This window comes from Puntigrus tetrazona, chromosome 25, assembly GCF_018831695.1.
Source record: "Puntigrus tetrazona isolate hp1 chromosome 25, ASM1883169v1, whole genome shotgun sequence".
In the NCBI taxonomy this organism is placed as follows: domain Eukaryota; kingdom Metazoa; phylum Chordata; class Actinopteri; order Cypriniformes; family Cyprinidae; genus Puntigrus; species Puntigrus tetrazona.
This window is the reverse complement of record NC_056723.1, coordinates 4,406,478-4,474,872: the sequence shown is the minus strand read 5'-3', so window position 1 is coordinate 4,474,872 and position 68,395 is coordinate 4,406,478. Positions and strand designations below refer to the sequence as shown.

The 68,395-nt window shown below is 37.5% G+C and overlaps 9 protein-coding genes across 13 annotated transcripts in view; 6 read left to right on the top strand and 3 right to left on the bottom strand.

Annotated features, from left to right (window-relative positions):
- Positions 1–3,095, top strand: part of camk1db (calcium/calmodulin-dependent protein kinase 1Db) — a 15,662-nt gene extending 12,567 nt beyond the window's left edge. For 2 of the 3 annotated variants that reach the window (XM_043228886.1, XM_043228885.1), the window contains exons 9-12: positions 55–133; positions 898–985; positions 1,076–1,223; positions 1,813–3,095. In XM_043228886.1, the coding sequence (XP_043084821.1) occupies positions 55–133; positions 898–985; positions 1,076–1,223; positions 1,813–1,907 (410 nt within the window). In that variant the 3' untranslated portion in view covers positions 1,908–3,095. Of the gene's footprint in view, positions 1–54; positions 134–897; positions 986–1,075; positions 1,224–1,783 lie in introns of all 3 variants that reach the window. The other variant, XM_043228887.1, reaches the window with a different exon arrangement.
- ucmab (upper zone of growth plate and cartilage matrix associated b) lies at positions 3,075–6,805 on the bottom strand. The gene is made up of 5 exons (XM_043228888.1): positions 6,676–6,805; positions 6,480–6,536; positions 6,311–6,406; positions 4,962–5,060; positions 3,075–3,889 (listed from the first exon to the last, which is right to left on the bottom strand). The coding sequence occupies exons 1-5, from the start codon at positions 6,731–6,733 to the stop codon at positions 3,792–3,794; spliced, it is 408 nt and encodes a 135-aa protein (XP_043084823.1). The 5' UTR covers positions 6,734–6,805; the 3' UTR covers positions 3,075–3,791.
- A 2,833-nt stretch (positions 6,806–9,638) lies between these two features.
- hal (histidine ammonia-lyase) lies at positions 9,639–17,583 on the top strand. Its single transcript, XM_043227184.1, has 20 exons — positions 9,639–9,944; positions 10,100–10,160; positions 10,471–10,498; positions 10,580–10,654; positions 10,760–10,832; positions 11,319–11,385; positions 11,480–11,517; positions 11,951–12,076; positions 12,281–12,420; positions 12,548–12,595; positions 12,985–13,132; positions 14,002–14,097; positions 14,185–14,243; positions 14,766–14,846; positions 15,045–15,110; positions 15,183–15,348; positions 15,467–15,601; positions 16,443–16,551; positions 16,656–16,725; positions 16,955–17,583. Exons 1-20 carry the CDS (start codon positions 9,698–9,700, stop codon positions 17,084–17,086), a joined length of 1,965 nt encoding a protein of 654 aa, XP_043083119.1. The 5' UTR covers positions 9,639–9,697; the 3' UTR covers positions 17,087–17,583.
- Positions 17,584–17,830: 247 nt separating this feature from the next.
- nox5 (NADPH oxidase, EF-hand calcium binding domain 5) lies at positions 17,831–26,918 on the top strand. Of its 2 annotated transcripts, XM_043227299.1 has the most exons (17): positions 17,831–18,043; positions 18,810–18,936; positions 19,037–19,187; positions 19,690–19,900; positions 20,918–21,155; positions 21,225–21,378; positions 22,396–22,571; positions 22,715–22,897; positions 22,987–23,119; positions 23,805–23,947; positions 24,447–24,617; positions 24,695–24,739; positions 24,814–24,938; positions 25,034–25,118; positions 25,811–25,910; positions 25,992–26,158; positions 26,240–26,918. In XM_043227299.1, exons 2-17 carry the CDS (start codon positions 18,817–18,819, stop codon positions 26,369–26,371), a joined length of 2,334 nt encoding a protein of 777 aa, XP_043083234.1. In that variant the 5' UTR covers positions 17,831–18,043; positions 18,810–18,816; the 3' UTR covers positions 26,372–26,918. The 2 variants fall into 2 exon arrangements, with proteins under 2 accessions (XP_043083234.1, XP_043083236.1); XM_043227301.1 differs by lacking the exon at positions 24,695–24,739.
- Positions 26,919–28,220: 1,302 nt separating this feature from the next.
- On the top strand, positions 28,221–31,762 carry glcea (glucuronic acid epimerase a). Its single transcript, XM_043227302.1, has 3 exons — positions 28,221–28,710; positions 29,826–30,065; positions 30,166–31,762. Exons 1-3 carry the CDS (start codon positions 28,221–28,223, stop codon positions 31,188–31,190), a joined length of 1,755 nt encoding a protein of 584 aa, XP_043083237.1. The 3' UTR covers positions 31,191–31,762.
- A 370-nt stretch (positions 31,763–32,132) lies between these two features.
- Positions 32,133–48,144, top strand: ambra1b (autophagy/beclin-1 regulator 1b). 2 transcript variants are annotated; one of them, XM_043228665.1, is made up of 19 exons: positions 32,133–32,427; positions 33,223–33,443; positions 34,022–34,080; positions 34,183–34,366; positions 34,553–34,725; positions 34,815–34,881; positions 34,974–36,439; positions 36,955–37,041; positions 37,169–37,351; positions 37,509–37,589; positions 38,097–38,197; positions 38,346–38,456; positions 38,600–38,788; positions 38,914–39,068; positions 39,239–39,378; positions 41,433–41,540; positions 41,625–41,824; positions 43,404–43,538; positions 44,822–48,144. In XM_043228665.1, exons 2-19 carry the CDS (start codon positions 33,312–33,314, stop codon positions 45,352–45,354), a joined length of 4,104 nt encoding a protein of 1,367 aa, XP_043084600.1. In that variant the 5' UTR covers positions 32,133–32,427; positions 33,223–33,311; the 3' UTR covers positions 45,355–48,144. The 2 variants fall into 2 exon arrangements, with proteins under 2 accessions (XP_043084600.1, XP_043084601.1); XM_043228666.1 differs by lacking the exon at positions 41,433–41,540.
- Positions 48,145–48,287: 143 nt separating this feature from the next.
- Positions 48,288–51,211, top strand: chrm4b (cholinergic receptor, muscarinic 4b). Its single transcript, XM_043228668.1, has 2 exons — positions 48,288–49,069; positions 49,254–51,211. The coding sequence occupies exons 1-2, from the start codon at positions 49,015–49,017 to the stop codon at positions 50,576–50,578; spliced, it is 1,380 nt and encodes a 459-aa protein (XP_043084603.1). The 5' UTR covers positions 48,288–49,014; the 3' UTR covers positions 50,579–51,211.
- A 57-nt stretch (positions 51,212–51,268) lies between these two features.
- mdkb (midkine b) lies at positions 51,269–54,536 on the bottom strand. Its single transcript, XM_043228669.1, has 4 exons — positions 54,388–54,536; positions 52,393–52,472; positions 52,144–52,311; positions 51,269–52,026 (listed from the first exon to the last, which is right to left on the bottom strand). Exons 2-4 carry the CDS (start codon positions 52,469–52,471, stop codon positions 51,830–51,832), a joined length of 444 nt encoding a protein of 147 aa, XP_043084604.1. The 5' UTR covers position 52,472; positions 54,388–54,536; the 3' UTR covers positions 51,269–51,829.
- Positions 54,537–55,990: 1,454 nt separating this feature from the next.
- Positions 55,991–68,395, bottom strand: part of dgkzb (diacylglycerol kinase, zeta b) — a 16,952-nt gene continuing 4,547 nt past the window's right edge. The window contains exons 3-34 of the mRNA XM_043228667.1: positions 68,268–68,376; positions 68,050–68,145; positions 67,827–67,904; positions 67,690–67,746; positions 67,544–67,612; positions 67,394–67,465; positions 66,828–66,944; positions 66,486–66,557; positions 66,300–66,395; positions 66,138–66,220; positions 65,998–66,058; positions 65,580–65,693; positions 65,184–65,324; positions 64,942–65,020; positions 64,765–64,820; positions 64,607–64,669; positions 64,290–64,363; positions 63,801–63,912; positions 63,517–63,716; positions 63,184–63,284; positions 62,958–63,037; positions 62,138–62,207; positions 61,921–61,961; positions 61,645–61,835; positions 59,854–59,961; positions 59,509–59,577; positions 59,379–59,410; positions 59,108–59,157; positions 58,892–59,012; positions 58,769–58,805; positions 58,560–58,659; positions 55,991–57,572 (exon numbers count right to left, since the gene is read on the bottom strand). Coding sequence (XP_043084602.1) covers positions 57,456–57,572; positions 58,560–58,659; positions 58,769–58,805; positions 58,892–59,012; positions 59,108–59,157; positions 59,379–59,410; positions 59,509–59,577; positions 59,854–59,961; positions 61,645–61,835; positions 61,921–61,961; positions 62,138–62,207; positions 62,958–63,037; positions 63,184–63,284; positions 63,517–63,716; positions 63,801–63,912; positions 64,290–64,363; positions 64,607–64,669; positions 64,765–64,820; positions 64,942–65,020; positions 65,184–65,324; positions 65,580–65,693; positions 65,998–66,058; positions 66,138–66,220; positions 66,300–66,395; positions 66,486–66,557; positions 66,828–66,944; positions 67,394–67,465; positions 67,544–67,612; positions 67,690–67,746; positions 67,827–67,904; positions 68,050–68,145; positions 68,268–68,376 — 2,866 coding nt within the window. The 3' untranslated portion in view covers positions 55,991–57,455. The remainder of the gene's footprint in view (positions 57,573–58,559; positions 58,660–58,768; positions 58,806–58,891; positions 59,013–59,107; positions 59,158–59,378; positions 59,411–59,508; positions 59,578–59,853; positions 59,962–61,644; positions 61,836–61,920; positions 61,962–62,137; positions 62,208–62,957; positions 63,038–63,183; positions 63,285–63,516; positions 63,717–63,800; positions 63,913–64,289; positions 64,364–64,606; positions 64,670–64,764; positions 64,821–64,941; positions 65,021–65,183; positions 65,325–65,579; positions 65,694–65,997; positions 66,059–66,137; positions 66,221–66,299; positions 66,396–66,485; positions 66,558–66,827; positions 66,945–67,393; positions 67,466–67,543; positions 67,613–67,689; positions 67,747–67,826; positions 67,905–68,049; positions 68,146–68,267; positions 68,377–68,395) is intronic.

The window sequence follows — 68,395 nt, the reverse complement described above, 5'->3', positions numbered from 1 at the left end:
CCCTTTTGTAACCGATTCAGGTTTCTTTATTTTCACATTTGTGTTGTTTCGTAGCTAAAGACTTCATTAGTAACCTGATGCAGAAAGCTCCAGAAAAGAGGTTCACTTGTGATGAGGCTCTTCGGCATCCCTGGTGAGTGAGCAGAAATATTGTCACAGTGTGTTTTTACGGCCTTTCTCATTAAAAACCCTGGGGTTATATTAGTTGCTGCTGGTTTAAGGGTTTAGTTGCTGTCAATAACAGAGCATAAGGTAAATTAGGACATTGAAATGACTGGGAAATAATGTATTGTATTTATTATGTATATAAATAAAAATATAAAATAAATAAAGACACATGCGTATATAAACATATCATATTTTTCTTACATATATACCTTAAAAATATTTAGAAATAATACTAAATATAATAATATAAATGTATATTTTATATATATATATATATATATATATATACACACACACACACACACACACACATACATACGTATATATATATACTAAACATTAACTTTCATTTAAATTTTTGTTTCAGTTAAATGTATTTTATTTTAGCCAGCATTTCTTATTTTAACTTGATGTACTAAAATAATTGAACCTAACACTAAACCGCTAATTAATGAAAATATAGACATAGACACTTTTTTAAAAGTAATAAAAGTTCAACATGAACTAAATTGTTGAAATCAAATAAACAAAAAAAAGCAGAATGTAAAAAAAAACAAACATTATATACATGGAATTTATAATAGTATGTCAGTGATACTAAAATAACACTGGTGCAAAAGGGTTCAAGTTTTTACTTTACACTTTAAAGTTATCCTCAAGACTCTGCCTCCTTATGAATGTCAGACGATACTACTGGAAGTCCTCCTGCTGACTCTCCTCTGCTTGCAGGATAGCTGGTGACACTGCTCTCTGTAAGAACATCCACGAATCAGTCAGCCGACAGATGAAGAAAAACTTTGCCAAAGCGAAATGGCGAGTAAGTGACCACTTCCTTTCCTCCATCTCCTCTCACACACCGGACGGGATGAAAGGTGATTTCAAATTCTGTACGCTTCTCTCCTCACAGCAAGCATTCAACGCTACCGCAGTGATCAGACATATGAGGCGCCTTCAGCTCGGCAGCAGTATGGATTCCTCTCAGCACAGGAAGAATCCAACCTCCATGCCAGGGAAGAGCCAGTCGGTCGATGTTTCCTCAGTCCACCGCAGCGACTGTAAGCTTTTGCCTCGAAAGGTTACTCTACCCCAAAATGAAAATTTCGTCATTAATCGCTCACCACGTTGTTCCAAACCCGTAAAAGCTTTGTTCATCTTCCAACACAATTTAAGTTATTTTTGATGAAAACCGAGAGGCTTGTGACTGTCCCATTGACTCTCAAACAATTAGGAAATCAAGGTTCAGTATGAAAGATGTCGTCTATATGGTTCAACTCTAATATTATGAAGCTAAATAAAACAAAACTAACATCATTTATTTAAATATTCGGCACGTAACCTTACCGCAACACCGTTTTTTGCACCTTGACAGTCGTAATTGTCAAAGGGATAGTCACAAGCCTCTTGGTTTTCATCAAAAATATCTTAAATTGTGTTTCGAAGGCGAACAAAGCTTTGGAACGGCGTGGGGGTAAGGGATTGATGACGAAATATTTGTTTTGGGGAGGAATAACCCTTTTAACATTTCATGAAACTCACAAGCCTTATGTCGATCAAACCTGAGTTACTCATCAGCGATGGTGTGCTGTGTGTTGTATTATGTCGTATCGTCGAACAGCCCTTGAGGAGGGTGTTATCTTTGTCTAGGTTCATCCACGAAAGCGTCAAACTCTTCCTCGAGGACGCCCGAGCGGCACACGCGGCCATCCACGGTCACCACCATCATCACCGGCTCCAAATGACATCACTTCCTGTCAGACCGCTCACTTGACCGTTTGCACTTTGTGGAAAAGATGTGTTTTCTTCTTTTTAATGGTAACTTCCATCGTCCACAGTCGCCCAATCAAACCAGTTCTCCTTTTCTGGAAAGCCGAACGGCTCGCTACGATTCATAAACAGCGGCCTGCTTGAATTTAGGGGACTCTCGAATGGAGGCGACGAACCTTGAGATGAAGAACATCAGCTTGAGTCTTAATAGAAGGTGTAGATAAAACGATTTGCGTTCATCAAAGAGTTCACGTAACGTTTTGCTGCTTTATTTCAACCCGCTGCTGTTTTAAAGAACCAAACGATAAAGGCCAGATTTACCAATAGCCACGTTTATTGTCATCCAATACGTAGAAATTCGGTCTTGGGTGCGACTGGCATTTATTAATAAGAGAATGAAGGATGTCAATATTGTATAAAGAAACGGAGACGTTGATTTGAATGTTTTTATCAGCAATTTGTTTATATCAGTGAAAGAATCTGGAGTGATTTGTGTGTTAAAATGATGGTGAAAGCACTATTTTGTGTAGGTTTTGGATTAGTTTTGTAAGCTTTGCTTTTTTAAAATGACTTTTGGTCACACTTTACATTGCAGTGATTATGTTGCGTCGTAACACTTGGTGTAAATTTATTGCTATCGCCACTTAAATTACTATCAATAGTACGTTATTATTAAATAGACACTGTAATGTAAACTGTCATCATTCTTTGAATTGTGGCTAACGGGGAGATTGATAAACGCTCGACCAATAACGTGTTTGTTTTATCACAGATCTATATGAAAAGCGCCAGCTTCAGTGAAGGACATATGTATTTGCCGATCTTGTGTTTCAGTGAAGAAAACGAAAACGGCTGAAATTGAACACACCGTCCGCTGTGCGAAAGCAAACACGGCAGTTTTTTCAGTTGAACTGAAGCTGTTTTGATATGATGTGTCCGCTGATATACGACCGTGAGAGATTCAAACAGTTTCTGCTCTAAATCTTGCATGTCATCCTGGTCTTCATGCCGGCCCTCTGAATTTAGCAGCTGAGTGTCGGTTCTTTCGTTCAGGTCGCAGAAATGATGTAAGCAGTGTTTTCTCTTTAGTAGATTTGTTCTGTGGTGAGTGTTTTTGGTGAGTGTATGGTTTCAAATTTTCATTAAAGATGAAGATAACACCAGTTTTATTGTTGGCTTATTGTCATTCAAACTAAAAGAGCTACAAAGATTTACAATATGAAATGTTTGTATTAAATGTAACAATTTACCGGCAGGGTATGAACTGAATAAAAATGAGGTTACTTTGAAATTAAGTTAGTATTAATAATGATTTTAGTGCCGTCAAACAATTAATAGTGATTAATCGCATCCATATGTATGTGTATATATAAACACACATGCATTTATATAGTTCTAAAATATATATCTATTTTTTATTTATGATAAATTATATGACTGTTCATATATACGTGCAAATATTTTCTATATTTCTATATTTTCATTTTTCTTGATGCAATTAATTGTGATTAATCGTTTGACATCGCTAAAAGTTACAAACCTGTGCAATGGCTTGTGCCATTATAATGTGTGTAACGAAATAATGCATACAATTTAAACTAGAGATAAAAATAATAATTCGGGGAGTTATACAGTCAGGGTTATGGGTAAGCCTACATATGAATAAATGTACATCTTTTTAAAGATCTATGAAACATGGATTACATACGTTCTGCATGCATGAATACACATATATGGCTACATTCTTTTGCGCTATTGTGTGCATGTTCACTGCAGACATTGTGCCAAAACACCTTCACAGAATCTACTATGAAGTACTGTAAAGCTCTCTACCCGTTCTCCTGTAGTTATCCTGTGTTTTACACCGTGTGTCGGTTGTACTCATAAGATGGGTCAAGGCCGTCGTAGTGAAACTCTCTCCACTGCTCTGTTTTCTCTCTGGTGCGCTCGTCTTGCTCTGGAGATTTATAAAAATGCGGGAATTTTAGCTTTGTCTCTGTATTCAGATGATTACACGTAGGACTTTACAGTACCAGATAAAATATTTGAGTAATAGTGTAAATATCCGATGCTATGTACTGCACTAACATGGACATGTGCATGACTGGAAAGTATTGCTACTGTAGACTAAAGACATACATTTTGTTTTTTCACAAATTACAATATGTTCTATATATTTATATATCAGGTATTTTTTCTTGCATAGCAGTGGCATTTATTGTATTACACAGGCCTGGTGTTTTTGTTTGTCTTAGTAGGGCTTATGAAAAGTATAAGCAAGATATTAAAACGATGTTACAGTAAATAATAAGATTTTTTTGTTTTAATAATGAAATGATGAAATATGGCATTGGCCATGGAATGCTGCAATTAATAAATAAACAATAGAATGTAAGCATAAGTAAATAAAATAAGATTTATCGAATACATGAAATACCACCTCAAATTAAATATGCCTTAAAATTAAAAATGCACCTCAAAGGGAAATTATGCAGACAATATGAAACAAATCACACAATCGCAAAAATATTCAAATATTCATTGAAATGTTTTAGTTATTATGTGTATGCATGTGTGTGTGTGTGTGTGTGCCTAAACGAGTACACAAACTGGTATGAAATGTATTTATTCACATTTCAACTTTCTACTAAATATCTACTAAACTAAATGTAATTAATGATATAATTTATTTATTATTATTTTTTAATGTTTTATTAATATTATATATATATATATATATATATATATATATATATATATATATATATATATATATATATATATATATATATATATATATATATATATATATATGTGAACATTCTGAGATTTATTTATTTGTTTGTTTGTTTGTTTGATAAAAGTTGCCTAATTAGATTTGTTAAAGCTGTTTTGTAAAATCCTACAGGGTTCAGCTAAGGTCAGGTGTAATCCTGTTCTCCTGAGTGACTTTGTGTTGAATGATCTCAGAACACTACTAATGCTGCCTGATCCAATATGGCCGCCAGGTGTGTGTTTTGAGTTCTCACCGTCATGCTCCTCTTCAGCGTAACTCTCGAACTCATTCCTCTGTTCCTCGTGATACTCCCTCCTTCTCTCATCTGCGGCCAGTCTCTGTCTCTGTTCAGCTAATAAGACAACAAATTGCGAGAGAAAGTAGAGGAAGGAAATAAAAACACGCGACACGAAGCAAGGTATAAAAACGTTTCAGAAGAACTTTTAGTACAGTAAATAAACCAGTATTTAGTGTATCGTAGTTTTTAAATAAGTAAATGCACACTTCATAATATGAACTGTGAAATAAAATGATAAAAAAAAATTCGGTTTGATGGCGCTAAATAGTATTCATAAAGAAAGGCTGTTTGTTATTACATCACTGTTATTTTACATAATGGGATCACCTGATTTGGTGTGACAGCAGCAGCAAATTATAAAGCACCAAAGCTGCATACTAATTCATTCGATATCATTTTAAGTCCGAAAGGAGCTGTTTATGATTCCATTTGGGGTGTTCAAAAGAAAAGAAAATCCTCTTTTCCTGATCCTCACCAATTTGAAAACATGGTCATGAATTCTCCCAGGTGAGTCAAACATAATTTCTGGTGAGCCCCTAGCCATAAACTACACATGAACGGACTAACCGCAGTCCAGGTCAAAGCCCCTCCTCCAGCACTGGCAGGAGCTGAAGGCGGCTTTCTCCAGCCTGCCCTGTGGTTCCTGCTATGTCCTTACATTCCTCAGCTGGCTCAAAACGCAGCACCTGTGTGGCCAGAGCTAGCCACTACTAAAAGGGCTCTTTATTGCACTTTTACACTAGCGACTCTGACCAAAAAGCCACAAAAGTGATGTTATAAGACTTCAAACTGTAATATATATATATTCTGTTTTGTTGAAAAGTTTGCGGTCAGTAAGATTTTTGTAATGCTTTTAAAAGAAGTTTCTTTTGCTCACTAAGGCTGCGTTTATCTGATCAAACATGCAGTACAAGCAGTCATATTTTGAAAAGTGTGACCGTTGTTTTATTGAATGCGTTTAAAAATGCAATTTCAATTTCTGTGATCTGTAAGTTTCTTATCAGTTTTGTGGAAACTGATAAAACAGAAAATCGTTATAAAATCATAATCATTATAAAAATTATGAACAGAAGTTGAAACCAACATTTACTAGATTTTTTTGTTACGTCGTAAATGTATTTACTGTCACTTTTGTTCGGATAAATGCATCTTTGCTGAATAAAATAAGTTATGTCTTTCAAAATCTGCTGGTAAATATTTGAATGCTAGCGTTTCTATATCATTTTTATTTTAAATCCCCAGTTGTGCTCAGTTATTCTGCCAAAATCGAATCAGAGTGTTTACACGAGCTCAAATAACCTCACCGTTTATCTCATCTTGAGTTTTTACAGCCCTCTTGCCTCGTCGTTTGAAGAAGCTGGAGGCATCTGCCTCTGGCATGAAGACCTTCCTCAGTGCACCTTCGGTGAAGAACAACAATGAGGGGGGCACTCTTGAGAAAGACCTACAGCGAGATTGTGAATTTTTGGTCACCTTGAGGATTGGCTTCTTTCTTATCTGACACCGCGGCGCTGTCGGCTCCATGGAACACTGTAACAGAGGAAACACAGTTGAGGTAAGTCCAAAAGATTTGCCACACTTTCCAGGGACTGTTAGACCCGTGGATCCCCACAATGGTGAATCAACACCTCCCTTGGTCAGTACAGTAAACCACGGTCCGGTTACTCACAGGTGACGACGGACAGAACGACGAGACAGGTGAAAAGTAGAGGTCGAGTCCAGGACATTTTTAGATTTAGCTGAGCAAGAGCAAAGAAAAAGCGGCTGATGTTCTCAGGGACGTCCTGCCTGAGATTGGGTTTGTGGCGGTGAGAGCAGTGAATGGAATTTGACCAGGAGGGTGAAGGAGGGGTGGAGTCTTGGGAATGTGTTGCTCTTGGGGTGGGGGGTGGCACCGGAAAGGAAAGGTGGCAGGGATCGAGCTCTGTGGGATACCGCTTGAAACGATCAGGATTTTTTGATTCATGTTTTTTTTGGCCTAGTGACGTCTTACTGGCATTACTGCATTGGGAATTTATTCAGAACACTCTATTTTACAGGGTTGCATTTTTTTCAGTAATGTTCCATTTGTTAACATTAACTACATTAGAACTAACAATAAAAAATATTAATGCATTTAGCTCAGGTCATATTAATTGCAACATTTAATGAATTAATAAAATCCCAAGTTTTATTTCTTAATATTTATTATTGGACATCATCTAACACTGAACATCATCTAAAATGAAAAAACAATAACCCGTATCGTTCAATTTTTAGTTAATGCATAATATTAATTCGATTTTGTTTTTTTTTTAATTGCTAAAAAAAAAGATGATACATATTTTTTGAGATACTTTGAATAGATGTGGACAAGACCAATATTTGTTGTGTATAAATGCAGAAATTTAAAGCTTACAATTGTATAAAAGGCAAAAAGTGTTCTAGGGTTTCTTGTTGCTGTTTTAGGCATTACCTTGTCTTTAAAAATTGTAAAATTGGATATAACTGAACACATAACAGGTACAGACTGGCTCCATTTTAACATTTTTGTGATAACATAATTAACATCATGCCACAAATAAATAACTTATATTGGTAACACTTGACAATAAGGTGTCCTTTGTTTTTTAATCTTTTTCTAGTTCATGTTAGTGCATTAACTAATGTTAAAAAAACACGACTTGTGATTTTAATGATGCATTAGTAAATGCTAAAATTAACATTAACTTAAATTAATAAACACAGTAGAAATACTGTTCATCCTTGGTTCGTGTTTACTAATATTGTTAACTACTGAACCCTTATAGTAAAGTATATAACTTACATTACTACAAAACTAAATAAAATCTGTTTCATTATACAAGTACATAATATATTTAATGTTCCGTTATCTTATACTGATTTCTGTTATCAAAGTCTCAACCTTTTTACACTGTACATGTCTCGTTACGTCCAACGTCAAAACATAATATTCCCCCTCATGAAAATATGAACTTTTCAGCAAATGATTTCAAGACATGTTTTTGGTCTCAGAGAGCGCTTTGCACCTGAGGGGTGTGATTCAACACAAGGGGCTCCTCTCATGCCTCGCAAACGTCTGCGGTTCTGTGTTTACTTAGGGTTTTTTTTTTTTGGAGTCTGGCCGATAGCAGGATGCAGTGAATGATGAAATTGTGAGGGCCTCTTTCCGAGAGTCTGGGGCCCGGAGAAACTGAGATGTGAGAATATGTAAAGGCGAGACTTGGAAGGGGACGTACGGTGTGTGTGCTTGCGCTTGACTGGATGGCAGAGGGGAGATTTGTGAAGACGCTGCCAGGATGTGTCACATGTGCCTGCTTAAAATATTCCTCGCTGTCACTGGACAGTCGTAAACATGCCAAAACCGCTGCCTTTTTCTGTCCCTCGGAGTCGAGGCTGTGTCACTGGGTAGGCTTTCAAGTTTGGTGAAGCATTATAGACGCTGTTGGAAGCACAACGCATTTAAAATAGGCTTTATATGGTTATTGAATCTTTGTTGTCGGGGTATTTTGGTCACTGAATTAATTCAAAATGCAAATGACATTTGTCGTTTAGGGCGAATTGAGCCGACAGCCGCAGCCATTCACTGTCTGTCCTGGAGGGAGCGCCAACTGGCTAGATTTACCTGCTTCTTTATTAGCAGAAATTTACCAAAAAGCATGAATAACAATGATGCAACAAACACTTGATTTTAAGTTTAAAAATGTACAACCATTAATTGAAATTCAAACCAAATCGCAATAGTATTAATACACTGTATACAACAAACATACAGGGCAATTCACCACGATAAAAAAAGGTAGCCATGCTAGTCCTGCAACTTGAGTTCATCTTGCTTAATTAGAACTAATAAATGGCTAATATTCTAGTGATATGCATTCTAATAAGCAACTAACAGGTCAGTCACTTGAGCTAGCTATTTTTTTTTAACCCTTCCAAACATGTGGTGATATAGGTGCTGTTTTTGTTTTTTTAAATAGCATATTAAAAGGAAATGAATTTTCATAGACTTCTTTGATCATGTTTACCAAAGGTGAATGACTGTAGCTGCTATGTAGAAAATTTACCATGTAAAAATTTCACATGCGTCACAGTAGGGCCCATTTTTATTATTTTATTAAGCAAGCACATCATACCCTGTTTAATCTTTGTATAAATTGTTTAAATAAAAAATGTATGTATAAAAAGCAGATGCAATTATCTAATTTAATTCAAATGTTTTCCACATTTTATCAACATAGCAGTAACAGTGACAGTTAACAACTATGTTGAGTATATGTTTCAAAACTATGTATTTAGAATAGACTAAAGGTTTTTTAAAATTCAACTTTCTACGTATTTTTTTAATTTAGATAAAAATATTAAAATGGGCGCTGGGGCTTTTTGTAGAAGTGTATGTGTATTCTGTTGCTACTGATGCCAAAATGTTACATTCTGCTAACTTAAACTGAATCACTCAGTCTGACAGTTTGTTGACAGAAAGATTTTAGGTTTTTTTGACAAGCGTATTATAACACAGAACCTTTGGTGCAGAGATAACGTATTCAAACAGCACCATGTACTCTGTCTTCTGTGGTAAAGGAGGGGTCCACAGAACAGTTTTTGATTGGTCCGTTGGATTTAGTGTGAAGTGATTTGCATTGCTGATCGCACTCCTCAGGTATCAGCCTCTGGTTGTTCAGTCCAACGTTATGCCTCGTTTCACGGTCCACGTTCGGGACGAGTGGATAACCGTTCCGTGCAAAGATGCCACCTGCTCCATTCAATGGTTGGGTTTTGAAGCTCTCAAGCGCTACATCAAGAACAAACCCGACAATGGAGGGATCAAGCACATCAAAGATGTGCATTTTGTGGTCAGAAGATGTCAGGGATTGGGCTTGCTGGACAATGACGATACCATAGAAGATGTGCTTGAGGATAATGACTTTGTTGAACTTGGTAACGTTACAAATATGGTTTACATGTTCAGTGTTTGTCGAGAGATTGATCACTCATTCAGTTCTTTCAGTGTTTTTTGGAGTTTGTTTACCACAAATACTAAATCTTGTTTTGCAAGATGAGTCAATAACATGTTATTTTACTCTTATCTTCAGCTATTGAAGGAGACACCATGTCACAAGATTTCATTCCAAGTCAGCCTGGGACGTCACATCTGTATCTTTATATTGCTAATTGTATAACTTATATTGCCCAAAGTAGTTGCAATAAATCAATTAAAAGGATGCATCTGTTTGACCGTTTTTAAAATTTTTATTTTATGACTGATTTCTAACATTTGCATATCATGTATATAACATTTCACCCAGTCTCGCATTTGAAATCATTAGTTTATTTTTTGAAGAAGTACAGACTTGCATGTAAATGATTGTTGTATCTTTTGGAAAGTCTCTCTAAAAGTTTTTGCTATTCTGTCATTGTGTAAACTTTAACAGCCTTATATCCTTAATGTAAATGTTTAAAACAGAACAAGAGCATACAGAGAACCAGAACAAGTAAGTCTGAAATATTACTACTAAACGTTCAGCAGTTTTACTATCATCAGTACTACATTAATGAGAGTGGTCTGTTTTTAGTACATTTGTCTAGATGGAAACAGCCTGACCTCAACCGATCTAGTGAATTTAGGGAAAGGCATGTATAAGATTAAGGTAAGTGCATTTATTGTGGACTTCAGCATCGGTTGTGTGAAGATTTTACGTTTATGAACAATATTTCTCAATGGAAATGCATCACCAGTGTGATCTGACCCTCAGCTGACCCCAGAGGCCGAGCAAAAGGTTGTGCAATCAAGAGAGCTTCTGGACACCATTGTGAAAGAAAACAAAGGTGAGCGTGACATACACATAAAAAAATGTGTGGTATCTTTTGAAATAAAACCAAACAAACAAACATATTTTTGGTCTTTTTCCTAAAAAAAATAAAGGTTCCAAAAGAAGGTTTTTACAACAATGTAATAGAAGAACCTTTTTGGGTTCCTCAAAGAAAACCCAAAATTCAGCAAATAGAACACATTTTCTTAGTATAAAGAACCATTTGTTAACCTTTAATATCCTTTTATGCAATGGAAGGGTTCCATGGATGTTAAAGCTTCTTCATGGAACCATAGATGTTAACAATGAACCTTTATTTAAAAGATTACATATAAAATGCTGCAAACAAATCTTTTGACTTGGAATACTTTGCCACAACTCTTTCTTCTACAAATGTAGAAATGTATTGCAAAACGGCACATTTGCAAAAGCATGAATATTGAAATCATGTTCATAAATATCAAAATCAATATTTTCTTTTCCTTTTTTTTTTTTTTTTTAGTCGTGTATGGCATCACTACAGGGTTTGGTAAATTTGCTCGGACTGTCATCCCAGTCAGCAAGCTCAAGTACATGTCGTTTTTTAATATATATACATCTTAACTCAAATATTTTTTTATACCTGCATTCAAATGACCGGCATCTCGCATATTTCTCTTTCAGGGAGCTTCAAGAAAATCTTCTGCGCTCACACTCCTCAGGTGTGACATATTTTAGTCAATTTCAGTCAAAAGGTTGGAATAATTACAATTTTTGAAATGTTTTTGAGAAGCCTCTTAAATAGTAGTAAAACAGTATTTTTGTGATTTCTGAATGATCATGTGACACTGAAGACTGGAGTAATGGCTGCTGAAAATTTAGCTTTGTATCACGGGAACAAATTACAAATTACATTTTATAACTCTTTTTTTAAATTGCAATATTATTTCACAATATTACAATTTTTACTGTATTTTTTATCACATAAACATAACCTTGGTGAGCAGTTCCTTCAAAAACATGAACAAAAATCGTAATGATTCCAAACTTTGGACAGGTAGTGTATATGTGAACACGATTGCTCATATGTTTTTGTATGACATATTTATTCATTCTAGCAAAATTCCTGTGATGTTATTATTATATTCACTGTAGGTCTGGGAAGCCCTTTAAGTCCTGAAAGAACTCGAATGCTGCTCGCACTGAGGATCAATGTTTTGGCCAAAGGGCACAGCGGGGTTTCCCCGGAGACCCTGCACAGCATGGTCCAAGCCTTCAACGGTACATTAATGCATCCTTCATTATTTTAACTGAAGAGAGTATTGTTGGGTTCTTTGGTTTCTTTGGCACTGCATATGACACATGGTGTGCCGTTTCAAAGAATACTTTCATGTTAGCTGCTGTGTCTTTAAAATAACAGGAGTAAAAAGTTTCTTTGAATTGTTTCCTCAAAAGCTGACATTTTACTGTCTTCTCTTTCCACAGCCTCCTGTTTATCGTACGTCCCGGAGAAGGGTACGGTAGGTGCAAGCGGAGATCTCGCCCCTCTTTCTCACCTCGCCCTCGGTCTGATGGGAGAAGGCAAGATGTGGTCCCCCAAGAGCGGCTGGGCGGACGCCAAATACGTGAGCACGTTTTCATTGGATGCTTTGGTTGCGCATCTTTGTCCTAATGATAATGCAAGCAGTGCGTAAACATATTTACTCCTCATTTAGCCTTTAAAGCCACGTTTGACCTTTGTATTGCCTACAGGTTTTGGAAGCACATGGTCTGAAGCCCATATCTCTGAAGCCAAAGGAGGTACGGTTAATCCCCCCATTGTGCAGTCAACATGTTTATCTTTGTTGACTTAGAGCTGTTTTTTGGGTCAGAAATGTGTGTCCTTGACCTGCCTGGTCAATTTTAATAGCGAAGCCCCGCTCAGAACCCACTGTAACCTTTAAAAAAGACATTTTTATGTAAAAAAAAAAAAAAAACTAGACAATCTAGAGAAAAAAGATTTTATATGCTATATATGTGAGCTAGAACATCGCTGCTCAGCAGTTCATCAGACTGTTCTAGTTGTTAAGTGGTGACAGATAGAGACAGACTAGATTAATAAATACATAGATTGATTGACAGACAGTGGTTCAGTAATATTGGTCTGTGGTAAAAGATAAGTGCTGGTTATGTTTATCTCTCTTCGCAAGGGGCTGGCTCTGATCAATGGGACTCAGATGATCACTTCATTGGGAGCAGAGGCCGTGGAGAGAGCCGAGGCCATCGCCCGTCAGGCTGACATCATTGCTGCCCTGACCCTGGAAGTCCTCAAGGGGACCACCAAAGCCTTTGATAGTGGTGAGCTTGTGTAAACAAGTGATTGATGTGCTGGATGTGAGCAGACGTATTTAGACAGAAACTGTAAACACTGCAGTAAACTTTCAGCCTTGTCAGACAAAACGTGGCTGGGGAGACAAAACATATTTGTGTAACACTGCTTCACATGTAAAGTCACAGTCCCTTTCAAGTCTTTCATCTGTGTTCATACGGCGCTTTTAAAATACAGATTGTGTCAAAGCCGGTATAGTATTACAAATAACGAGATTAAACACTCAATTTTCTGTTAAAGGAATGTCGTTATTGAATTCAGCGATGGTTAAACATTAACGGTACTGTGTTTTTATCACAGAAGTATATAAAATTACTGCAATACTGAGAGTAACTTGGAAAAACGTATTTTTACATGATAAGGCATGTAGCATATTACTTACTGTTAATGTAAAACGATAGACATGCATAGCGTGTGACAAGGCTTAACATCTCAAAATAATATTTTTTTCGTAATCTGTTTAACTATTCACAAATAATATTTTATTTTAAAATACACATACAATTTAGGAGTTAATTTGTGCTAATGTTGTAAAAGCAAAACACTTATTTCATATGGTCTTTGAGTAGTTTGCATAACAGAATATTACTGTTGGTTTTTTTAACATTTCTTTTGTTTCTTTCTCTGATAAAAAAAAAAATGCTCCGCCCTTCTTTTCTTTGTCTGGAGGTTTTTTGGTTTTTTTTATCACCCTAACCATAAACACAGCAGAAAATATTGATTTCAGCAGGGACATTTTTCTGAATGAGAAAATGGATGCGTGGCATGAGAATTGTGTCAATTTCGTGAGAGTTGGCAGCCCTCCATGCTTTGGTTATATATTTTGATACTTTTGCAGATATTCATGAACTGCGACCTCATCCGGGACAGAAGGAAGTGGCCCTGCGTTTCCGATCCTTGTTAGACTCTGATCACCACCCATCTGAAATTGCAGGTGAATCCTGTAGTGTCCGTATTTTCCATTAAAGCTCATTTTTAACCGTTTGGTGGTAACCTCTCTTACTTTTTTTAATAATTGCAGAGAGCCATCGGTTTTGCGACAGGGTTCAAGATGCCTACACCATGCGCTGTTGTCCACAGGTAACATAAGAGACCATTCTGGGTTGTCTTAATTAAATCGTAAGTGTTCCTTAAGCCAAGGTTATTATCATTAAATAAAACAACTATTTTTATAAAAAACTTAAATAAAATAATAATACAGAGATATTATATATCTAGATAGAGAAATAGAGATACTATAAATAACTAAATGGAATTTATAAATGTTGCATTGGCAACTAATGAAATAGCATTACATAGAAGCTGGAAATAAATAAAAAACCTGGGGTAAAAATAATTGAAACCTAAAAAAAAAATAAAAATGATAAACTCACAAAAAATTCTACTTAAATTTCAACTGGAAATAAAAATGTAAATAACACTAAAGTAAGACTGTTTGATAAATATGCAAACTATAGTCTAAGTCGTTTTAAATATAACTACAACAAAAAAAATGGTGAAAGCACAAACAGAAAATTAAAATAGAAAATCTGAAAATACTGTGAAAGCTGATTGGCACCCATGTGAAATATGTTTTAATAGATTTTGTCTTGAATTTTGCAGGTCCATGGAATTGTCAATGACACAATAGAGTTTGTCAAAAAAATCATTAATACAGAAATCAACAGTGCCACAGATAATCCTGTATCCTTTTCATATGAATGTACAATTTTTTAACTTGCGGTACCAATGACCTCTCCAACACTTGTTTAAAATTGAATGATTTTTTTTTTTTTTTGTATATTCCTCTTTTGGTGTCAAAGTTTGGCTGGATAGCTTGTCAGTGCTATAACTACACCACCCTCTTTAGTTTCAGTACTTTTGGCCTTGACTATAAATTAGATGGTGTTTGCAGAAAGAGGTGAGACCATATCCGTCGGAAACTTCCATGGAGAATATCCAGCGAAGGTATTTCATCTCAACACAAAACGTAGCAAGGTTTGAGTGACGCCTTTGCTCATTGTCTCCTTACGTTTTTAGGCTCTTGATTATTTGGCGATCGGGGTGCACGAGTTGGCCTCCATCAGTGAGAGGCGCATTGAGCGTCTCTGCAATCCCTCTCTCAGCGAGCTGCCAGCGTTCCTGGTCAATGAAGGAGGCCTGAACTCTGGATTCATGATCGCACACTGCACTGCTGCAGCTCTTGGTTAGCATCGCAAAGTTCAGAAAGGAATAACTTAGCCAAATGCTAGAAAGTTTAATTTTTACTACTGTACTAAAGACACGTTGACCATTAACTAAAACAGATGAATTTCTTTCTGCAGTTTCAGAGAACAAAGTGCTTTGCCACCCCTCCTCTATTGACTCACTGTCCACTAGTGCTGCCACGGAGGACCACGTGTCTATGGGAGGCTTTGCGGCACGTAAAGCCCTTAGAGTGGTCGAGCACGTTGAGCAAGGTCCAAACCCTGACATTAACCTCTCATATACTTACTGACATCAACCACTATAATGACGCCCTCTATTGGAACACAACAGCACAACTTGTAATAGTACTCAATATTTTCCAACACAATTTCTTAGAAATTTGTTACTAATTTGTTTTAGCGAATTGGTGGCTATGATGTTTTTGTCATGTCTGCTTAGACCCCAGTGTCTGGTTGGGTTTTGGGATGGAGCTGTATGCTTAAGTTATGATATTACTTTTTTTTTCAAAAATTTGCACTGAAAATTTTTTTTTTATATGAAAACATACAATTTTGGGGAAAAATGTAAATCCAATGCAGTTTCTAGCATATCTTTAACTAGTTTTTGTTTTAATTGTTCTCTCATTTATACGTTTTTGGACTTTTGTTTACGCACCAAGGACTTTCATGATTCATTTATTATTATTATTATTATTATCGGAATTTTTTCACATAGTGTGAGCTTTGCAAACGGTAACATTTTTAGAAAAAAATACTTTTAGGAAAATGGTATTCAGGATGTATGAAAACATACAGTTTTTGGTAAAAAAAAAAAAAAAAAAAAGGTACAATTCACACTCAGTTCTTACACTTTTCTTTTCTTATACTTTTTTGCATGAACATCTCCTGAACAAAAACATAAACCTCACAATGTCCAAATTAGACTGTATGAGATGCAAATTAACCACTTTGTAAATTTTTATTACAGTGAGATCGAGTTGAATTTTTTATTTATTTATTTATTTTCTAATTTTCTAAATTGCTAATCTGCAAATACAGATCAAAATATGTCATATATCAAACCTAAAAATTTCTGTTTTATATCTCCTCACAGTGCTAGCCATCGAGTTGTTAGCTGCCTGTCAGGGTATTGAGTTTCTACGCCCCCTACGTACGACGACCCCATTGGAGAAAGTGTATGATCTTGTGCGAGCCACAGTAAAGTAGGTCAAATGACAATACATTGAATCTTTAGGTTAATAATTGGCAAACCCCCTTTAATCTGTCCTTTTATACTTATTCTTATCTTTTTATCTCTTTTCCTCAGGCCCTGGATTAAAGACAGGTTTATGGCTCCAGACATTGAAGCTGTACATCGGCTACTCGTAGACCAGAAGGTAAGCTTTACTTTTTATTAGTGCTTGCTTCTGTATTACCATCAAAACAAACCACGAACTTGGTGCGTGACATGACTAACACCACAAAACATTATTTGTAATAAGCAATATACATCATATATATAAATATATTATCAATAACATGCATGCAAAAAATGCGCCTGCTTAAAATTTCCATTATTTCTTTTTAAAAACATTCTCTATATTGTTTCTTGGCTGTTACATTCAGGTGTGGAACATTGCTGGGCCGTACATTGAAAAATATTGTATGGAATACATCCCAGAGTCCCGCCCCTCTTCCCCAACAGCTTTTGCTCTGGACCCGCCCCCGTCACCACGGAAACGGGTCAGGCTGGAGTGACAGAGGATGGCATCCTGCTGATACTGTCCTATAGTCTCACATTCAAGACATTAAGATGAAATTTATATAGAGCATGTCTAATGTGTGCATATTTCAGCATAGTTCTTACTCTTTAATACGGTTTATTATACAATGTTATAATATAAGAAATGTTCAACTTCTTCTGTAAAAGTGTATTTTGTCATTTGTTGGTCCTCATGTGGGTTCTCAGTTTCTAGTTGAAATGTTAGTGAATAAATATCGTGTGATGTTAGTTTTGTTTTTCTTTCCAACTTTCTCAGAAAGTAGCACACTGTTCTGATTGGGATATTGAAATTAATCTTAAAGGAAGTGCCTTTGAATGGAAGGATGTTATTCTTTGTTCCTTGCCTCGCCACCACTTTCACCACTTTTTCAACATATCAAAGTTAGTTCACATTAGCGCTGCAAGCAAATCCAGTGATTCGCATTTTCGGATGAAATGTGTAAATCCAGAATAAAAATTCCATTTACACATATCTCTTTGTTGTGTTTTAAGATGCGTTTTCTTTGAATAAAATTTGAAATGCGACGGAGTATGACTTCAGATGACTTTGAATATGTAGTAGTGCGTAAATGTCTCATGGACTCCTGCAGATTAGTAGTTTTATAATAACGGCATTATTAGTGTTTATCTGTGATTTGGTGATGAGAAGTGCAGTGTGGGTCGTGCTGAGGTCTGCTCAGCAGGCGCAGGCATGTCAGGGGCAGCTGCTGTGTGTACAAGATATTGAATGCCCATAACAATACTGTCTCGCTCGCTCTATCTCTCCTTTCCTCTGAAAGGTGATTAACTGGGCTGGCTGCGACAGCAACAACTTGAACTTGCAAAAAAATCTCTCCGTATCTTTTTTCCTTTTTGTCTGTGAGAATATTTGCACGAAAAGACGAAAGGAAATACTTGTGAAAGACAAAGACTGAGAAGATTCACATCTAAAGGTAATGCCTGCTCTTGTTTAATCTGTCATCTATCTATCTATCTATCTATCTATCTATCTATCTATCTATCTATCTATCTATCTATCTATCTACCTATCTATCTATCTACCTATCTATCTATCTTTCTATCTATCTATCCATCCATCCATCCATCCATCCATCCATCCATCCATCTATCTATCTATCTATCTATCTATCTATGTCTATCTATCTATCTATCTATCTATCTATCTATCTATCTATCTATCTATCTATCTATCTCTTAAGTGCTGTCAAATGCAATTGCATCCAAAATGAAAGCTTACATGATTGTGTATATATGTTATGTAAATATAAATACAATTACATGCATGTATATATTTAAAAAATATATATAAAAACTTGCTGTATTTGTGTGCATTTATATATACATACTATACACTGTACACACATGTAAACAAAAACCATTTGGATGTGTTTAATCATTTGACAGCACTAATATATATGTATATGCATGCATGCACAGGCAAATATGTATAATATTGGTTTCAGCTATTCACTAATTGGTTTAAAATGTGGTCACATGAGAACAATCATTAATTCATTGGTGACATTAGTTTTTTGTTAGACTTTCTGTTCAACCGCAGTCTTGATTCTGTACATTACTGTCTGAAAAAGTGTATATTTCCTGCAAAATGTGGGTGACGTGTATGCAGTAATGGACTAAATGTGGTTCTGAGAGGAGATTGAGACTACATTTGTCTTCTAATGTGTGTGGACTGTGAAGCAGAGACATGAGTCTAGAAGAAGACTCACGCTGGCTGGAATGGGTCACCAAGCAGTTCGAGAGCATTGCAGGAGATGATAAAGAAATTGACTTGGATGAGTTTAAAACGGCTCTGAAAGTAAAAGAGGTGAGCTTTCTGATCATGGAAGTCTTTAGAATATTTAATTTGTTGTCTTGTTCTGAAAAGGTCTCAGCATGATAATTTTTTCCCCTGTTTGTTGTTGTAGTCTTTTTTTGCGGAGAGGTTTTTCGCCTTGTTTGACTCTGATGGCAGCAGCTCCATCAGCCTCGATGAACTTCTCGAGGCTTTAGATCTCCTGATCCATGGCACAGAGACAGACAAACTACGCTTCCTCTTCCAGGTCTATGATGTGGATGGTAAGTTAATTTAATGGTAATTTTCATCATTTTAGCTCAAGCTAAGATCTCACAACACTGACAATGAAGTAATATGCTTATTTCATTATTCTCCTAATTCATTGCACAAAGAGAGTTGTGTGTCTGGTCCGATTATGTTTTGACCATTTCTTATCTTAGCCTAATTTGGCAATATTATATGTAGTGCTGTCAAACGATTAATCGCATCCAAAATAAACATTTTTGTTTACATTAATATATGTGTGTTTATTATGTATATATGTAAGTACATCCATTTAAATATTTTCAAAACATATGATTTATGTATTTACGGTCATATAATTTATATTATATATTTAATTTATATACAAGTGCATCTAAAATAAATGTTTTTGTTTACATATGTAAATAACACACAGCATATATTTTGAAAATATTTATGTGTATATAATTTATAATTATTGGTGTATACCCGATCAGCGTTAAACCATTCGTTCAATTGTTCTGTTGACCTCTCATATAGGCAGTGGTTCTATAGACCCAGATGAGTTACGTACGGTTCTGAAATCCTGTCTGCGTGAGAGTGCCATCTCGCTCCCTGAGGAAAAGCTGGACGACTTGACTCTGGCGCTGTTCGAGTCTGCCGATAAAGACAACAGCGGTTCCATCACGTTTGAAGAGCTGAAAGCAGAGCTGGAGACCTTTCCTGAAGTTATGGAGAACCTCACCATCAGGTGGGACACTCTTATATTACAAATGAGGTGATGTATACTCACTTTTTTTTACAAGTAGAGTCCTACTCCAACCCTGAACCTGAATTGTTGTTCAATGTGACAAAAATGATGCATGTAGCTGTATCTCTTCTAGCTCCAACACATGTTTAGATCCTGATTGAAATTACATTTTTTAAAAAAAGTTCATTACTCATGATTTTGCAAAGAATATCTACACCAATCAGAAAATCTAAATAAAAAAAACAAGAAAATAATAGCAAATAGTGCTTACTGTATAGTAAATAGTGTCCTGCAGATAATGTAATATAGTCATTCTATGCTAACTCTCAAAATATCTGTATTTATATGCATATTTTTCATTAAACAACATGTTGTTTCTATACACGCAATACCTTTAAATCAGTAGTTTTATATGTGTCTGTTGTTTTTAATATGCTTAAAGGGATTGTAATTCTTTCCCTCGTTAATGTCGTTATATTGTATCTTTTTGTCTAATTTTGAAATATTGTTTAGGTTTGAATCAAAGTTTGAAAATGTTATGATACACATCATAGCTGGTTGGTTTGTTACTCTTTACCAAAGACCAGATTACTGCTGTGTAATCAAAAATGTGACCCTGGACCACAAAACCAGTCAATTTTTTAAAAAAAAATTGATTTACACATAATCTGAAAATCTGAATTCCATTCATGTATGGTTTGTTAGGACTGTAAAATATTTGAATATCTGGAATCTGAGGGTGCAAAAAACTGAGAAAATCACTTTTAAATTTGTCCAAATGAAGTTCTTATTAATGCTAATACGGTAGGAGAGTTAATATATCTTCCTGGAACATAATCTTTACTTAATATCCTTAAGATTTTTGGACTAAAAGATCATTTTAACCCATGCAGTGTGTTTTTGGCTATTGCTACAAATATAGTGACTTAAGACATTTTGTCATCAGCGATCACAAATAAATGCTCCAAAAAACAAATTTATTACCAAAAAATACTACTTTCTCTTGTTTTCGCTCAGTGCCGCCAACTGGCTGAAACCTCCTGATCAGGAGCAGAGGAAACGCAAGACTCCTCGTTATCTGACGCGAGCGTACTGGCACAACAACAGCCGCAAGCTGTTCTTCCTCTGCCTGTACACTCTCCTGAATGTGCTCCTCTTCATCCTCGCAATGCTGAAGAACGCTCACGGAGGCCCGTTGTTCATGGTGGCCAAGGGCTGCGGCCAGTGTCTCAACCTCAACTGCACTTTTATTATGGTGAGTTGAGCTCACTGATTCATCTAATATTTAATATTTCCTGCGGTGACGGAAGGTTTTGTCTCGCAGGTGCTGATGTTGAGGCGGTGTCTGACGTGGCTGCGGGCCACCTGGGTTGTGAGGGTTTTACCTTTGGACCAGAACATTCTACTGCATCAGATCGTGGGCTACGCCATCTTGATCTTCACTATTGTGCACACTGGCGCTCACGTCATGAACTTTGGTAACCTCTAATTCATTCAGGAGATATATTTTGAAGTCAGTTGGGTCCAAAAACATTGACTTTCATTCTGTTGACAAGTAAACACAAGCTAAACATGAAGTAAATATGAACCAAAAGTTGGTTATAAAAATGACCCAAAAATGAAACCTCATCAACTGTCAAACGTAATTAGTTGCTAGATGTTCTCTCAGGTGAGTCTTTAAAAAAGTTATTTAAAGGGCTTTTTTTGCCCCCGTACCAATTTTTTGAGGCCTTGTAGCAGGAATTGAATTTGAAATGAGCTCATTTAGTGGATAAAAGTGTTTAATTTCTCAGTTTTAACATTTGTTATGTTTTCTGTGTTTTATTGTAAATAAATATGGCCTATATATATATATATATATATATATATATATATATATATATATATATATATATATATATATATATATACATATAATACATTTTCATTATATTCAAATTTTAAAAAAACATCTCAAACATTTGTTATAAAAGTCAATGGGGTCCAAAAAACACTGGACACTACTGATTGTATTTTCATAGTATTTTTGGGTGTATTATATATCCTTGTATTTTTGGGTGTACTTTAACCTAACATATCAAATAATAGTCACAAAATCATTTTTTATTTTATTCTATTTCATTATCTTATGTCATTTATTGTATTGCATTTTAATTGAACAGTATATTGAACCTTTACAAAATTTACATATTAGTTGCTATCTCCCAGTAATATAATTTATGTCTTAATAAGATGATCCTTAAATGTTGTTTTTATTGTGGGGAATGAAACACGTAATACATGCAATTCAATGACGACTGAGAGATGAACAAATAAAGTGATTTATGGATTATCAAGTAAACCTAATATGCTTCAGTCCAGTCTTCATCTTGAAATATCAGATTGCGTATCGTGTATGACACTATTAAATTTAGTATAAAAAGTACATGACCTTCTAACATAGTCACAAAAGCAACATAATAATACAGAACATTTCTTAATCCCTCTCTTCTTAGCCCGTATGTCTCAGAAGGATGGCATGTACCAGCTGTGGGAGTATCTTTTCACCATCCGTCCCGGGATTGGCTGGGTGAATGGCACTGCCTCCATTACTGGCGTCATTCTGCAGGTTCTCATCTGCTTGATGGTGGTGTGCTCCATCACGTTCGTCAGACGCAGCGGTCATTTCGAGGTGATCTTGCGCATGGCCGCTTCTTTGAATGTTGGATTAAAACGTTCCGTTTGCAAATTGCAGCGCATTGTTTCAGCCGTGCATACCAACAAACAAAAAGCATTCAAATATGCATAATGTGCAACGGGTTTGTTTTTGTGCAGGTGTTCTACTGGTCTCACCTTTCTTATGTCTGGGTTTGGGCCCTGTTGATCGTCCACTGTGCGAACTTTTGGAAGTGGTTTGTGGCGCCAGGAGTGGTGTTCCTCATTGAGAAACTTGTTGGAATAGCAGTGTCCCGCATAGGTGGGCTGTACATAGTTGAAGTCAACTTATTGCCCTCAAAGGTACCATCTGAGCCAATGCACATATTGGCGTATTTTGTTTACTGGAACATTTAGTCAGTCACCCATGCTGAAAGCCTTTTATTTCAAAGGTAACACATTTGGTGATCAAGAGGCCTCCGTTCTTTCACTTCAAACCTGGAGATTATGTGTATATAAACATCCCTGTTATCGCCAAGTACGAGTGGCACCCGTTTACCATCAGCAGCGCTCCTGAGCAGCAAGGTAAAACAACTAGAAAGCATACATTTATATGCTAACTCTCTGAGCAGGCTGTAATGATAAGGTTTAGGTTTAGTAGAATAAGTGGATGTTTACTTGCAAAGTTCCTCATAGTATGTTTTAAACCCATTAAAGTAAAGTGTTATAAGTTAAGCAGACAGTATATTAACACTCTACTGACTGTTAGTTGACATGTAGTTGGTAAGTTACTTACTGTTAGTAGATCTAAAGTGGACTATCAAAATACAGTGTTTTATATATATATTTTTATTTTATTTTAAACAACATTTTTTAAGCTTAACCCAAAAAATATGTAATTGTTTTTAATGTTTACTTGTGCATTTTAGCTTGTTTTCAGATAATCTGTGTCGTTTATTTCTCTTAACAAAATTCAAAATGTACGCAAAAAATTTACGATTTTCCAAACTAAATAATAAATATATGTACTTTGGAATATATTCCAAACAACGAATAATGTCTGTTAATTTAAGTTTATTTTTCTAGCAAAACAAATCAAAAAACAAAACTACACGGTAAAGTGGGAAAGCGATGTCTTGATTTTTTTAAATTACAAAACATTTATATAAAAATGTAATCGGCAAAATATAATACCAAAATATATTTGTTAAACTTTTTGGTTTGGTTGTTTTTATAAATCTGAGACTATAAATCTCGTTCCCTCAAACAGACACGCTGTGGCTCCACGTTCGTTCTATGGGCCAGTGGACAAACCGCCTGTACGAGTATTTCAGACAGCCGGAGAGTCCAGCCATTAGCAACAAGCGGCTCACCGCCAGCCTGAGGAACAGACGCCATGAGAGCAGAACGCAGGTCTTGGCTTTCCTCCATCATCCGCTGGCTGAGCGCCGGCATCTAAACGCATAGTGATAGAAGTTCATTACTGTGATGTTTTCTTTATAGGCGGGGACGTTTTGTAATCGCACCATTAACGTTACCAAGACTTATTGACTTTTTTTTATTGTATCAATGGGCTTCTCTCCAGTATTTATTAGAACAAATATTGCCTTTTGTTTTATTGAAAAGACGATTTCAAATTGCACATTTGCACTTCTGCAGTATTATTGACATACTATTATAATTTTATATATTTATATTTGCCGCTCTCATTTAAATTTCAGCTTAGTTTTTTCTTATTTATTATTTATTAAATATATTTTATTATTTTCAGTTTAGATTTAGTTATTTTAGTACGTCAAGTTAAATTGAGCAAAAAATTTGCGGGGGGAATCTGTTGCCAAGGCGCTTTTCAGTTCATTTTTATTTTATTTCAAGTAATGAAGTTCTTTTTTTGGTCCACTGCTCCACATAGAATGAAATGTTCAAGTCTGCAAGCTGCAACAATACTGTGGCGTCTAATAAGGATGATGCCGTTGAACTGACGCTGTACCGGACAAGCGGATCACACACAAACTCCCAGAAGCCCGTCAGTGACCCAGTAGCCCAGGCAGAACTGGGAGATGCCTCTCCGGCTACAAGAGAAGTGAGTTTTCTGTCTGAACAAAGAAGAACATGTTCTAAGACACGCATTAGACGGGCTTGTTTTCTGTTGTCTTCCAGCTTACAGCAAAATTAAGTGAAAATCACAGATACTGTAACATTAAGGTAAGCAATTTGATTGCAAAAAAGCATTTTTTTTACTGAAAGTGATTCTTACGAAATGTTATGCTGTTTTTTAGTGCTATGTGGATGGGCCTTTTGGCACCCCGACTCGACAGATCTTTGCATCCGAGCATGCGGTGCTTATCGGCGCTGGAATCGGCATCACTCCCTTTGCATCCATTTTACAGAGTATTATGTGCCGGTGAGACTCCATTCATAAATTTCAAGTTAGTTTTTCTTTGCATGACAAAAAAACGAAACATTTGAAAAATTTGCATGTAAATGTCTTTATTTCAGTTATCGGATGAGAAAGCAAAACTGCCCCAGCTGCAACTATTCCTGGTGCGAAACCATCAAAGATAATGAAATGAAACTGAGGAAGGTAAGAGTGGTGATCGGTTGAGTAGAAACTAACAAATAGGAGGAAAAAATATGTCAACTATTCATTTATATGTATATATTATAGGTAACAATTTACAATAAAGTTCATTACTTAACCTTAGTTACCAATATTAGTTAACATGAACTAAGAGGTAACAAAACATTTATTAATCTTAATTTCAGTATTTACTAACGCGTTATTAAAATGTTAATGCACTGTAAACTAACGTGAATAAACAAAAATTGTATTTTTATGAATTAATGTTAACTAAGATGAATAAGTACTGTAATACATGCAAACAAGCATCATTGTTTGTTGATCAATACAATTACATAGTTATACCTTTTTGTAAATTCTTATCATATTATTCTCATATACGTAATAAACATAATACACATACATAACATATGTCAACAAAAACGTTTATTTTGGATGCAATTAATAGCGATTAATTGTTTGACAGTACTAATTTATATATAATGTAAATATATGAATATAAAAATATTTTCATGTGTGTGTCTTTTTATACATATACACAATAAATACACACAGCACACACACACACACACACATATATGTGTAAACAAAAACTTTGCAATTATTTTTTGACAGCACTAATAATGGCACATGGTTAATGGACATAAACAACTTCGATCTCATTAGGTTTTTAAATATCTTCTAACTTCATGCAGGTGGACTTCATTTGGATCAACCGAGATCAGAAATCCTTCGAGTGGTTTGTGAGTCTCTTGACCAAGCTGGAGATGGACCAGGCGGATGAAGAACCAGAGGGTAAGAGAGAACTGAAGACAGAGGGAGGTGGGGGTTGGCACTGAAATGTTGGCACTACCGGACTTGTTTTTGTGTTTTCAGGCCGTTTTTTGGAGATGCACATGTACATGACCTCAGCCCTCAGCAAGAATGATATGAAGGCCATAGGCCTGCAGATGGCTCTGGACCTGCTGGCTAAGAAAGAGAAGAGAGATTCCATCACTGGCCTTCGCACACGTACACAGCCGGGCAGACCGGATTGGGCCAAGGTAAGCAAGGCCAATACTCTATTCTATTCTGTTCTCTTCTCCCCAATATCGTTCATTCTCAGTGTTCAAATGCATTTTTAGGTTTTCCAGAAAGTGTCTGAAGAAAAGAAAGGAAAAGTTCATGTTTTTTATTGCGGTTCTCCTGCTCTCGCAAAAGTCATCAAGGCCCAGTGTGAGCATTTTGGCTTCAACTTCTACAAGGAAAATTTCTGAAGAATTTCAAACATTTAATTTGCTTGGAATCCTACAAATAATAACATAATCATCTAACAGAATTATCTTGCTGATGTATCTGATGTTGAAGGTTTTGTAAATTCTATGTTGTTGTATATTTTATTTGCTGTTTTTTTATATAAGTAACCTTTTAACACTTTTATTGAATGTCAATTATTACTTGTATGTTTACTGTATGTTTTTATTATTATTATTATTATTATTAATTTTAGAAATGCCCTTTCTGCCCTTTTATGCATCATGTAAAAGTTGTTGTTGTTTTTTCTACAGAATAGTCACTGCAGTTGGTGTAATGTAAATTGCCATGTAAATAATAATTTGAAGTAATTTACTCTAGAATGTACAGTTGAAGTATTAGTTACATTTAAATATAATAATAAAAAGGTTACACTTTATTTTAAGGTGTCCTTGTTACAATGTATATATACAAATATACATTTCAACTTCTTGTATGTACTAAAAGGTTTGAATTATAGATAGAATAGAATTGCTTGCATTTATTGTACTATTTTTGTTTAAGCGTGTACACACACACACACACACACACAAACATATATATATATATATATATATATATATATATATATATATATATATATATATATATATATATATATATATATATATATATATATATATATATATATATATATTAGTTTTAACTATTTTATAATTAGGTTTTAACGATTGCTAGATTTTAATAGAAATTTTAATAGAGATGTGTTGGTCTTTCCTGTCGCATTGTGTTCTCTGTTGTTTTTAAGAGACTGGATATTCTCAGGTTTCCTAAAATAAAGTCAAACATGGTTTACAGAGACATCTTGCGATTACGTTCAGCAACGCAACACAAACATTTCATGGAATTTTGTTTATCTTATATTATTCGTATTTTCACTAAGATTTTGCACATAAAATCTATAAACTTTTTCTCATTCCTTTTTGAATGAACCTTAGTATTAATCCATAATACTAAATAATAATAAAAAATAGAAACTATTTTTTTAATGTATAATAATAATAATTTCAAAAAATACATTTTTAAATACAATTTTTGTAAAAAAAGAAAAAGGCATATAATAGCCTGCATTCGTAAACGCATGTGTGCTTGCCACAAACAGGAATCGTGCTTATAAATCATAATATTCACCTTATGTCACTACTTATCTGACACAAGATTGGCTGCCACGGAAGCACGTCGCCTCCTATTGGCCAGTGATGCATCAATACAGCTGTAGCATCTACTATGTTGCAGATTTGTAGCGCGAGGACTCTCTCTGCTCATATTTTTCTTTGTCGTCTTATACATTACACCGTTATAAACCCTCGAGCGGAAGGCGCGCTGCTTTCAGGTGAGCGTGAGCAGTTTCATTACGTTTTACGGCACTGCATGTTGTTCAACGCCCTCTTTCGCATTCAAAATCACGTGAGCCCTCGCAGCTTCAATTTAGAGAGATGCGATTAGATTTTATAAGCATTCGCGTGTGTATGTCCTTAAAGGATTAGTGCTCACTGTTGAGATTTGTTTCCTATTCATAATTTGACCGTACAAGTTTCATCAAGCTGGTATGTAGCTAAACATAAGCGTTTTTATTTTACATTAAAAAAAAGTGTGAGCCTTCACCACAAGACTCAAGCCTGCCAGTGTTTGGTGATGGTAAGATCTGTTATTTTGCCATATTTTGTGGTTGTTCGTATATGACAAAATGGTGGACCCATATTTACCTCTGTCCGCAGATGCTGCACCTGAATGGCTCTAACAGGACCATAAGGATTTCCTGAGAATGCTCCGGTGTCAGTTCCGCTATCACTGCATGGCTGTGATGTGACAATGCGCTGTCTGGTGGCTCGCATCAATCACAAGACTCTGATAGTCATCTGTGCTGTGTTTGCCCTCATCACTATACTGCTGTGGAACAAGTGCTCCAGTGACAAAGACCTGCCCACGCAGATCAGACCTCAGCTGGAGTTTGCACCTACCCCGGAGAAGGACGAGGAGAACGGACAAGCCCCTGAAGCACCACCTGGATCTAAAGAAGTCATTTATGAGCAGATTGACTGTCTTATCAATGAAGATGTGGTCATAAAAGGCCGTAGGGAAGGGGGCGAGGTGTATCTGCCCTTCAGCTGGGTGGAGAGGTACTTTGATGTCTACGGGCGTCTGGTGCAGTATGATGGGACGGAACGGTTTGAGTTCTCCCACAGTTACTCCAGGGTGTACGCACAAAGGGAGCCTTACCACCCGGACGGGGTCTTCATGTCTTTTGAGGGTTATAACGTAGAAGTGCGGGATCGGGTGAAATGCATCAGCGGCGTTGAAGGTAGTTTGGGGTGTATCTTATTTTGCCACACTGAAGGTGGTAATTATACACACAGAGGTACATTGTTGAGTTTGGGTTTGAACCCTAAGTGATTTATTTGCATTAATGTGTTAATGTCCATATTATCATACATGTTTAAAGCACAGGTGCCCAGTCATGTTCCTGGAGATAGAGCTGAACTTTATAGGAAGGTCAAACTCTAATGAAACTCATCTTTACCAGCTAAGTAAAGGGAATATGGAAAACAATTGTGTATCTTTTGGAAAACAAATTAAGATATTATTGATAAAATCTAAAAGTTTTCTGACCCTGCATATATACGGCAAGGGAACTACCATATTCACCTACTAAGAGAATACTTTTTGTGTGCAAAGAAGAAAATAATACCAACTTGAGTTATTCAACAATTTCTTTGACATGTTCGCAACAGTACCGTGATGTATGCATGTACATTCCTCTACATCAGAATCTGGGTCCTGTGTCAATGTACTCTTATACTGTCAAAAACTTGACACAGAAGCAAAGATTGTTATTTTTGTTTTCTTTCTTGCACAAAGTATTCTTGTCACATTATATACTTATTGTTGAACCTCTAATGTCACATGGACTATTTTAAAAATGTCCTTACTATATTTCTGGGTCTTTAACATGGTATTTGCATCGCTGTCTATGCAGTTCTTGGATTTCAACAGATATATCTCTTAGTTGCTTTCTAAAGATGAACAAAGAACTTACAGGTTTGGAAAAGAATTTGGGTGACAGAATTTTTATTTTTGTGGAAACCATCCCTTTAATATCTTGAAGAACACCTAAGTACAGAGAGGTTTGTTGGAGCAGGGTTGGCACTTAAGTCTTGTTGAAGGTAGATCTCCAGGAACAGGAGCATCCCTGGCTTAAAGGAACATATGATTGAAGTTTGTCAGCTAAAACATGACCTTATTGACATTTGCAAATGTCACTCTTAGTCGGAGGCTTCTGTTAATATTAAACTTTTCAAGTTTAATGGTGCAACAAAAAAATATTTTGTAGTGCCTAAGTTGTACCTAAGTATGTTCCAACTAGGCTAAATTGTAAATTAACCCGGGATTAACATTTTGTATTTTTATTGTTCACAGGTGTACCAATATCTACCCAGTGGGGACCTCAGGGGTACTTCTACCCCATTCAAATAGCTCAGTATGGGCTGAGCCACTATAGCAAGAACCTCACAGAAAAACCACCTGATATAAAGATCTATGGCATGTCTGAGGAAAAAGAGGGTGGCTCAAATGCATGGGTTGTCCCTAAGGGTTGCACACTCTCTAAAGTCCAGGATCAAGGTCGCTTTCGGTTTGTGCACCATTTTGTCACAGCGGGTATGAATTCCTTGCAAAATTTTTGTATGTTTGAATTCATATGAACTAACTGTTTTGCTATGCTGACCAGATGGATGATAACTTTGTTGTGTTTTTATAGAGAACTCTGATGGTGTGTCTTTGGTCTTGGACAACGCAAAAGATTTTGTCCTGACCTTTGATGTGAAGTTTGTCTCCAATGGTAGCGTCTCTGTGGTTCTGGAGACCACAGAAAAGGGACCTCCTTACATCATCCATTACATCACTAGTCCACTCCTTCTCTCCTTCAAAGACCGAGAGGTCATCTACGGCATTGGCTCTCGAGCGTCCTGGAGTACAGTCAGTCGCGATTTAGTGACGGATTTGCGTAAAGGAGTCGGTTTGTCTAACACCAAAGTGGTGAAGGCGACCAAGATCATGCCTCGCCGTGTGGTCCAGCTGGTTCTTAGAGGTTCTGGCTTTATCAGCAATATCACTGTGTCTTCCACTGCACACATGGCTGCCTTCAATGCCGCCAGCGATTGGCTTCTTCATAACCAGGATGAGCATGGAGGGTGGCCGATTAAGGTGACCCGAAAACTTGGAGAGGGGTTCAAGAGCTTGGAGCCCGGATGGTACTCCGCCATGGCCCAAGGCCAAGCCATGTCAACATTAGTGAGGGCGTACCTGGTGACTCACAACCCTGCATACCTTGGCGCCGCAATCCGAGCGACATCCCCCTTCAAAAGGACTTCTGAATATGGTGGAGTCAAAGCGACATTTATGAACAAGTACGACTGGTATGAGGAATACCCCACAACACCTAGTTCGTTTGTTCTTAATGGCTTTATCTACTCTCTGATTGGGCTATATGATGTGGCGGAGACGGCGGGAAACAAGCTTGGTCGAGAAGCAGGTATACTCTTCAGTCAAGGACTGGAGTCACTTAAGGCCATGTTGCCATTGTTCGACACAGGCTCTGGAACGGTTTACGATCTGAGACACTTTACCCTGGGTGTTGCCCCTAATTTAGCACGCTGGGACTACCACACCACGCACATTAACCAGTTACAGCTGCTCGCATCAATCGACAGTGCCCCCATTTTCAGGGACTATGTGAAACGCTGGAAGACTTACCTGAAAGGAGGCCGGGCCAAGCACAATTAGACTGGCCATTTTATATGAGACCTTAAACTATTATTTAAGAATGAAGTATATTAAGCATTAATAAATAAATTAATAAGCATTTTCAGTTTACATGAAAAGGGTGCATATTGTATCCAGTATAAGTGTCTGGCAGAAGAGCTTGAGCTGTTGTACAGACTTTGAGAATGTGGAGTTGCCTAAAATATTTATTTGCAAAATGTCATGGTATATTTGAATGTAAGAAGCAATGCACAGTTATTTACACAGATTTTGATGAAAGCACAGCAGATTTGATCTAAAATTAAATGACTGTATATCTTGATGCATACAATTAGTAAATGTGAGTAGTCACACTAATGATTGTGTATTAGTGAATCTATGAATAGGTTATGCTGTACAAATGTCATTATTATTGCATAATGGTAAAATTTGTGTATTAGAAATGTTTTAGAAATATTTGATCTTTGTATATTGAAGCACAATCCTATCATAGGTCTTTGTGATTTGATACAGTTGCACTATTTGAATAGTTTTCTTTTCAGTATGTAATTATTTAAAGCTTAAATAAATGTGCTATTTGGGCTGTTTTAAAACTTTGAGTGAACAATCATTGATATCAAAAAGTGGATTGAGAGAGGTATGTGGCACATATCATAGACAGGATATATTCTTTGATATGGCTTGGAGTCCCATGTAAAATCCTTGCAATGGTAATCATTAATAACTGTGATATATATCAAAATACCATGGAATTATGATCTAATACAATCACTGCCTTTGTACTTAGTATGGGTACACAATTTTAATGTCTTAAAAATACTCTTATTTCTTATAAATACATGTGAATAAATATATATTAAATAAATTTAAAAATATGAATCCCAGTGGTCAGAAAGTTATAAAAATAGCACAATCTACCTGTTGTTTTTCTGAGGCGATCTATTCTGCATTCGATTAACCGACCTAATGCAGTTCAATGCAGTCAGCTCTCGATTAGCATGCCTGCCTACGCGAGCTATCCACAAACCAGTTAGCTAGCATTATTTCTCATATAGCCACCAGAATACAATCTCTCAATGCCCCGATGATTAAAACGGTTTGATTGAGATACTCCTGAATAACATGAATTTAATCCGCCCGGCGCTTGGGATCGGTGGGTTGTCAATCCAGATCGTTTAATAACGATCTATCTCGGCTAACAGGCTAAGAAGCTAACAGCGTCTTCGATGACATTTGACTGACAAACACAACAGAACAGGTCTGTAAAATATCAAAAAATCTCTGTTTAATCTATATTTCATTACGCTCAGAGTGTATTTATGAATATGTAATTGTTAGAACTGAAAATTGTGTGAATACATCAACGTTTACAGCGTATAAATGGTGGCTAACACTAGCTTCAATTCAGTTTCCATATTTGGGCGGGCACGGCAGTGAGTTATTGTTAGTTCAACCACCCAAAAACATATTTAATGGCTTTATTGATGCTGTTTATATGTATATTTTGTGTCTGTGGTTTGCTGTTCATCAAATGTGGATGCATATTTCACTGGCATGGTGTAGATTTAAATGGCTTGTTTGTTTACATGGTTCACCACAACTGATAAAGCTTTTTACTTCGCAACATCAAGTCATATTAATCTGTGTTTAAATATAAAAAAAGACCAAATAAAAGGTAATAATTTTATGGAGCAATACAATGGTAAAACACCCACAGGGTTTACTTGAACCATAATCTGTTGTCTAAAGGATGGTAGAACGATGGCTGGTTTTTGGGCCCTTAGAACCCATAACAGATCGTTCTGTTTGTAGTCAAGGTATCTAGTTATTGAATACATTCTTAAAACTTTAAAATCAAGAGTTTTGTTGTGTGATCAGTCAGTTTTGTCAAGACATCTGTTTGGAAATGAGCTGTCATTAAGCAAGTCTCTGTTGAAATACAGTGAGCATTGCTATTTAACTGAGGAATAATCTCTCAGATGTTTCTTGCTGACTAATATGCATCCTACAGACCTATGGGTTATTGTTTGTTGATTGTGTATCTGTCCACCAGTCTGCATGGCCGACGTGCTGCTGAGTTAGTGTCCGGCCCTTATGCGAGGAAGGCTGGCCGGCCGGGCCGTGGAGCACTAGAGAGGAAAAATGGCAGTGCAGAACAGAAACTCTGTGCTGATCCTGTCAGGTCGAGAACGAGGAGCTCGCATGCTGGGCTCCCAGCGGCTCCTGCAGCAGCTGGTGGAAGATCGGACTCGCTGGATGAAATGGCAGAGCCAGGTAGGATATCAGCCTTCGTGATTCTAATGGTTCACTCTGGCCTACAGTCAGCAGACTATCCTATATAAACCATTTTTATGATATCATAGTCAGAATAATGTCTTAAGTCAATTTTTTTCATCAGAAAATATTCAAAACCTTCCTCCCCCCTGCAGGGCATCAGCTGAAAAGAAGTGGTTTGTTATTAGACTTTTTCTTATCAATCAGTTAATCAATCTTTATTAGTCTTAATGTTTTGTATGTAATGAGTATGATGAATAAAATAAAATGGCAAAAAAGCATTTTAGATTCTTAGGGCACCATTTTATATTTGATGTAGTTACTATTTAAGGGGAAATAATGCAAACATTTAAAAAATTGGGTTGATTTCATATCTGATGACCGTTACGTTGATGTTAATGTTCTTGTTTTAGTTTACAATAATAATGCAATACTGTAGTTATTGTAAGTTAAAAAAGTAAAATCTAATTCTTTCACAGTTATTGAGAGTCTGAATTCCAAATTGTACAGTACATTAAAATGTCATAAGTTTTTGTGCTGCATGCGTTTTAACATACGTTTCTCAATTATTTCTGCAGAAAGTAGAGTTGCCAGATAATCCACGATCAACCTTCCTGCTGGCCTTCAGTCCAGATAGGTAACTAATACATTTTAAGAAAAGAAAAAGAAAATACCAAATGCTTAATAACATGTATTAGCTCTCTTCCTGATATGATAATTACATCTTTTACTTTAATAGGAACCTTGTGGCCTCAACCCACGTCAACCACAACATCTACATCACAGATGTGAAAACAGGAAAGTGCCTGCACTCTTTAGTGGGCCATCGACGCACACCTTGGTGTGTGACCTTTCACCCCACCATCCCTGGCCTGGTTGCCTCTGGGTGCCTTGATGGAGAAGTCCGTATTTGGGATCTGCATGTGAGCATCAGTTTTGTAAAATGTTTTGTAGACCTTCTACTTTTGCGAACATTGTTATCTTGTGTGGGTGATTTTCATACTGCAGCTCTTGATGGTCATTCTAGTCTGATCAAATTGCAAGTCAACTACAAATATACTAGCTCAGATATTTTTGTTTACATGATGTGGATGTTTCTCTATTCAAAGGGTGGTAGCGAGAGCTGGTTCACGGAGAGTAATGTTGCCATCGCATCTCTAGCATTCCACCCCACGGCTCAGCTCTTGCTCATCGCCACCAATAACGAACTCCACTTCTGGGACTGGAGCCGACCAGAACCTTTTGCTGTGGTCAAGACTGCCAGCGAGACCGAACGTGTCCGGTGTGGAATGAGTACTATTATTTCTTAGTGGTCAACCTTTATCCATAATCATTAAAAAAAAAAAATCCTATGTTTTATTTCTTGGCCAGGTTGGTGAGATTTGATCCTCTAGGTCATAATCTTTTAACAGCTATTGTGAACCCATCCAACCAGCAGGTTAGAAATAAAAATTTCTCCTGTCAGAAAAGCATTTTCCTATGTGCATTTGCTTTTTACAAATGTATGAGTGTTTTACTGTGTTTCTATAGAATGATGATGACTCCGAGGTCCCCATGGACAGTATGGAGATGGCTTTGTTCCGCCAACGTTCTCTTTTACGCTCCCCACCTGTACGTCGCACACCTATCCTGCACAATTTCCTGCACATATTGTCCTCTCGCTCTTCTGGGGCGCAGTCTGCCGATCAATCTCGCTCTGCGTCTGAGCCCAGAGAGCCACCCAGCATGCCCCGTTTCCAGTACCCGGTGCGCACAGAACCGGGTGACCGCCCTGCCTTACAGGGCTGCACGCAGCATTTGGGTTTAGGCTGCTTGTGCAGTCGCTGTGCTGCCTCGCGGAATTTATTCACGCAGAATTCGACAGGCCTCCAGCCTTCGGATTCGCCTCAACCACAGACTCAGTCGGGCCCCTCTGCCTTCTCACCCGCTCCTAATCAGACCCGTGCCTCCACGGACCGACCTTCTGCTTTTAGCAGCGTGTTCAGTGGGGCTGCGGGGAACTCTACGCATCGAGGACTCTTGCCTCTTAGGACTATTGATCCTTTGGGTTCACAAGCACCCGGTCCTCTTGAGGCCCCTGGGCGTCTCCCTGGGGCTGATTGGTCTGGGAGTCTGCTGAGCACGGGACATGAACATGGGTTAGGTGCGATTGGGGTGGAAAGCAGCGCCGGAAGGGGTGTAGTTCCCCCTCCTAGGACAAGCTCCTCTTCTATGGATCTCCTTTCGCTGCACAGGTTTCCCGATGGTTCCTCTTCATCACCCATATACACATCTGCTACAGAAGGCCGGGGCCTAGTGCTGCCTGGAACGGATCCCAACCGGGGACGAGCCAACGATGGCACCAGTAGTGGCCATCACCCCTTCTATGACAACACCCAACGTAACAACCCCGCCTCCATACGCAATGTCCTGCAGTGCAACCTAAGCCGTTACTTCATGGAATACGAGCGCATGCAGGAATTGGAGCGACCCGGTGGCAGCCGAGAGGTGGCGGGTGGACCGGGACCTATGCAGGAGCTTCTCAACAGTAGCATGGACACAGAACGCCCTGGGCCTTCGCATAATAGCTCATCCCACACTGGAAACGCAGGCACGGCCGCCAACCCTTCACAGAACCACCCAAATCGTTGCCGTTCCTGCCACAACCTCCTCACCTTCAACCATGACACTCAGCGCTGGGAACGTTCCGGCCAGACCTCTTCTTCCTCTTCATCTCAAGATGGACCATCCTGGCCACTTTCAGTGCCTCCGTTTGAGGACCCAGGTCAGAGTGCAAGAGTGGAGGCCCAGGCCCCTGAGATGAGGCCCATTGCTTTGGGCGAGACCTCCTCTGGTCTACAGGACCAGCAACCCATGGGTCTTGTGTATAATCAGGAGACGGGGCAGTGGGAAAGTGTGTACCGGCAACCGACGGCAAGCGCTGCTACTGAGGCAACACCAGACGCCTTAAACCCAGAGGTGCCTGTTGATAATCCAGATGAGGACTCACTCAGGAGGTGAGGAAGAACAAGAACTGGTTATTGAGTTTCATATCGTCCTATCGTTATCGAACCTGTAAGACCTACGTTCATCTTCTCATGAAGTCTAATAGTTTTCCGACCTTACACGTTCAAGACCTAGAAGTGTAGTAAGGACATTGTCAACCATTTCTTTTATTCCATGTCAGTCTCTGTATTTACCAGAGTACTATGATGTAGTAATGTGAAAAGTACTTTGATACCAGTCAGTACTTAAAAACATAAATTTTCTGCTAACATTTGAACACAATTTTGAGCGGATTTGATTCTTAGAGCCTTATATCTTTGAATATGTTGGTTACATTGCTGTTTATGAAGGGTCAGGAAGCTCATAGATTTCATCAAAACACATTAATCTTTGGCAAAAGTGCATGAAGGCGCTTTAAAGTAAAATTTCTGCTTTTAACATGGCAAACTGGCATATCTCACAAATCTGTTGCGAAATATGCATGGGGAAATAAAGTTTTTGATCATTTGGTCATTTTCTGCCTTAGGAGGTTGTTGGAATCGTCACTGTTTCCATTTTCTCGATATGATATGTCAGGCTCCAGAGATCATCCCATATACCCAGATCCTGCCAGGTACTTGTGTGTGTGTGTGTGTGTGTGTGTGTGTGTGTGTGTGTGTGTGTGTGTGTGTGTGTGTGTAAACTCAAGGGTGATTATTGGGCTTTAACTTCGTTTGATTTTCTTTTTTACATCTCCTCAGACTGTCTCCTGCTGCTTACTATGCTCAGAGGATGATCCAGTATCTGTCTCGAAGAGAAAGCATACGCCAGCGTTCTTTACAGAATCGCCTACGGACGCTTTCAAACTCTCAAGCTGACAGCCAATCCAACAACCCCTCCTCCACACCACCAGAGGCCAGTGATGGAGACTATGAGGACATTGAGTGAGTCTGATAAAACTCATTGCATCCTCTCATATACATACATCTATATTACTATACAATTGCAATTACTGTTATGGAAATCCATTTTGCTGTGTTCATTCTAGTGGTTTAGAATTTTGCACAAGTTTAAAATATCTATTTTCTCATTCGGTTACAGGGAGCCAGGAGACAGGACAAGACACAGAATGCCCCGCAACGCTCGAATGTCAGCCCCCTCTCTTGGACGCTTTGTCCCACGGTCAGTGTCATATACGGCTGTCAAAGCAGTAATATTGTGAAGAATTTGTACAATTTTAAAATGTTTTTATATATAATTTATACTTGTGATGGCAAAGCTGAATTTTCAGCACCGTTACTCCAGTCTTCAGTGTCTCATGATCCTTCAGAAGTCATTCTAAAAATGCCAATTTGGTGCTGAAGAAACATTTTCTTGCGTTATCTATTTTGAAAACATTTGTTTAACATTTTTGTGGAAACCGTTTTTCAGGTTTCATTGATTAGACGCGGAAGTTATTTGAAATAGAAAACATCCTAAATTTTTGCTGAATCTTTTGAATGCCGGTGTACCAAGATAAAAAATATATATAAAATACATATAAATAATGTGCTAAAATGTTCTTTTTGTTTTCTTTTGTTTTTTTGCTTTAAATACATTCATAAATATTCAGATATCTGAGCGGTTACAGAGAAAGAAAAATGTTATTTTGATATTAACATTAATATAAACCTGTATTTTTGTCTGAAGGAGGTTCCTGTTACCGGAGTACTTGCCTTACGCTGGACTTTTCCATGAAAGGGGTCAGTCAGGCCTGGCCACTCACTCCTCCATTAACAGAGTATTAGCAGGTATAAGCAATTTCCAGTCTTTCTTATTTTGTTTCGTTATAAAGCACTTTCAATAATTTTTTTAATCCCATTATATCAGAAACGTGAGGTACAAGCTATAAAAGAATATATAGAATTATAAAGATCTAACCATCATGCTTGGTTGCAGGTGCATCTATAGGTGATGGGCAGTCAGCTGTGGCCAGTAACATTGCCAACACCACCTATAGGCTGCAGTGGTGGGATTTCACCAAGTTTGACCTTCCAGAGATCAGTAATGGTAAGTTCTTCTTTGTACTTCTGCTTTTTTTGCACACATAATCAGCATGAAGTTAAAAGTAACTTGTTTCACTTTTTACTTATTCACAAACCACTAAATGTTTATCTTATTTCATTTTTGTTTTGTTCTTGTTTTCATCTTAGCCACTGTGAATGTACTCGTTCCTCACTGTAAGATCTACAACGACGCCAGCTGTGATATTTCCGCGGACGGACAGCTGCTGGCCGTGTTCATTCCCAGCAGCCAGCGGGGTTTTGCAGATGAGGGAATCCTAGCCGTCTACTCCCTCGCTCCCCATAACCTGGGAGAAATGCTATACACAAAGAGATTTGGTCAGTGTTATCAAACAGTAACTCAGCAGCAACCACAATGTGAACATTCCTGTTTAGAGCTTAGAAAGAAAATGCTGTATTAGCAGAAATTCGTTTTTGAGTTTTGCTTCTGAATTCCGTTTCAGGTCCAAACGCAATCTCAGTCAGTCTTTCACCAATGGGCTGCTATGTAATGGTAGGTCTGGCCTCTAGACGGATCCTGCTCCATCCCACTACCGACCACATGGTGGCACAAGTGTTTCGTCTACAGCAGCCACACGGAGGAGAGACCTCCATTAGAGTAAGAGCCTAACAAAATACCGCATTTGGGACGATTGTAAAATATTGTTTATTTTACAATATAAACTAGTTAGAGTGTGTTTTATTCATAAACCCAAAGCCATAAAGAATGATACAGTACTGTGATGTTTTTTCTGATTTATGGGTTTGCTTTTTCTTGGTGTCCTCTAGATGATGTTTAATGTGGTGTACCCCATGGCTCCAGACCAGAGAAGACATGTCAGTATTAATTCGGCACGGTGGCTTCCAGAACCAGGCATGGGATTGGCCTACGGAACCAATAAGGGCGACCTGGTTATCTGCAGGCCAGTGTAAGTAAACACCCAGCTAAAACAACAGTCACCAAGTAGACCATCTGGTCCACATGCATGCATGCTTTAGTCCTTAGCAAATTTGAATTTCCTTATCACATCATAAAACTGTGAATTTTATGTATATTCATTTGCCAAATGCCTTTATCCATAGCAAATTATAGTACATTTATTACAGGAACATGACCAAGACAATAATGGTTCCAAAACCTAAGCTGGCTCACAGTTTTTTTGTTTAAAAGGGGAGCTGCCTGCTAAGGAATAATCCTAACTGAAATAGTCTCATAGCGACCGATTACATAGACTGCAACAAGAAAAATCACACAGGATTTATAGTTACATTTTAAGTTTAGCATGAAATTCTAGTTACATATTGCAAGACGGCTGCATTGAGGCGACATATTTAAAAAAAAAAAAAATTTTGGTTTGGTGCGTTGTGTTTAAAAATTGGCCGACCAATGGGATTAGCGCTCTGCAATTAGCGACCACAAAGAGGAAGCGGGCGAAGATGAATGTAGTGCTGCTGGTCTCATTTGTGTCAAATTTTGAAATCACTTGGGTATGAACACAAAGACGCGTTGAAAATTGCTGGAGATTAGTGTGCGTGATAATCTGCCCAGTGTATACGAGGCTTAATATCCTGATTGCCCCAGAAACATTTCTTATTATCATCGGTGTTGAAACATTGTGTGGTGCTTAATGTTTTTCTGCATGCTGTGATCATTTTTTTCAGCATTCAAAAGAACAGCATTTATTTGAAATGCAAATATTTTGAAACTTTATTAATTTTTTACTACATTTGATCTATTTCATGCGTCTATTCAGTATATTCCTCCAAATAAAAGCGTTTATTTTTGATTATTTAATGTAATGAAATATCAATCATATATGTCATATTTAGCATGACTGAGATGCCTTAAAATCAGCAAGTGATAACGGTTTATAAGTTTGTGAATTGCTTCTGTTTGGGATGTTACCAGTAACTTTTTGGCCCAGATCTTATCTACCAGTGCTCAACACCACCCAGCAAGATAAACAAAACAAGTGCCACCGTGAAGCACAGTAGCCATGGAAATCGCTGATAAAACCAAACACAGTTTATCGGCGCAATAAAAGGCGCATTTTTACAACCAGTAATTTCCATAAACGAGTTCCAGAGCTTGTGTCAATATTGACTCGATGAGTCAAACATGCCAAAGACTCCGAGAGTTGATTCATTATCTGTCTGTCAGCAGTTCATCTTCAACAATTGAATAGTGAAACGAATTCCCGATACCAGATCAGTGTCAGTTTTCGGATACGTGGACTATATGAGGACTTTTGATAAACCGCCATGTTACCTAAAGCCACCTTTCATTGAATTACCTTCTTCGTTAGTGGCAGGAAACTCGGGTGTTCAACTGGAAAAAAGCAATTATTGTTTTTTAACAAGGTTACGAGCCACATTATCTCCGTGCCCCATGACTTTTGCAGCTCATGGCTTTCAAGGAATTCTCCCCCAATCTGATGGGTTTATAATGAGATCACAGCCCACACGGACAGATGGAGTACATCAAAATAATTCCATTGCTTCTTTGCAATTCAGTTGTACAATTTAGTAATTCGGTCAAGTCTGGGTCTATTATTGGTCTTAAACGCGCATAGCTCTCTGGGATACTTCGTTCTGATTGGCTGTTCTAAAACCAGATATGCACACCAGGATGAATTTCGCATGTGAATATTGCTGGCTTTTATTGCCACCTATTTTGATTCAGTACAACGCTAAACTATATAAACGACCATCATTTTCACATTCAACCGATGCTCTGCATTGTTCTGCGAGAATCAAGGGTTGTATCACTTTGCAACACCTGCAATGATGTTTCATGTCCATTCGTTTGTTTATATATTTGGTACTTAGCCGCGTAATAAGTGGGGCAATGTACAATCAGCCAGTCATTATCGCAAAACTAATCATTTCGTGGTGATAAATAACCTGATGTGACTCATACGTTGTCATTTACTTAGATGTGTAAACAAGATAACGAAGTCTAAAGTATCTGTTTCGTTGTCAGTGATTTCCGCAGTGATGGAGACAGTCCGTCGGATCTGAGCTCGGATTCTTTGTTTACCGTCAGCAGCAGCAGCAGCAGCAGCCGAACCCGTGGAGTGGAGCGCCCAGGGTCAGAAATGAGAATCAGATTCTGGAGTCGTAGCTCGTCATAGTCACAGATCCATAAATGCTCGTCTGTGTTTGTTTCTTACAGCACCAGCAGGTCCGGCTGGCGATTTGACCGAGACATGGGCCTTATGAACGCTATTGGCCTGCAGCCTCGTCAGGCCGCCCCTTCCGTGACCTCACAGGGGACGCAGACGCCAGTGGTGCGACTGCAGAATGCCGAGACACAGACGGAGAGAGAACTTCCTTCAGCCAGCACCTTCCAGAACGCACACACATCCAGACACAGTAAGACATTTGTATGAATGTCATTCGCATAAAATTGCATAAAACACTTTCTTTTAAAACAAGAATATATAGTAAAAAAAAATCTAGCTTAAAAATAAAAAAATTTTTTTAAGTGTAATAATTAGTGCTGTCAAATGATTAATGACATTCAAAAAGTAAAAAAATTATATATATACCGTAAATTCTGGACTATAAGCCGCTACTTTTTTCATAGGTTTTGAACCATGCGGCTCATACAAAGGTGCGGCTATTCTGCAGATTTTTTCCACCGCTAGGGGCGCTCTAACCGAATTAGAATCAAAACTAAGACAAAATAAATGCAAAAAAGAATACGCTAGTTCAAGAAGAATACGCTAGTTCCTCTTTAGCAGATATAAGTCGGTAGAAGCGGATAGAAGGACGACAAATTACCAATCCTGTCAAACTCTATCTTTTCAAATCCTCACCCCTTCATCATGGAACCCACACGAAGAAGTTCGACGACGACTTTGTGGGTTTCAGCGAAGATGGTTAAGGTGACGTGATTTCACACACAGGAGAAATGAAGATAAATACTGTAAATACCGGTTATTTTCTCTTGGTTCTGTCCCGTTTTAATCAGCAAAGTTGCTGCCGTGTTAAAATACAGGTTCGGAAAAGATCTATTTAGGTACATACATGTACATTTACAATTCAAAATCATTCTGTTCCTGTAGTAAATATCGAATCTAAAAACATACATATCTGTGGCTTGCAAAACTTTTTTAATGCAGGTGTATGCAGGTGCGGCTTGTTTATTTTTATATATTTATATGTATGACATTGTATTTTTATATATATATATATATATATATATATATATATATACACACACACACACACACACACACACACATACACTTATATTATTTATATACTTATATTATTTAATTTTATAATCTTACGGTTTTTTGCACCAATATAACATGCAAAATTTCCTAAATATTCAGCAGGGTCCAAAAGGTAGTGAATATTGTTTGTTTTTGTTTTTTTAATGATATTATAATTTTTAATATCTGAATTATTAGAATAAAAATGTCAATGAGAAGATGAATTAAAAATCGACATAGTTTTTCAGTAATTTGCTTGCCCCCTTTTTTTTTTTTTTTTTTTTTTTTTTTTTTTTTTTTTTTGCTAACATGCAACAAGATTTTTTTGTTTACAATATTAAAGGTGATATTAAACTTAAAAAAATGTAAATAAAGAAAAACCTGATTCACTTGATTTTCTTTGGTCAGCACTGAGTGAATTGAATCATTTTCATTTGTTTAATTTAAATACAGTTTTGACTTATTCAAATAAAACTATTAACCTTTTATGACATTTAACAGCCACATAATCAGATTTCTTAATGTTACATACTGCTAACAAAATAATTTTGAATATTATATTGCTCAGATGTAATGCACTAATCCTAAACAAAACCCTGCAGTGAAGTGTCTTGCTCAGGGCTACAGTGATTCTAACGGATATCTATAAAGCTCCAGTTCATTTCTCTGTAACCATGTTAAATAATATTGATTATGTCCACTCACAGCTGCTAAATGTATTACTCTTGCAGTGGTTCACACAGCCAGCACTAGCACTGAGAGGCACGCACCCCCGGAGACAACACACACGCTGTCACACACACCAGTTCAGGCATCGCTTTCAGAAGGATCGGTGAACCGGACCAACTTGTCCGCCACATATCAAGGTAACTGATTTTCCTCACTCTTTCTCATCCTGTCTTTCCCTTCTTGGTCAGACACAGGTAATGGAGTGAGATTGATTGAACTGATCTTTCTGAGATCTGTGTTGTGTCCTGCTGAGGGCTTTACACTGTTATTACTGTTTCAAGCGCTTTATTACCTGCTGTTAGGTTGTCTAATTAAATCTGCGCCCTTGTGTTCTTGATTTAATGGGACCCATGTGCACACATGGGAAGTTAAAAGTTATAACTTGCTAAGACCTTGTTGTTGGGTTTTTTTGGTCATTAACCATACCCCTGGCCTAGTTAACTGCATATTTTTGCTTTATAGTGATAGTAGTTGGATAATGGTTAGTAATAGTTTAAATTAATAGTATTAGTTGTTTGATAATAGCTGAAATTATTGTAATTTTAGTAGATAAATGTTTTAATTTATTTTTTGCAAATATATATTTTTAATATAAATTACAAATGACGGAACTTCATCTCATTTGATTTATTTTTTATTATTATTTTAAATAGTTAACTTGATGGAGGGCAGTAAAAAAAATATTGATTAATAACATCACATTACGTCAATGTTTAAATTAATAAATTCTTCCTTAATCTTAATTCTGTTTTTGCAATGCTCCAACAAACTCATGCAAAGTTACATAATGCAAAAAGCAATTTCGCCCGGTAATGTTAAAATAGTAAAAGGCTGGACAATAATTCACTATCAATATATATCATGATATAATTTTTTCAATAACAGTGATAAGATTTTGAGCACATTACCCATATTTCAGTATGCATTACATCATGTCACTCACTGCGTTTCCATTACCCTTCAAATTATGAAAACTAATATTTTCTAAATTATCTTATTTTTAAAATAGCTATTACATAGTTTTATAGGAGGGGGCTTCGTACAATTGGTAAATTGATTTTTGAAGTTACGGGGTACAGGGATCCATTTTGTGCATTCTTGGGTTTATTTATTTTATAAAAATTTTTGTTAATATTGTCAATATTGGAAATATTGTATCGAATGAAAGTAACATATATTGTGATTTATAAATTTTGACCGCGTTGTCCATGCTATAGCTACTAATGAAATAAGATCAATCATCTGATCTTAGTGATGAGATAAATTAGTGAATAGAATTTCGATAACTATTTATTCAAATTGGCTTGCATGGGAATCAAACCCATTACTGTGGCATTGCTTGCACCATTCTTAATGAAATCTGAATCTTTATTTTGCTGTTTCCAATGAATGTCTCATTGTCCTGTCTGGTTTTTCTTAGTGGACTCCGCAGCCGAGCCTGGCCCTGGAGAAGACGCTCTGTCTCGTATCCGCCGTCTTATGGCAGAGGGAGGAATGACAGCCGTGGTCCAACGGGAACGCAGCACTACAATGGCTTCCATGGGCGGCTTTGGAAACAACATCGTGGTGAGTCATCGGATTCACCGTGGCTCACAAACCTCGGTCAGGACAACTCAGGTGGGAAACCCAACCTCGGAAATGCCTGCTGGACTTGGTATCTCGACTCTTTTTCACACTGAACCCTTGGTAGACTCTCTAGATGCTCCTGGGCCGTCAGGGTCCAGCGGTGCCCCACTTTCGTCACCGTTTACAACTCATGCTGAGGTCGCAGGGGCATCTCCTATGGTTGAGACGGACTTGTTTGGCGATCGTCAAACCGATGATATGCAGCACCACCCATCGGCGAGCGGTTTGGAAATGTCTAACCGTAGCAACAACAATAACAATGACCACAGCAACAGCTACAGTGAAAGGCGGAGCCGAGATTACCCTGATGACCTGTATGGCAGATAGTCTTAAGTCTGTTTTTCACAGAGAAGAACATCTCAACTGGTCAGCATGGTGATGGAGCATTGGGTGGTGGACCCTTTGGTACACATAGAACATGACATTTAGGACGGAGCCACTGAATTCCTGCTTCAGTTCTGACTCCTCCCACTCTGGCCTTATTTGGGAATGAATGAGTGCCAAGTTTTTCATGGCATCTCCTTTACCGGAGGATGCCAGCCTCACCTTCTTTTTTTTTGTCAAAACAACAGATTCTCACTTTGAGGAAGCATCATTATTGCACTTGCGTGTTGCACTTAAGTTATAATTTTTCTTCCTTTCAAGGTTGAGACATTTCATCATTCCATGCGAGAAAGGGCATCATACTTGAATCCTTCCCGTGCTTCAGTACGGAATAACACGGTTGTAGTTAACCACCCTTTCAAGCTCTAGGAAAAATCATCAGCCAATAGAAGTGCCAGAAAAGGCTGGGGGCGTGTCCTTACGATTCCTTTGGATCCAGTGGGGTCTGTTGTCTTCAGGACATTTTGGTTTGAGGAACTGTAAAACAGTACAGACTCTTCACAGCTAAACACTAACTCACACAACATCCTCTAACGTTTTTTGTGTTCAAGTTCAGAGATTATGCTTGACGTGATTAGTTTTTTTTTTTGTGTGTGTGTGTGTGTGTGTGTGTGTGTGTGTGCGATAATGTGACTTTCAGTGGTCAAGTTCAGTTGATCAGTATATCTAGAATAATGTCTACTTTAAAGTTCTCAGACTGGAAAGACTCGTCCGCGTGAACGTGTGTCCTACTAAACTTCCAGATGGCGAATTTTATGTTGGGTTTTTTTATTTGAATTTATTTATCTGTCGTTTTGAAATATACACTTCTGAAAGCATGTCATCTGTAATTGGTCATAGAATAAAAAGCCGTTCAGGAACCCTCAAGCTGGTTCGGATCTCTCATATCTGCATGTGTGTCCAATTCCAGAGCTTTTATACAAGGAGGCTGGCTGAAGCTGAATGCGAAAGATGGGGCTTGAGCAAATTAGCATGTAGGCTGTAGAACGCACAAGCGCTTCAAGTGAAATTTTGGTACGCTGAGCAGTTTTTATTGGGCTTTTTTTATATTTGTGACATCAATTATCATTGAAACTAAAACTACGATTTAACACTTTGCATTTTTGCTAACCCTACTGATATTATTTCCCAGAAATACCTTAATACTCTGAAGTGAAATGTAAAATTATTGTGCCAGATCGTTTTCTTGCTTTTAAACGCAACACTTTTGCGCCATTATTTCACCTCAAATCAGCTGATTGTCCAACTCTTTCATACTATTCTACCAATCGCAAGCCTCTTAATATGTGAGAGACAAATGGCAAGTGATTGCACTTAAGCGCCCTTTTCTCCTGCACCAAGAACAGCGTTACAGACAATAAACCAGACATATCTCTATCATAGATCTGGATTATGACACAAATCACTCTTGAACAACACATAGTAGAGTATTTCTTGGGCCCTGAACATTTAGGAGAGAAATGGCCCGATATGCTCAAACACTGCTGAGAGTCACTGACGGGCACTGTCTGTATGTGTGGATGTTTATGTCTGTGTGTCCTCCACTGAATCTAGAGAGTTTTATTATAAATAAATGTAGCATTGTTAATGTAGAGATGATAAACCGAGGAAAACAAAAACCAAAAAAAAAACTTAAATCCATATTTCGTGATGGAGTTTGGTTTTTTTTTTTATGACATTTGCCTTGTGAGCTCTTTTGTGCTTGTTAGATTCTCGTGTACGATTGGTCAACTCTAGCGATTTGAGTTGTCAATGCATTTGCATATGCACAGGCCTTTCGTTAACAAGCATTTATAAAAAAAAATATCTCCCTCTGCTTTTGTGTACAAGATTTTGTTATTTTAGCTGCTTGGCTTGAATTAGTAGCTTTTTTTTGTATTTAAACAAAAAAAAAAAAGTCCCCAGTAGGAATGGTTTGTGTTTTGAACGTTTTTGGATGTAAGATTCTATTGGATTGTGGTCTCATCACAAACAATGGCAGCTGAGGAACCTCTCGGAAACCACATACCCTTTGGTGTTTTTCCATGAGTTCAGTGCCTTGGGGAATCTTCTCCTTACTGAACCACAAAAGCCGTTCTGATGTGCGACAAAACCAGAATAGCTTCTTCATAAGCCTTTTGACTGTTGAGTGTTTTAGGTGTTGGTAGAAATATTGGTAATTCTGAAGTCTGGTTGTGTTGACTGTCATTTCGATTATTTATTTTACCCTTTGTGTGAATGACAAATGCAATCCTGACTTTTAAAAATGCTTCTATGATAAGACAGAAGGACCTTATTATGTTGTACTCCATCAAGGACACACCTTTTCCTGATTTTACTCATTTCTGACCATCTGCACAGCTTATTTTTATGAAGTTGTTTCATGCAGGGCTTGCTTTTAGACTTTTTAGGCCTACAATTAATTTGTTCTGATGAGAATAGCTGACGGCGACCGAAAGTGTGACATTTTAAAAACTGTAATTGTGTTCTTGTTGGATGTGTGGTTATGTATATGCTCTCACTGCTGGATCGGTACCTTAGCTGAAGTCATAATGGTGGAAAAGACCAGAATTCAACTCCCTTTTCTGACCAGACAAGAGGGACGTGTTGTTATGGCTTACCATAAATGTGTAGTTGGTTCTTTATTTAGTGCAAATGAGGATTAGGTGTTGTAAAAGAATTTTGTGGGACACCAAAGATCCTGTGGTAATGACGATTATGAGAGTTTTAATAAAATGGGAATATGGAAATTAATTGTTGTTTTTGATATTTTTTGTTATTTATTGCTATACAGTGCATTTCACAAAACTATTCAGGACATATTTTTTGCGTAATATCAGTAAAAAAAGACAAAAAGACTGCATTGAAAGAATCTATTCTTTTAAAGACACGCAGTAAAAGTACTGTACTACATCAATGACAAACCTAAGAATAATGTGAATTAAAAAAAAAATAAAATATTTATATTATATAAAACTTATAATATATAATACTTACTATTCACTGTCATGACAATTTTCCCCAAGATATTTTTCTTATTTAGTTGTTGTTGTTGTTTTTTTTTGTTGTTGTTTTAACATTTAAAATGTTTTATTTCCTTTTTTAGATCATTTTTAGTTAAGAACTTTTTCTTTTTTTTTTCACCTGAAAATTACTGCAATTTTAAAATAAACTTATGTTTATCTGTAACAAAATTTGGTGATTTCTAGTTTTCACTCATATTGCATTGTTTTCATAAAGCATACTCAAGTTGATTGTGTAATACTTTAAAATATTAAAATAGAATCATAATAAAATTAAAAAGATGTGAAACAGCTGTGGCGCTTCATTACAGGTCAGGTAATTAGATTCCATCCCTTATGTAACCACTGCCTTCCTCTTTAGATGACAAGAACTGCATTAAGCATACATGCTTTAAAAAGGCAGCATGAAACTAGGAGGAATTCAGCAGCAATACGATCGTTCCGCACTACAGTACATTTTCCAGTAAATTTAGTATATTGATACAGCCTAAAGAGGTTGGGTGACTTGTTCCTGGTTACTTGTAAGGTGAGGATGGGTGTTACTGTTTGAGGAATTAAAAGTCCTCCCAGTCGTTCTCTCATACAGACGGAGCAGGAGATCATGGAGGCTGGATCTGTCCTTTTCTCAAGGGACTTTGAGTGGTTCGTTTTTAACGGTACGTTTGCTAATTAAATCATGTTAGGGTTATTTATGTGGTCTTCATTTTTATGTGTAAACAATTAGAATTGTGTATTTTAGCATTTAAAGGACTGTCTATACAGTTCCTAGTTGTTTGCTCACATGGTGGGTTAAAGACTTTTATATAACTTTATGATAAATTTTCCGTTTTCTTGACTCAGGGTCCTCCACAAGTTCCTCCATCATGCTTAACAGTAGCATCCACAGTCCCTTGCTCGAGGAATCATACTTGATATCAGGAAGACCTCGTCGTGCATTCGGGATTGTTGGGGTGGTCGTCATTGTACTTATCACTAGCTGCATCAGCCTACTAACAGTCCTGGGCAACGTCTTGGTTCTGCTTTCAATCAAAGTCAACCGCAATCTCCGAACTATCAACAACTACTTCCTTTTTAGTCTTGCTTGTTCAGACCTTATCGTTGGTGTCTTCTCCATGAATCTCTACATTGTGTACGCCGTAAAGGGATATTGGCCTTTGGGACCGCATATGTGCGATTTGTGGTTAGTTGTGGATTACGTGGTGAGTAACGCCTCTGTGATGAACCTCCTACTAATCTGTTTTGACCGGTACTTCTGCGTGACTCGGCCTCTGAGTTACCCGACCAAACGTACCGCAAAGTGGGCTGGGGTGATGATTGCAGCTGCTTGGTTACAGTCTCTGCTTCTCTGGGCTCCAGCTATCCTGCTTTGGCAGGCTGGAAGGGACAGGAGCAAGGTCCCAGAGGGACAATGTTACATCCTGCTCCTCGCAAACCCTGCTGTAACCCTGGCAACCACTATTCCAGCGTTCTACATTCCTGTTGTAATAATGATGGTACTTTACACGAAAATATCCCTGGCCAGTCAAAGACGGGTTCATAAGTTGAAGCCTGAATCCACAAACCTGCTTGATCCATCTAAGACAAGTGGAGGAACGTCAACCGGCAACCCTGACCTAGTGAATAACATTAAACCGGATGACTCATGCTCTTTCAAACGAGATTTAAAGCTCGTTAGAATGAAACGCCTCTTTTCTGTAGAGTTCAGCAAGACTGATGACTCCTTGGATTTAAGTCCCGATGCCTCTATGGAAGGGCGAGAGCTGGATGCAGAAACCTCAAGACAGAAGACCTTGACAGCGTGTGTGGAAACTAGAAGAACAACGCAACCTCACTGTTTTCAAAATCATACTGCCATTCATGTTCAAGCGTCCAAAGTTGTCTCCAAGAATGCCAGACAGAAGGCTCTGAGAGAGAGGAAGGTGACAAAAACCGTCCTTGCAGTTCTTCTGGCCTTCATTGTTACTTGGACGCCTTATAGCGTTATGGTCCTGATTGGTACCTTCTGTCGTTGGTGTGTCCCTGAAATTCTGTGGATGGTGGGTTACTTTATGTGCTACGTCAACAGCACGGTAAATCCAGTGTGCTACGCACTCTGTAACGTCACCTTCAAAAGAACCTTTAAACAACTGTTGATGTGCAAGTTCAGAAATTTGACATTAAAATGAATCTCTTTATTAATGACTCCTGGCCAACCAAAGAGGAACCTGATTTGCTTCAGATGTTTTGTTTTACTAAAGCCAAAATTATTGGTGTTCATCATGTTTCTGATAATGTACACATTACGTGTACAAATTTGACATATTGTAGTTGCTTGCGAATGCATTCTTACGGCAACGGTTTGTGTAAATTAATGCAATAGTTTAGTGAAGACATTCTTATTTTGTGAGCATAATGGTTTACCAGAGCCGAAAGTATTTAGCTGCTCAAATCGCACGCTTTAAACGTATCGCAAAGTCATTGTTGATTCTTACTTTTTGTCAGTGTGATAGTTTTTTTACTGAAATGTTTATAATAAACATGTTTGTTGAGCTATTTGTTTTTCATCTCGTCTCGGTAATTGCATTTGTTTTACGAATTGTATTAGAAAGTTTTGTTGTTGTTTTTGTCACAGTTTAAGACGGTTACATTTGTGCAAAATGGGAAAAAAACAAACAAAACTTGTTCAAATAATAATTGCTTCATGGAAATTGCATTATGTTCTATGCAATTGTGAAAACATACCACTGATTTTGTTTAACATTACTAAAATTGCAAATGTACTACTACATTGGCGTCATTAAAGTAATTCCAAATTTGTACGTCTTGAACAATAATTGTGTAAATTCTTGTTTTTAAAAAAGCACCAGAAAATATTATTGAAAATACACTTTCATTTATTCACAACCTGTAGAAGGTAATCAGTTAGTGGTGTAAATTTGATTGTACATCCATCAAATCTAAAAACATAAACATTTATAAACATAGATACTTTATATAGGCCGTTACTTCCAGGAGCGACGTTCATTTGAGCATTCAGCTTACGTGTTATAACGTACAGAAATCGTCTTCATTCGGTTTGCTGCAATTTACAAATACTTTTGTTTAGGGGCATAATTAGGCTCTCACCAAATTTTCTCTTTAGTACAGACAATTTGTTAGACAACAGATTTGCTGCGGCCCGTTTTATACATGCAAAGTCAATTACAATTAAAAATTCGCTACAGAGATCAAATTACAACAGCATAGACACGTACATTTACTAATTACAAAACAAAGAAAGTGGAAATAAAAACCACAGGTAGGGCTACAGTTTTTTTTTTGTTTTTTTTTGTTTTTTGTTTTTTTCCTCTCAGCATTCACCTTTTGGAGGATTGGGGAGTGTCACATAGGAATGTACCACTGAGTGGGCAATGGGGTTGTTGGGGGCGGTCTTCAAGTTAGTTTTCCTTCCCTTTTCCTTTCTTCTTCTCGCCTCCCTTAGGTTTGGGGGTCTTTGGGGTGCAAGGTTTGGACACTTTAATGGTGGTCTGGCATTCAGCGTTGTACAGTGCCTTCTTCAATGTCCCAGACCTGCTTCTGGTTCCTGTAGTGGTGTCACATTCAGCCCAGCGACCAAACTTGTACTTGCAGTCAGCTAAAAAAAAAAACAAACACCCCAAGTACAAAGTTGACTTAATGGCTTGTCTAAATGTATTTTAAATTGATTCACATCCAAGCGTTCCGTGTATTCATATACAATACATCTCCTTACCGCCGAAGTCTTTCTTCCAGTTGCATGGGACTTTGCATTTGGTTTTCTTTGTTTGTTCGTTGCAGGTCGCCTCCCGAATGCCGGAGCCACAGTCGCCGCTGTTGGGCACGCATTTCCCATACTGCCATTCACTGCACTCGGCATCTGCTTTGGGCTCTTTGCCCTTTTCTGTCACAAAATAGAGAGTGATGATTAATGGTATCGCACCAAAAGAATTTGCATTGCATCATTTGAAGTCAAAATAAGAACCTTTTTTCTTCATACTGGCTTCGGCGGTGATCATCAACACCACCAGCAGCACAAGTGCTATAGAGAATAAACTCCGCATTCTGGGGGAAAAAAAACAAAATACAGCTGATATTAATTTATGTAAATGCACAAGCAAAAACTACATAATCTTATGTTTATGTATTCCTCTGCTTTTGTCATTTTTTTTTTTTTTTTTTTTTTTTGTATTTAAATTTAAATATTTCTTCTTTTTTTTTTTTATTATTTCAGTTCTAATTTTAATTATTAAAATTTTCGGTTAGCTGCCAGGACAGCATTACTAATTGTTTTGTTGCAGCTTTAATTCAATTACCAAAGAGATGTTTTGGTTAATACCAGTACTGCGGAGCACATCTTAGCAGGTGTCTATCACAACCAACAGCAACACATCTGTTTGTGTTTTTGCTCTATATTCTATGCTATATGCATGAGATATTTTGTATACGTACACCAATATAAATACATATTATGTATAAAAAAACGTACACATCTGCTAGACGCATTATATTTTGTCTCTTTGTTGTGTTCTAAATCGGTGTCATTTTTTTGTTTGAAAGGTCCTCTCAGAAACACCGAAATCAGTTAATAACACACCAGATATGAATGTTTTCTCTACCGTCTGAATTAAAGACACCGTGTACACAATCTCCTCCGCCATCCTAGCAGCTCGCTGTGTGACTCCATAAAAGAGCCTCTCTATATTTTCCTCTTTCTCGGAATTAAAAAAAGCACACAGCACTTCTCCTTTTCATTCTTTTCCTGCCTCCATTAAAGCGGGCTCCTTTCACGGCGCAGCCCGCGGCACGGCTCCATTCTTCAGTCACTCATAAATGTGAAGGGCTCCTCGGGGTCGGAGTTTTTGTGCGAGGAGAAACAGTGGTCGGCAGGGTTCCCCCCCGCCTCCCCTCCCCTCCTCAGCCTCCGCCGGGGAGAGAGGCCAAGTACTCAAAGACCTTCAGCTGGGCCTTAGAGGAGCCTGATTCACTGGCTCCGAACAAAGCAGGATCTCGCCCGTTTTGCTTCCCTCTCTGAAAGGGCCCGAACACAGACCCCATGCTGTGTCTCGAGGAGGAGGGGAGGGCCTCCGCTCGACTCCTTTGAATGTAGACCTATTTGCATTGGAGGACAAAACCCGCTCTGTTGATGCAAGAGGGGATGTGGGATGCTGCCTTTGATAAATGCAGAACTGGACATTTTGAAAACTTCCTCAAGGAGCACAAAGTTCACCGTCGACCGCTTGACACCCCGAAGAGCAGGCTCTCTGGCATCTGGAGCTTCGCGTTGCGTCGGATTCGAAGCGCGAGGCCTGATGGTTCTGATTTGGAGAAGTGGGTCAGCAGTTGCTGGCAGCTGGTCCTCTTTGGCACTTCACAGAGCATCATTTTCCCTGACAGCGTTAAAGCGCCCCTTGCACACCAAAACACAAACTCCGCGACTCTTTTACGGCATGAATGCAACTATTTAAAGCGACATCCGCCCTTAAATCAGCTGTAATAAACAATTTGGCGCTGATTTCATTGGCGATGGCTGTTGGTGTCGCCGTCCAGTTGAAACTAATATTATTTTAAAATCACGAAATACTCTTATTTTTAACGCAAGTCTAAAAATAAGCAGGTAAAAACGTGCTTTACGTTAAACGCGCGTTGACGTTCAGCGCGTTTGTTGTTATGACACGGTGCGCCCGTACGCCTCCTTTCATATATCATGTCATACATCTCATCATAAACACACACCCAAATATTGTTGTGGTTATTAACGCGTTCTATTATCGCGCTACAAACGCGGATAAAAATGATAATATAAGCGTATCCAAATAAATGTGATAAACCCGGTAAATCGCAGATATTTGCATTATTTATCACCCGCTAGAAGGCTATTATTCAAACGCGCAGCGTCGTGAAACGCATCGACTGCAGTACAATAATAGGAGTTGTTGGGTTATGATGATGATGATGATGATGATGATGATGTACTTGCCTTATTGCTGTGAATATGATGCTGTGCTGTGAGCGTGTGTCAGTGTTCAGCTCTCTCTATGATCTCTGCTGCTCTTTGTGTTTCTCCGAACTAGTTTGAGCTGGTCGCATAGCTGTGCACCTACACTCACCCTCTCTCTCTCTCTCTCTCTCTCTCTCTCTCTCCCCCCCTCCACGTGATCTATCTATCTATCTATCTATCTATCTATCTATCTATCTATCTGTTTGTTTTCTTTCCTGTTACACATTATGTTTATAAAGATAATAATGTAAAGGTAAAAATAATAATCATAATAAATAAAATAACATCTAATGCAGTTATATTATTGCAGTTTCAGTTACATGAAATTAATAAATAATCAAAATAATTATTACGGAAAGATGTATTTAATGCATTTTGTTAAATGTATTTACTTTTACATATATTTCATATTTTTTGCCTCCTGTTTATACACATAAATGAATTTTTTAGGGATTTTTTGCTAATTATTTTTATTTATTTATTTTGCAATTATATACACATGAAACAAATCAATTAATTAATTAAAATAATAGTGTAAAATTATGATTATGGTAATACATTTATCTTTTTCAGTCAAAATTGTACTCAAGTCACTTTGTATATAAGTGTCTGCTAAATGACCAAATGTAACTTTTTGTAGATTTTTTGCACATGTTATACACATAATGGTAAATAAAATAATGAATTTAATCTAAATCAATTATAGATGCATCAAACAAATAAATATGCAACATTATGATAAAGCAAGATAAGATACATTTATATTTTTTTATATTTTTTTTTCTCCCCATATATTTCATTGTATTAGCTTTTATTTATACAGTTACTTGGTGTTAAAAATATTTATCACAGTCTAATATAATCCTTTTGGACAATTTCTTTTCTGTTGTACAATAAATATATTTAATTTAGCTAAATATTCAATTTGTTTGTTCAAATGTTTCATTTAGTTTCCACGACTCTATCCCTTAGAATATTTAACAACATTTTGAATTACTATTATTTTTAGTTTCTCCTCCTACATTTGATTTTTAAAATAATTTTTATACTCTGTCCCTTTTTAAGCGCTTTGAATTGTGTTGGAAATATTCTATATAAATAATCCAGTCTCTCTGCATATTACATTATATAATTTCGCCAATGATTCTCTGCTCAGATGAGTTTGCATGAAATGTTACTTTGACTTATCGTACTTCCAAAAAACATAAAAATAAATAAATAAGCTGAGGTTAAACTGAGGTTAAACTGATTTAAAAATACATTTACGTCCCTTCCCTGTATGCTCCAGAAATGGAGTTAGTGCAGGAGAGAGAAAACAATAAGCTTATCTCCGAAATGATAAATGAGTCACAAATGTCAACACATCCATCACTGCCGGTAACTCATTCAGACATAAAGACCTCCTGGTGAGAGGCAGAGTTCAACATTATACACAGTTTACCACCCGGCGATCCAAGGCCTGAAAAGACGCCAGCGTTGTGCAATAAGAGAAAGAGAGAGCAATGACGTATGTATTAACATATCAATAATACCAGTCAATTAAACCATAATACACTCACTAGACATAGCAATAACAAAAAGCTGTTTTTAAAGTCTTTATTTCTTTTTTTCCCCCAAGTAGACAGTAACAACCCCCAGAACAAATATATGACTTTTCCTCTAACAAAATTCTTATCTACTCTTATAAATAAAGCATCATCTAACTTCATGTCACATATAAATGAAAGACCTTTATATCAGAACAGATTGTTCACACATTTTTAAAATGTTTGACGGATTATGTACACGTATCATCTATTTGGAATTGCATAGCAACTCATACAAAGCACTGACAAAATACGGATTCTATCATAAAGACATCTCACCACAAGCGCACTATGGCAATGCTGACAACACGAGGTCGTCAAATGGCTGCTTTGTAAAAAGACCTTTCCCGTCTCTTTTTTTGTTATTCAAGCTTTTAGTCGATTGTACACACACATAAACCCGGTTGAATACACGAGGAGTTAAACCGCCGACGATGCTATAAATATATGTAAATATACGGGTAACTCCGTTACCCAGCCGTTTGTCACTGAAAATGTGATTTATCGTCTAAAAACGCTAGCAGAAGAATTTTCTGTGTACTACGCGCTCTCGATTTTGGCCGGAAACCGAAAACCAACAAGTTCAAGTTGCTGCGTGACGTCATAAATTCTGTGAAGGACCTAAAATCAAACTGGTGCGATAAAATGTTCATTTAAAAGTACAGCGGTCAGTGCAAGCGGTCTACGCTAAGAGATACGATCCCATTCCTGAAGGAAACTTCATTCAATTAGGCCAACATTTACGGTCATAAAACAACCGAAGGCAAATCTATTGTCTAAGAAACGATTACAGTTTATAATATATTGTGAATAGAGAACTGATTTAATGCTAAGATTAGTAATTAATGGAATGTTTTTACAAAATTCAAGCATTTACCACAAGGAGAGAAACTGTCCGTAAGCAACAGCTGAGGAAGCATTCTTAAACGCAGGAGGCTACGAAAACAATGTCTATCTGGAACCAGAACGAACACGTGAAGTGGAAGCCAAGCTAAAGGAAGTTTCCAGTGGACTACGGTCACATTAAATCTGCAAGACTTTCAGATATGCGTTCAGAAATTCAAGCGTTATTAATATTATGCAATCAGAAGCAGCAAAAACCTCTCCTGTTAATCTCTCATGAGGTTTGTCCGGTTTTCTTTATAGTAGTTTCGTGAAAGCCACTTTCGTACATGGTATTTCAGCCCTGAAGTTCCCAAAAGTTTGGACGTTGGGTCCTAAGGAGGAGAGCGGTGCAGTTTTGCGCAGCCCTGAAAGCTGGACGTGACGTAGCAGACTCATGCGTTCTGAAACATGACACAAACACTGTCTTTTTGGCATTACAATCAATACAGAGAGCAACAAACTAACTTCCGCACACACTCTGCCTCATAGCATCTCTAACGTGCGGCCGTCCTTAGGAGAGGGCAGATAAGACTCTGCGGTTTGGTGGCGGATGGAAAGGATGGTTCCGGAGACCGGTCACACAGCCGTCTCGTGGTCCTCCCTCTGGATCATCTGGTGGTGTTGGCGGTTTTCCAGGTATGCGGCCAAGTCCATATCTCGAGCTCTTTCCGCATACATCTTTGGAGTGTCACCCTGCAGAATGACAGACAGGTATTGTTTTAATCAATTTCAAACCCATTGCAATGCTCCAGGGTCACATATTATTAAAAGAGATTTCTCTTATTTAATGCAGTAATATTTTCTTAGTTTTGCCACATAATACATATGCTGTAAATAAATAAGATCCTCTGAAATTGTTACAATCATAGATTAAAAAAATATGACAATGTCAGATTTAATTCTTATAAATAAAAATAAATAACATGTACATGTAATAGTAATATATTAACTAAATAATAATATGTCTTTAAAAGGTAAAAAAAATAAATAAATATATATATATATATATATATATATATATATATATATATATATATATATATATTTGAATAGTGCATGATCTGTGACATCACATTCAAATTAATTTGCATATTACCGCCTCCAGAGTAGCACTAGTTATACATCATAGGACCATAAACACCATCCAATGGCATTCAGTTATTTATCGGTTATTCGTCAGGCATTGCGTCAAGTCAAAAAACAAACAGAACGCAATTGAATCATTTATACTTCCTCCATTATTCATGTCGTACTGCCGACAGAACAAGAATAGAACAAATGAAAGAACACAACAAATGGAAGGATTTTGCTTTGTTGTCCAGCTTGTTTCCATCTGTAGAGATTTTAAAAAGATCCTCAGCTTCAGAAACAAGCTGATGATTTATTTTAATGATGGAGGATTATGTTTATTCAGAGCATTTGACTGCAGATTGTGTTGTAAACGAGGCACGGTGTAATACAGAGTTCAAAAAACTTTTGCTGATTTCAAACCTTAAGTAAACAATTTCTTAATGCTTTGTCTAAAAAAAAAAAAGAAAAAGACCTATGAAAACATATATGCAATGGGGCGGTGATACTTTTTTAAGCATTGACACTAAAAAGCATATCATGACTTCCTTTAAGTGCTTAAGTATCATCCAAGGAAATGTTAAGAAATAAGGTTCATGTGAATGTTCTCACCCGTAGATCCGTCTTCATGAGGGATGCTCCGGCCTCCACCAGGTAATAGCAGATTGTTCTCTGGCACAATGCAGCTGCCTTATGCAGGGCCGTCTCCCCTCTGAATAAAAAACGCAGAGAAACATCTCCAATCGAAACTAGCTCCTTTATCCCTTTCACCGCAAATGAAATGGAATGAAAGATGCCGTAGAGGCTCCAGCATTACTTACGTTGATTTCTCCGTTACATCCAAGATGCAAGCAGGAGCTGTTCACCAAAAACGGTGAAAAATAATTAGAAATGAGATGCAAGTCAAAAGTCAAGAATCAAAAAATTAAGGTCAGCCGACTCACAATTATCAATGATGTACTTCACGATCTCTTTATTGCCTAAAGCAATTGCATGATGGAGGAGGGTGCAGCCAAAACGGTCCTGGACCAGAAGCTTGGCTCCGGCTTCATGCATCTCAACCAGCTGAGAACATGAACGACCAGAGAAGAGGTCCATGAGGTCTGGTAATGCAGAGCGTTAATGTATGATATAGGTGGAGCAGGTTATTTTAGGAATACCTTTTCGAGGTTGCCAGACTTCACGGCATCAAAGAGCAAAACGATTGATTCTGAAAGACATTGAAAAAACATGAGTGCTTTTATTGCACCAGATTGCACTAGTAAATGATCGAATATGTGAAAATATATTTTATTAAATACTATTTTATAAAATAACAATACTAATAATAATTCAATATTTTTAATAGTTTTTATTGATAATATTTTAATACAATTATACAATTGCATGTCATATCTAATTGTACTCTGAAATGGAAAAATATGTGTGCACCTTGATCACTGTCATTCCATCCCGAATCTAACCTGTGAAATTAAAATGGAATATTAATACCACTATTCATAATCAAAACCAACTACACCTGTGCGTCTCACCAGCGATAATTATTAAATATTGTATGTACCTTGGCACATTCTCTGAGTCCTCATCAAGTGTGTTTGAACGATTCAAATTCATAATTTTTGCTCCCCTCCTTCAAGATGAAAGACATTGGGCAAAGACAAGCTTATGTAAGATATTAATTTAAAAATGGTTCTTCTGCCCCTCCCACTAACAAAAAAAAAACAATGACACTGTGCAATGGTATATTTTAAAGTACCATAGTATTATTGTGCCATTGTAGTTCACTTTTGTTTCAGATGGTGGATAAAAAGCATGGAATTATGGGATGGATGACTTTGTTAGCTTAGTAATGATAAAAAGGCATAATGGAAACGATCAAAGCTTTGAAGCCCGGTTTGAGATGTACCTGCACAAGCCCGGCTTTGTGGGAGTCTCCGGGTCGCTATTTTGTATGTGTGTGTCGCTATCCGTGCTCGCGCTTTCCGTTTGGCCTTCAGCATGCGTCTGGTGAACCCTGAGAGAGCGCGACGGGATGGACAGACAACAGAGAAGACGACGTGTTTACATGCTGTGGGGGGCGGGAAACTCATTGTTTGTGAGATGTGTATAATTTAGTGTAACAGAACAAGCGCTACAATGAGGTCTGACAGATGGGATGTGTTTTTTCAGCGATCTGCTGTGCGTCAAGCAGGGGGAGGGTGAATGTAAACACAGATAAATGAGTTTTTAATAGCAGGGGCCTTTATGAGGGACTGTCCTGTCCTGGATGGACTCGTTCACAGTAGAATTTGGCACGAAAATATCGCTGTCTCTCACTCTCTCTGTCTCGCCATCAGATGTGCGCGCAAACACACGGACTAAAAGACTTCCCCTGAGGGACTACAGCAGAAGAGCAACTGTTGTTTCTTTTAAACAGGAAGGAACCCATTTAGTTCAGTCTAGTGTTACACATTTACTGCACAAGCGAAAGCAGATATGTTTGTATTTTGCACGTTCGGAAATTCATAGTTGATCTTTTTACTTAAATTGTTTTACTAATACAATTTATATGCTTGTATTTTTCTATACTAGTAGTTATATGAATATATGTATTTATAATGCAATGCTACAGTAATATTGAACGTACATAATACATAATATAAATTAAATATGGTAATATAAATATATGTATGTATGCATGTGTATATACGGATAAAGATATAATACATTTTTAATAATAAATGATTTAATAATAATTAAGAGGATTTAAAAATCAAAATCTACTAAATCTAATAATCTAATAAAATCTAAAAATCTAATAATTGTATACATTTTGTTTATAATAGCTTGTTTTTATTTATATTAACTTTGATTCTAATAAGTATTATATATGTATATTAAAACTAGCTCTGTCAAGCGATTAATCGCGACTGATCGCATCAAAAGTAAACATTTATGTTTACATATGTGCGTACACTGTATAGTTATTATGTACATATAAACACATGCATGTATATATTTAAGATAAACATGATTTTATATATTAAATATTTTTTAGATAATATAAAATATAATAATATAAATATATGTAAATATTTAAAAAATGCATATTGTATGTGCGTGTATACACATATACAATATACCTTTTGACTCTTTTGTTGTTTCTTGTCCCACGTGCTCTGTGTGCCCTACTTTTCGTTGCTCTTAATTGTCTCATTGTGTTCAGGTGGTTTGAGTTTGGTCAATTACGTTGTGTATTTACTCCCAGTGTGTTGGCGTTCAGTTAGTCTGACCTGGTCGTAAATGTGTGGTTTTTGTTCTGCCTGCAGCTATATTATTTGTGTCGTGATTTCAGAACTTTAGATCAGTTGTGCATAAAGAAAATGCTAACTATTGCGAATTCAGGCTAAACCTACAACTGTTTTGGCTAAATTAACAAGATAAAATCATAATTAAGATTTTTTTGGTTTTTTAGTTCCTTAATGCACTTTTGCAGTTTTTCTAGGGATATTCTCAGAAATTTCATGCCCACAGGCGAAACTAAACCTGCCTACGCACATGCTCTGCTAGTCGACTGTGTTAAAATCATCTGCCAGAGTAAAAAGCGACGTAAAATTGCACCTTGAGGCTGTGCAGAGGCTGTTTACAGACCTAACAACATGAGTTGATACAGTTTAACCACACATTTTGTCATCTGAAGCGACTCGTTTCGATCTACCTGCACAGTGGAGAAGGCCCGGCAGAGCAGGCAGGAAAAGCAAACTGGTCTGTGCTGTTGGAACATCCCCCAACAGTTTCCATCGCCCCCGGCATTCCGGGCGATGTGCCCACCGTCTCCTTGGTGACCAGCTCCGGGTCCAAGATGAAAAGCTCATCCTGAGAGATCTCCGTCACATAGTTTAGATGCTCCTGCAGAGATATGCAGTGCAATGAAATCGGCACAGTGTGACATGCAACGCAGATTAGAAACGTCAAAGTTTCCTCTTGTGGGTACCTGACCGCGGTCTATTCTGTAGAAACGGTCTGCTGTAGTAGCTGTAAACAATCCAAGAATGGAAAAATCTGATTATGGGGTTTGCAAACATCACGTCGGAGAGTTTTGGAAACGTCAAAAGCAATGGCTGTCACAAAAATGATCCTAAGTTACATATAATTATAACACTGGATAAATTCTGTGCTGCTTTTTTATGAACTTGAAAAGCTCTACTTACAATCCAGGAAGCACCATTTTGGTGAAAGCTTTGGCATGTGCAGTGTGTCTGTATTCACACCATCCCCCTTCTAAAGAGAGGAAAAAATACAAGTGAAAAATGGCTCCTGTCCAAAATGGCCTCACTGTGTGAGTTCAATTAGTCACAATGTGTTTTTCTGACTGTAATTGAACAGGAAGTCAACGTGTAATGGCTGTCACATGCTCAATATAACATGTTTGGCATGAATAGTGGTAATTATAGTGGAAAGGGACTCTTAAAAGTAAAATACATCTTTTGTCTTTCAAAGACGTGTTTAACATAACTACGTGAAATAGATTTCGAGCTAAATTAAATGAAAAATGTCTTTTCTTTCCAAGAGGTAGCAGTAGCACAGAATTATTCTTATTTAGCCAAGAATGACTTAGTTAGTCACCGCTGCAACCCAGTTATCTGAATTACATACGATTGAAACAGGATTTTCAACAACAAAAACTGTAGTAGTACAGAATTTTATCTGTTAAGATGTTTCATGGCAAATGGGCGGAGTTGAAAATAAAAGGGCTTGATGATGTCACTGAAAAGGAAATTTGTTTTAAAGATGGAGGAAATTATTGTATTTTGATGAATGATTACTTTTTCTGGGATAACATGCACAAATGAGACAAGTAACATTCATTAAGCAGGTAAATAGTCAATTCAGTTTTTTTTTATGTTGACATCAAGCCAGGCTTTGACAGTTCAGATCCTCCCCTTTAACCTCTGCAAATGAGGAAAGAGGTTGTAGCCAAATCGGCCCGTTGGCACGTTTCTAACCAGGATTCAACAAGCTGAAATGCACCTCATGTAGCTTCTCGATATGCTGCCGACACGTCTCTAAATCACTGTTCCCGGGAACTGTAATTATCCCCATAGGAATCGCTGAGAAGATGAAAGAAAAGAGGAAAACACGGGTCAGGATCTCTTTAAATTAAGCCGTATTTGAAAAGCAGGAGCTTTACAGGGAGTGCATGAGTAGGTTGTCAGAGACGTGAAAAAGAGAGAGGACGAAGAGAAGAGATACTCACAGGCCTCCCTGAGCTGCTCCTTATCATAATGAAGAGTTTCATAATCACGCATGCTGATACGGTTCACCTGGATCTGCACTTTCTCTGCGATGGGCTGCTGACTACATGGAAAAGAAGAAAAAACAGGTCAGGTTTCTTCTAAGGACTGAATGCAATTTAGACAGAAAGAAAGAAAGAAGGTTCAATGGATGGATGGATGGATGAATGGATGAACAATAGACAGATAGTTAAAAACTAACAGAAGGACTGAAATAAACATACTGACATATAGAAAAAGACAGATAGATAGATAGATAGATAGATAGATAGATAGATAGATAGATAGATACTGACTCATATAGTTGTGGTAAAGAGATTCTTCTCTTGGTCTTCTGCAGCATGTTGGCCTGGTTTCTGAGGGTGATGCGGATGACGGATGGAGCCAGTCTGCAGGGTTCTCCATCCACCTGCACAGGAATGGGCTTAAAGGTTGTCAGGGTTACATCCTGACACTGATGAAGCCTCTCGCCATGTCCTCCAACCTGCAGCGTCGCCTATAGAAGGAGAGCAGCGACATTTGGATGGATTCAAGGGTAAATGTAGAACAAATCTATTAAGGAACCAAAGCCAAAACTCACCAGAGAGGTCATGGTGAAGCCAATCACCTCAATGAGCCCGTCGTCATGTTTCTGTGGCCCAAAGTCGTTGTGCTCACTTGGGTTCCCCCATGGCATCGTACCAGCACAATATCTGCATAATGCCCAGCTCAGTCAGGATAATCTCATTTTAATGAACTCTAGTCTAGTTTCTTGTGTCTAGATTATATTTTATCCTGGAATAAACATTATTTGGAACAGCGAATCTCTTTTTATAATGAGGTTTTCGGTCATGTTTTGATGACATGAAATTTGATGCCACATGGATGAAATGGTCTGACTGGCAACTAGAGTGAAGTTTCGTTTTTTTCTTAATTTAAATTATGTTATGGCAAAATATAGAGGATCTATATCAAGTAGCGCACAGATTAATACAAGAACGTACGTAAGTTCTCTTAAATGGTAGTTACATAAGACATAAGTTACATAAGTTACATATTTTTTGCACAGTTCTGTTTCAAGTCAGTTTACCTGGGGATGTTGAGGAACAAGAGGCACTGCAGTTTCATATCCTGCACTTTACTAGTCAGGTCAGTACCATCACACTGCACAGGAAATAGGAAAAAGCATATAAGGGAACATTGTATATATTTGTGCCATTATGTAAATGTGCTTATGCATATTTATTTAATGTTCTCATCATTTTGTTAAATTTAATTTAATGTTTATTATTTATTAACATATACGTGCATGATTTTAAATATTAGTTTAATTTGCTTTTATGCATCAAATAAACTAAATATATTTTAATTTTCAAATACCTTATTATATATATTATACAAACCTACCACAACCCTGATGTGTTTGGACAGATCTTTGGAGCTGCCCATCAAAAAGTCTGAGAAGGCTGTCTGCAGAGGAGCACATGTAAATATGTAAAATTTTCTACATTGCAAAAAGAATAAGCTAAAATATCCACGTGACTTTATCGGACAGACACACTCACCCCTGCATAAAACATCTTATTGCGAAGCCGACTATTGAACCGTTCTGGTTTAGCCTCTGGGAAAACAAAACAACATCTTGAAAATTTGAATCCTTTCACAAACCGCAGATTTTATATACAGCATGCAAACCTTCACTTCATAAACCAAATTCAAATTACACGGGAGAGTGAGCACACCTCGGGATTCGTGAAACTCCAAGGTCACGTGTGCATCAAATCCGAGGCTGAAGTAATTGTTGAAGACGTCAATTGGAAGCTGAAATAGACACGGAGAACTCATTAGCTCCCCTTTACCATTCATTTCAACACAAAAGAGTATAAAAACTCTTTACACCCTCTTTCATGCTTGACTTGTGGTGAAGCTAGAAGGATGGTGTTCTTCTGCTAAAGTCTAGCACCCTCTACTGGTGTCAGCTGACCTTGTCCGTCTGGTGTTCGTCTCTCTCCTCCTCGCTGGCCTCTACATTGGGCTCCACGCTCAGGTTCCATCGGTCCAGCTGGACGATGTTGCCGTCTTCAACATGAGACAAGATTTTAGACACCGGTTCATCTGTGTAACCCTGAAAGTCAAGTGAACACATGCACAAAAACATATGAAAGGTTTATAAAGGTTAACACACAGTGGAGCCATTTCTTTTGTTATGCCACTTACAAAAATTACATTTAAACCACAAACCTCATGCTGCAAAACAAAACTTGTGGTTACATTAAAATACAAGAGCTGAAGCTGAAACTTCATCTTATATTTGAATGTGCAAGGAAATATACTAACTAAGGTTTATTAGAACATTACAACCGAGTATTCAGGTTCATACCCGGCCCCAGTTGAGAGTCCTGGCCAGGTCATTTCCTGTCCCGAGGGGAAGCACGGCTACGGCGGGTTGAGGATTCAACTGGAGCTCATCCAGCACTGAGAGAATCCAGCCAACCTGATCAAACAGAGCATAGAAATCACGTGATGGACCCCATGAACTTCCTGACCGAGGGTCAACATGATGAAATTAATTTACATTCAATATCTGAGAGACTGGCTTGGATCAGTCTGTGTTATTTTAGTAGTGGTGTGATGCTTAATAGATTTAAATTTAGCCTTGGCTTGATTCAGTACCTTTCAAGCATGTCGGGCGCTGTTGTAAAATTTGCATACTGTGCACATACTGAAACAGTATGAGCAAAAATTATATTACCCACCATCCGGTTTTATCTAGATAAGAGCGCAGATATTTGACTAACCGTTCCGTCACCGCCACAAACGAGGACACGCAGGTTGGGCACTTTGCTGTACATTTCTAACCTTAAAAAGAGGAAGAGAAAGTGTAAGAGAACACGCTCAAAATGAAGAAGGAGAGAAAGTATGATCTATCACCACTTACCCCTCTCTCGGGCCTCCCTGAGTGAGGTCGAACACTTGCCGGGGGTTCAGGTACCACATGAAAGAGCGGATGATTTTCGTTCCCTTTATAGAAAAGAAGTGCTATTATGAGGCTGTAAAATAACGTTTCTATGTGTTACGAACTTTGAGTGTTGCTTCTGACCTGGTTTCCTCCACTCTTCGGATTGACAAAAACCAGAAGAGGCTTCATGAGCTGAGAAGGAATCGGCCGCACAACAAAGTGCTTCCATTTGCCATCCTGCACAGAATGAAATATTGAAATCTTGTCATATATGAAAGCATATCAGTTTTATTCACCAAGGTTCAAAGGTTCGGCTGTGTTTGCTACCTCTGTGGCTTTCTTGCAGGGTTTGGCCTTCAGGGATGTTTTCTTCTTCCTTTTACTGCTCTTCAATGATGCCTATATGATGACAGTTTATTGGCATCTTTGTAGACATACTTATACTTTTATTGTTTACATTTCAGCTCATCAATGCAGGTGACCTCCTTTCACCATGCTAAATCACTGCATCATAAAATTACATCACTACTTCGAAATTAATTCGGAGGATATGCATACATAATATTCAAAGCTTTTAAGCTAAAAGAGTTTTTAATGTGTATTTGTAAATACAGTGGACATAAAAGTAATATTTTGGGTAAATCCCGTTTTCTTCAGGTCAGATGGTACCTGCTGTCTGCGGACTCTGATGATCCAGGTTGGAGGGATGATCACAGCCGCGTGAGCTCCGAGGGAACACGTCTCATCGATTTTCTGCAGCATGAAGCAGGTCACCTTGTTGTGATACTGTAAGTAACATAGCAGAGTGCATCGATTGATATTTTATAATACTTTGAAAATGTCAACATTTTATGCACTACCATTCAGACATTTTGGGTAGTCTTTGGAAGAAAAATACACAAAACTATAACAACTATATTGTTTATTTCGTGTGTAGAAGATTAAAAGACTGTTATAGTCTTGTCTAGCGCTCCTTCTCTTGAACCACATCGTGGCAATACTTTAAAATGTAAATTATTTCTGAAATAGCGCAAGTTTCAGGAGCCATTATCTTCATATCATTCTAATATGCTGAGGGTTGATGAAACATGATGAGGGTTTTTGAAATAGAATTGTTTGTAACAAAGAAAAAATCTTTTGATCATTTTAGTGCACTCTTGCTTAATTAAAAAAATAAATTATACATTTTTCTGGACCCAAACCTTTGTACTTTTTGTCAAATGTGCAACACTTACTGCCTGCTTACACCACGAGCAGCTGATGGCCACAATATCTTTACTGTGAAAGGAGAATTTCTGCTGGAAACCCTGAGAAAAGAGTGAAATTAGGTCATAAATACTTTCTGGATGATTAGATGTTTCATATTTTATGAGTCTCGAACTGACCTTTCCACATTGCCGGCATTTTCCATCTTGCCGTCTCCTATGGACCCAGTGATGTCTCATGTTTGGAGTCTGAAACACAAAACAGCTCAGATTTTCAAAAAAAAAACTAAATGATAAAGCTAATTTTAATGGCCAAGAAGTCTTACCTCTCTGACATTTCTCATCCCCGGGTCTTTAAATGATGGTTTACATCTGAAGTTAATCTATGGGGAATACATTTCATTTGTTGAGATAAAAAGTCCAAAACACTGTACACTTCTTAGCTTTACAACAATCATCTAACCTTCTCCAGCTGATCCATGCATACAGTGTGAACAGCTATTTTGCAGGATGCACATTTGTGGCGGGGAAGAGATTTTTGCTAAGAAAATGGATTTGAAACACAACAATAGGCATTTTAGTAATACATCTGAATCTGTGCTTATCACATCTCTCCAGTAGAGGGAGCTCTCGCCTAGACCGCTATAAACTATTAATTGTGCTGTTAATCGTTTTAAATCATTTACCAGTGACTTCGCAAAACAATACGTCTCTCCAACGTAACAGAAATCTCCAGACGGGCTGGTCTCAAACCACACATGTTGACCAAACTGGGCATTTTCCTGTGGAAGATATATAGATTACTATATCACGAGTTGGAGTTTATTGCCAACTGCCATTGGGTTAAATGAAAATGCTAACAGAATGCTAATTTGTTTATTGAAATACAAATGAGTTAACTCACAGTCCAATCCACAGTGCTGCAGATCTCTTTGTTAGGTTCACATTTGGCCGGTATTATAGCTCCGGATTGGGCAGCATTATCCTGCACACCAGCCTTGGCAATGGCTTTCCTGTCAAAAGCAATGACAC

Excerpts from the sequence above, each read along its gene's own strand:
- glcea (XM_043227302.1), top strand. The coding sequence starts at position 28,221 with ATGCGCTGTCTGGTGGCTCGCATCAATCACAAGACTCTGATAGTCATC. Across the intron at positions 28,711-29,825 it reads ATGCATCAGCGGCGTTGAAG|GTGTACCAATATCTACCCAG; the intron begins GTAGTTTGGGGT and ends TATTGTTCACAG. Across the intron at positions 30,066-30,165 it reads GCACCATTTTGTCACAGCGG|AGAACTCTGATGGTGTGTCT; the intron begins GTATGAATTCCT and ends GTGTTTTTATAG.
- chrm4b (XM_043228668.1), top strand. The coding sequence starts at position 49,015 with ATGGAGGCTGGATCTGTCCTTTTCTCAAGGGACTTTGAGTGGTTCGTT. Across the intron at positions 49,070-49,253 it reads TGAGTGGTTCGTTTTTAACG|GGTCCTCCACAAGTTCCTCC; the intron begins GTACGTTTGCTA and ends TTCTTGACTCAG.
- nox5 (XM_043227299.1), top strand. The coding sequence starts at position 18,817 with ATGAGTCTAGAAGAAGACTCACGCTGGCTGGAATGGGTCACCAAGCAG. Across the intron at positions 23,948-24,446 it reads GCCATGAGAGCAGAACGCAG|AATGAAATGTTCAAGTCTGC; the intron begins GTCTTGGCTTTC and ends TGCTCCACATAG. Across the intron at positions 25,119-25,810 it reads ATGAAATGAAACTGAGGAAG|GTGGACTTCATTTGGATCAA; the intron begins GTAAGAGTGGTG and ends AACTTCATGCAG.
- ambra1b (XM_043228665.1), top strand. The coding sequence starts at position 33,312 with ATGGCAGTGCAGAACAGAAACTCTGTGCTGATCCTGTCAGGTCGAGAA. Across the intron at positions 33,444-34,021 it reads GGATGAAATGGCAGAGCCAG|AAAGTAGAGTTGCCAGATAA; the intron begins GTAGGATATCAG and ends TTATTTCTGCAG. Across the intron at positions 38,198-38,345 it reads CATTAACAGAGTATTAGCAG|GTGCATCTATAGGTGATGGG; the intron begins GTATAAGCAATT and ends GCTTGGTTGCAG.
- mdkb (XM_043228669.1), bottom strand. The coding sequence starts at position 52,471 with ATGCGGAGTTTATTCTCTATAGCACTTGTGCTGCTGGTGGTGTTGATG. Across the intron at positions 52,312-52,392 it reads AGCCAGTATGAAGAAAAAAG|AAAAGGGCAAAGAGCCCAAA; the intron begins GTTCTTATTTTG and ends ATTTTGTGACAG. Across the intron at positions 52,027-52,143 it reads CTGGAAGAAAGACTTCGGCG|CTGACTGCAAGTACAAGTTT; the intron begins GTAAGGAGATGT and ends TTTTTTTTTTAG.
- ucmab (XM_043228888.1), bottom strand. The coding sequence starts at position 6,733 with ATGTCCTGGACTCGACCTCTACTTTTCACCTGTCTCGTCGTTCTGTCC. Across the intron at positions 6,407-6,479 it reads GAAAGAAGCCAATCCTCAAG|GTGCACTGAGGAAGGTCTTC; the intron begins GTGACCAAAAAT and ends TCTTCACCGAAG. Across the intron at positions 5,061-6,310 it reads AACTCAAGATGAGATAAACG|CTGAACAGAGACAGAGACTG; the intron begins GTGAGGTTATTT and ends TTGTCTTATTAG.
- hal (XM_043227184.1), top strand. The coding sequence starts at position 9,698 with ATGCCTCGTTTCACGGTCCACGTTCGGGACGAGTGGATAACCGTTCCG. Across the intron at positions 14,244-14,765 it reads CCATGCGCTGTTGTCCACAG|GTCCATGGAATTGTCAATGA; the intron begins GTAACATAAGAG and ends TGAATTTTGCAG. Across the intron at positions 15,349-15,466 it reads CTGCACTGCTGCAGCTCTTG|TTTCAGAGAACAAAGTGCTT; the intron begins GTTAGCATCGCA and ends TTCTTTCTGCAG.